Below are 67018 nucleotides of genomic sequence, written 5' to 3' on the forward strand. Positions count from 1 at the left end.
GCCATGCTGCAGGGGGCAGAGAAGTGGCTGAGGTGGTGGTTGTGGGCAGTAATCAGGGGGCAGAGGTCAGAGTCTCTTGTGGGAGGGGTGTGGCCCATGGACACCATCCTGTCGGCCACCAGAGTAAGTGGGTCACTGAACCTCAGCCCTCATGATGAATGACATTCAGGGAAAGCTGGGAGCACCGGCATGGTGTGGGGCTGGGGTTTCTGAGGCCTGCAGGCCTTGGGCATGATGAAGGGTCTGGTCCCATACCTGGCCCTGCTCAGGGGCGCAAGGCCCCATGCCTGCTCTCCAGTGTGGCCCTTTAAACCCAGAGCAAGGAGAGGGAACGGGGTGGGAGCCTGCCAGCGACATGTGACTCATGTAAACTTCAGGGGCCTGGAATGATCTGGAGGCCAGAGCTGGAAGTAGGGGAAAGGTCACAGCGTCGCGCCAGCTGTGGGGCTGTGGCCAAGGCCAGTGGGAGAAAGGTGGCCGGTGGCCAGCTGGGCCAGACACCCATAGGCCAGCCCTGGCCTGGCCGCCAGCCCACCTGGGCTGGCTACACAGACCTGCGGACAGGCCTGGCCGGCTTCTGGTCTCCAGGGCAGGTGCAGACCAGCGTGGGGAGGGAGGGCCGTGGAAAGAGGAGGCCCCATGGTGGTGCCTCCCTCCTCCTGCTTAGAAAGGCTCCTCCAGGCCCCAGCCCTTGCTGTCCCAACAGGAGGGCATTCTGGGGCCATGCCAGGGTGCGATGGCTGGAGGGGAGGAGTTGGCTGGACAGAGGTCTGGTGGTTGTGGGGCCTCCCCATGGGGCCCCTGCTAACCGTCCGGCCCTCCTCACCCATGGGCAGGGGCTCAATGAGGAGACAGGCAGAGGCAGGAAGGAGAGCAGCGGACTGTGCTCATCCCTCAGCTAGGCCTGTCCCCTCCAGGCTGCGGCCGGGACCGCACAGCCCCCACCGAACACAGGTGCGGGACGCTCCGCCAGGCTTCTAGGTTGTTTCCAGATTGCTGCTGAGTTTGTTTCAACAGCAGATGCGGAAGCCCGGCTGCTGCCACCGCATCCCAGTGCTCTTCCAAAGCCACCTGCTGCGGACAGAAGCAGTTTCATACACAGAGGATTCCAGAACAACCAGAGGCAAGCCCTGGACAGGGAGAGCAGGAGGGGCTGTGCGCATGGGCTTGGCTGGCAGTCGGTAGGTGTTCACCAGGGCAACGGCGAGGGGGGCACTCTTGCCGGGGAGCTGTGCAGGCAGAGGTGTGCAAGGGCAGAGCCGTGTCCACAGGGACCCACTGGGAGCTGCTGTCTCACACAGAGACAGGGTCCTGCCAACTCTGGATGCAGGCAGACTGGATGGAGCTGGGAGAAGCCAGGAGAAGGAGACGGAGACAGCTGTTTTCAGGTAGAGAGAGATCCAGGTCATCTTTTCATGAAAAAACCCAGCTTCATTGAGATATAATTCATATACAATGAACTGCACCTACTTCAAGAGTACCATTTGGTAAGTTCTCCCATCTACACTCCTGAAACTGTCCTCACATCAGATACCGAACATCTTCATCATCACCCTCAAAGGGTTCTTCGAGCCCCGTTTTACTCCCCCTCTCCCGCCCCGCCCCCCATCCCAGGCAGCCTCCCATCTTTCTGTCGCCATAGATCAGTTTGCATTTTCTAGAGTTGCAGATGAATGGGTCACGTGGAATGTGTTCTTTTGGTCCGGCTTCTTGAGTTCCGCAGTTATTTTGAGATTCGTGTCTCTGTGTGGTCGTGGTTTGTTCCTCTCTTGCTGAGTGGTATCCATGGTATTCTTCAGCTCCTGTGGGAGCCTTGAAAACCAAAAGCCACAATCACATCAACATCCAGCAGCCTGGAAGCGCCGGGAGTGGTAGATCGGGGTTGGAGCTCCTTCGAAGGCTTAATCCTGAGAACTGTCGTTATTTCGCCGTCTGGCGGTTCCCTGGAGAACCCTACTTGCAAGCCTGCCCTCATTTGACCTGCCTGGGAGCTCCCCCAGTAAGAAAAGCCTTTTTCTCAAGGGGATTTGTCAAAAATGATGTGGAAGAAATTGCCTAATTTCATGGCTGAGGAGGCACATGGCCATTGGAGCAGACACTGGGCTCACCAAAAGGCTTAGGAGGAAAAACTGGGTGGTGAAAAGTGCAGAGGTGCATTCAGAGGCTCCAACGTGTTCCCGGGCTCCTAGGAGGCCGTGCACGTTCCCAGGCACCCGGGAGGCTGTGCACATTCCTGGGCTGTGGAAGTGCTCAGCAAGGACCTGGGGCAGCTGAGATCTCACCTCTGGGTGACCTTGAGGCTCTGAGCAGCAGGAAGTGCAGGCTAGGGCAGAGATGCCGCTGGTCTGGCTGAGTGTTTAAGGTACCCCCATCACCCCACAGAGCCCTTGGCAAGGACTGGGAAGCTTTGGCGTCGAAGGCCATCTCTGTCCAATCATTAGCCACCCACCGCACTGCTGAGTGGAGTTTGCAGGGTCCACACACAACACAGAAAGCAGACTCCAGAATTAGTCCAGAGAAGTCACTAACCAAACAAAACTGCAGCCACAAAACCTGGGTAAAGGGAGAATCTGATTTCCACAGTAGCCACATTATGTTACCTAAAATGTCCAGTTATTAACAAAAACTTACCAAACATGCAAATAAACAAAACATTATGGCCCATGTACAGGGGAGAAATCAACAGAAACTTCCCAAAATATCCCAGAGACTGGATTTATTAGAGACATTAAATCTGTTGTTTAAAATATGCTAAATAAACTAAAGGAAAGCATGTCTAAAGAATTAAAATATGAGGACGATGATCTCACTGCATAGCACCTCTGCGTCTGCAGGCCAGAGCCACCCCACCCTCCAAAAGTTGCCTGCAAACAGCTACCAGATTAGAAATCGGTCTGAGGAGGCACTAGGAGCCCCCTCAAGTCCAAGGGAGCTGGAATGAAAGCAGCAGTCAGCCTGGCCTCCGAGGAGGCGGTGGCTTCAGGCAGAGGGGGCAGTCCTCGGGCACTGTTGAGCTGGGCACACCCTGCTTTAAGGATAGATCCAAAAGAACAAAAATGACAAACAAACAGCCCGGCGCAGTGGCTCACATTCGTAATCCCAGTCACTCAGAAGGCCGAGGCAGGAGGATTGCTTGAGGCTAAGAGTTTGAGACCAGCCTGAACAACGTAGTGAGAACCTGTCTCTCCAAAATAATAATAATAATAATAATAATAATAATAATAATAAGCTAGGCTTGATCCTGTAGTCTTAGCTACTTGGGAGGTTGAGGCGGGAGATCTCCCGAGCTCAGAAGTTCATCAAGGCTGCTGTGAGCTATGGCCACGCCACTGTACTCCAGCCTGGGTGACAGAGCGGAAAAAAAAAGTGGGGGAGTTGGGTATTGGGTGTGATGGAACCTGGAAAGGCACAGCCTTTGTACACCGTGCAGGGCTCTGGGGACAGTCGAGAGATTGCCACTCTGTCTGCTGCTGTGACGAGTCACTGCCCACAGCCCTGGGGATGAGGATCCTGCCTGGTCAGCCCTGCCCTGTCTGCCTGAAGGTGCCGGAGCAGTCTGAGGGCGGGGTTCTCCTCTTGTTTGGTCTCTCCCTCAGGGGATGCTTCCAGAGGGGCTACTGGTCTCAGGAGCAGCCCGGCAGCCTCACCCCCAGCCTGCACGGCCCGCAGGACATTCGCTTTCTCTTATCAAGACCAGCCCTGTGAACAGAGCCAAGTGCTTCGTGTGGGCGCCTGGCAACTGAGCCACCCTGCTGGCTGCCACGCTCTCCCTGTGCTCCGTCTGCAGTGACAGGGGAGGGACTCCACCAACCCACACAGGCCCGACGGTGAGAGGTGACAACCTGCTAGCAGCCCTCGCTGGCTCTGGGCGCCTCCTCGGCCTCGACGTCCGCTCTGGCCGCTCGAGGAGCCCTTCGGCCCGCCGCTGAGCTATGAGGGCCCCTCTCGGGCTGGCCGAGGCCGGAGCCGGCTCCCTCTGCTCGCGGGGAAGTGTGAAAAGAGAGGCGCGGGCGGGAGCCAGGGGTGCGCGCGGCGCTCCTGGGCCGGCGCGGGTTCCGGGTGGACGCGGGCCCGTGGGCCCCCGCACTAGGCATGGCCGGCTGGCGCCTGCTGGGCTTGATTAGAGGCTGGGTCCCGTGCGTGGACCGCCGTTCCCTCTTCACCGGGTCGTTGGCCACGATGGCGGGTCTGTGTCTTTCTCGCTTCCCCTCTTTTCTTCTTGGTTGTCGGGGACGAGCTCCCTCTGGGCTGCCGGAGTACCTGGGCTAGGTGCCACAAAGTCCCTGGCGAGTGCCAGTGAGAGGTGAAGCGGGCTGGGCTGCTGGGACAGGTGAGGACTTGGAGAACTTTTCTGTCTAGCTAAAGGATTGTAAACACACCAATCGGCGATCTGTGTCTAGCTAAAGGTTTGTAAACGCACCAATCAGCACTCTGTCAAAATAGACCAATCAGCTCTCTGTAAAATGGACAGATAAGCGCTCTATAAATGGACCAATCAGCTCTCTGTAAAATGGACCAATCAGCAGGATGTGGGTGGAGCCAAATAAGGGAATAAAAGCAGGCCACTGGAGCCTCGGAGAGGCAACCGGCTGGGGTTCCCTTCCACACTGTGGCAGCTTTGTTCTTTTGCTCTTTGCAGTAAGTCTTGCTGTCGCTTACTCTTTGGGTCTGCACTGCCTTTATGAACTGTAACACTGACAATGGAGGTCTGCAGCTTCACTCCTGAAGCCAGTAAGACCAGGAGCCCACGGGGAGGAATGAACAACTCTGGACACGCCACTCTTAAGAGCTGTAACACTCACCGCGACGGTCTGCAGCTTCACTCCTGAAGTCAGCGAGACCACGAACCCACCAGAAGGAAGAAAATCCGGACACATCTGAACATCTGAGGGAACTCCGCCCACACCATCTTTAAGAACTGTAACACTCACCGCGAGGGCCTGTGGCTTCATTGTTGAAGTCAGCGAGACCAAGAACCCACCAATTCTGGACACAACAGGACACACACATGGGAAGGGGAGGCCAGAGGGAAACCTAGCTGGCTTGGGCGGGGAATTTGAATCCCTGAGCTCATCTTCTTTCACCACTTTGTCCGGTGACATTAGGACCAACCAATGCCATTATATATATATATTTTTTTAATTTTATTTTTTATTGATCATTCTTGGGTGTTTCTCGCAGGGGGGGATTTGGCAGGGTCATAGGACAATAGTGGAAGGAAGGTCAGCAGATAAACAAGTGAACAAAGGTCTCTGGTTTTCATAGGCAGAGTGTTTGTGTCCCTGGGTACTTGAGATTAGGGAGTGGTGATGACTCTTAACGAGCATGCTGCCTTCAAGCATCTGTTTAACAAAGCACATCTTGCACCGCCCTTAATCCATTTAACCCTGAGTGGACACAGCACGTTTCAGAGAGCACAGGGTTGGGGGTAAGGTCATAGATCAACAGGATCCCAAGGCAGAAGAATTTTTCTTAGTACAGAACAAAATGAAAAGTCTCCCATGTCTACCTCCCTCTACACAGACACAGCAACCATCCGATTTCTCAATCTTTTCCCCACCTTTCCCCCCTTTCTATTCCACAAAACCGCCATTGTCATCATGGCCCGTTCTCAATGAGCTGTTGGGTACACCTCCCAGACAGGGTGGTGGCCGGGCAGAGGGGCTCCTCACTTCCCAGTAGGGGCGGCCGGGCAGAGGCGCCCCTCACCTCCCGGACGGGGCAGCTGGCCGGGCGGGGGGCTGACCCCCCCACCTCCCTCCCGGACGGGGTGGCTGGCCGGGCAGAGGGGCTCCTCACTTCCCAGTAGGGGCGGCCGGGCAGAGCCAATGCCATTATATTTCTTAGTTTACAAGAAAATGTTTGAAGTTCTCATCCCCAGAATCACTTAGCTTCTTGCTTTTTACAAGTGGTTGATTAGGAGTATTCAGTACAGATTTTGTGTATCACTATAAACAGTTCACAGCATGGACTACTGGTGTTCTCTTTACTAACTGAAATGGTGTCATTAGCACCTTTAAATCTAAACCATTTAGAGAACCAGTTCCGGAAACCTCAGAACCAGTTTGGAAAACTTCTGTTCTTCTGAAGCCATTTTTGGAACCACATCTGTTTCTCCAGGGAAACAGAACCAATATGTTTTATTTACTATGGGGACTGGCTCATATGATTCTGGAGGCCTAGAAGTCCCTCCCTCTCAAGATCTGCTGTCAGCAAGCTGCAGAACCGGGAAAGCTGGTGATGTCAGAGTCTGAAGGCCTGAGAACTGGGTGGGGAGTGGGATAGACTAAGGGACCTTTAGTCTCTGGGTTGGTGTGGTCCCCACAGGTGAGCCTTTCGTGGAGAAGGGTGGAGAGGGGATCTGGAAGGGCCAATAGAAGATACTCAGCACTAAGAGACCTTTGGACTCAGACCAGAACTTACACCATTCATTCATTCAGTCGGTGAAAATGTATTGACCACTGTATCAACCAGGATTGCGACACGAAAACAGATGGCACACTCAAAAAAGGATAATTCAAGAAGGGCTTCTTGAAGGGACTATTTCCCAAGATGGGAATGGAGGGGAACCTGCAGGGCTAGTGTCCTACCCTCCAGCATGCAGCAGCTAATTCCTGAGGGGATAAGGACGTGGTTGCGAGGACATGGAGGGAAAGTTCTACAGAGGAGGCACAGTGGGCTTCAGGAACACCCTTCTTGAGAGGCCTGTGAGAGGTGGGGAATCAATACCTGACCTCACTCTCCTTCCATCTCTCCCCAACCCACAGGGGTTGGTGTGGGCCCCACAGGCGAGCCTCCCGGGGAGAGGAGTGGAGAGAAGACCTGGAGGGCCAGTAGAAGGTATGCACACAAGTATCTACAAGGCACCAGGCATTTTTTTGAGCATTTGGGATTTGTCAGCAAACAAGTCAGACAAAAAACCTTGCTCTGGTGGAGGGAACGTTCTAGCGAAGGAAGGCAAATAACAAGCAGTAAGTACAATAATCAAGTAAAATAGATACCAGGTTAGAGAGTGATAAATGCGACGGGAAAAAATACAGCAGGTGAAGGAGGTTGGAGAGTAGGGGGTGGAGGGCCCACGCAGGACTTGTCCTTCACCCTGGAGGGGATCTGTTACATGCCCCAGTTTGCTGGTCCCCTAGAAATGTTACTGAGGCAGCCTCTGCATTTTTGCAGGGATTGTTTTCTACCGTTTGACATTCACGTAACCTCCTAACGCTGTCTGGGGAAGATGCTACCCCCTGCTCTCCCGGTCTTTCCTGCACTCTCAGCAATGGGATGGGCTGACTGATGCCCTGTGGGCTGGAAAGGTGACCACAGTTGCTGCAGACCAGACCCCCTCACATAGTGAGTGCTGGGCTGAGGAATCCAGGAGAGCCCGAGGGGGGGCACTGAAGGTGTATCACTGGCCCTGCCAGCTGCAAGTGAACTGCTTCTGATGAATTTTAATAGGGAGAAAGAAGTATTTGCTAAGAATGGCAATCCTGACACTCAGCCTTCAACTCATCTTGTTATTAATACCATCAATATCCCATGAGGCTCATAAAACGAGTCTTTCTTCTTGGAAACATGACCAAGATTGGGCAAACGTCTCCAACATGACTTTCAGCAACGGAAAACTAAGAGTCAAAGGCATTTATTACCGGAATGCCGACATTTGCTCTCGACATCGCGTAACCTCAGCAGGCCTAACTCTGCAGGACCTTCAGCTATGGTGTAATTTGAGGTCAGTGGCCGGAGGACAGATCCCGTCTACATTATGAGTGAAGCAGAGAGGCTACTGCAGGGTTCTGAGCAGAGTCCTAATTTATATTTTAGAAGAATCATCATGGCTCCTAGATTAGGAATAAAACGAAGGGGCCCAGGGATGGAAACGATGAGTCCAGTTGGGTTACTGCAAAGATCCAGGCCAGAAATCCAGGCACAGTGGCACACACCTGAGTCCCAGACAGTTCCACCTACTGGTCCTGCTCTGTGGCCTACTGGTCCGAGTCCAGCCCCGACTGATTTCTGGGCCTGTAATGCCTAAAAACGCTCCCTGCTGATGTTTTGCAAGTGACTGTGTTACTTGAAGGCAGTTCCTATGATAAACTAGTCGCTTTGTCATTACAGAACCATTCACTGAGCATCGACTATGTAACCAGCATTGGGTTGGGTGCCAGAGATCCAAAGCTAAGACACCAAAACCTGCTCGCCAGGAAAACGAGAGGCTGAGAAGAGGGCCAGCAGGTGTCTGTCAGTACTTGGAGCCATGAGAGCAGGGAGTGGGTGCTGGGCTGAGGAACCAGAGGTAATGGCCCTGGGGAGGCCCGGGAAGAGATGAGTTTTGAGGCAAAGGTAAGTCCCGGGAAGCCAGGGGGTGAAGGAGACCCATGGTGTGAGGAAGGGCTCCCATGGAAAGGATGCGCTGGCCGGGTCCCCAGGCTTCCTGTGTGGAGGTGGACTCTGGAACCACTGAGTGAACGGGAACCCAGGCTGCAGGAGAGTCTCCACTTTGGCCCGAGGGTTAATGTGAAAAGTGCAGATGTCCCAGGAGCCCTATCAGGGAGTTTACGTCATTAATCTGATCATATATCCATTAAAAATATATCCCAGTGTCTATCATATTTAGGCCCTGGATTACCCTGGAATATGTTCAGGACGCCTGTTTTAGAGATTCTAATGATTTAAATATTGGTAAATTTTTTAACTAAGTATTTTCTGTTAGGCTTTTAAACACTAAGAATACTAAGATTTTAGGTATGAAAGCATTTACCTTCAGCTTTAGTGGTTAAATTCTGGTAAGAATTGGAACATTATTCAGGGATCCCTGACTTAACAATTACGTGGATCATTTCAGGCATCAGTAAGGAAAGGTTAACATGAAGAAAACAACCTAAGCGCACACATTAAGAAATAAGCAGAAAGTGCTAGCAATGAGATGCTTTTCAGCTCTCATGTTTTACTGAGCAATGCAAAGTCAAATTGAAAAACAGGAAATGACATATTACGAAATAGACATATAAAATTTAATCCCTTTGGTTTAAAATACATCTTCAATGATACAATTAAAAATAACACACAAGACAAAATCAATTTCATAAAAAATATAAACGTTATATGACCCATATCCCATATCTTATCTTAGAAAACTAGCAATTTAGTTCCCATACTTCATTAGAATACTTTAACCTAAGACTGTAACGACCAGTCCATTTACACGAATGACCTAGTCTAGTTCCCTGAACCTAAAGATACCCGTGACTTTGTTATAAAATTACGTATTTTAGTATTTTTATATACTTAAATGTGTACAAAATGTTCCCCTGCCATAGTAACGTATTTTTGTGAATTCATGAATGTTTTCTAGAATTGTTAACATACAAGATAAAGCACGAAGGCTCTGATGCGTGATAAAATGATCATTTCTCAAAACAGGAAGATGAGAACTGCATTTCGAGTTGTATCACTTGGTACGCAATACTTGCAATCTGTGTGCTGTAATTACAGTGTTTCTTCACTCTAAGTGCATCTGACTGATACTAGCATAACAAAAGACGTGATTGCAGTAGTGTTTTTCTTTTACTTCATTTGTTAAACAGTGCAGAAATCCAAATAACAACATTCTCAACAGCAAACAGAATCTCTGTCATTTGAGAAGGTTTTGCTATGCTACAGAATGACTGTGTTTGGAAAAACAGAGAAAAAGGTTTTTAGCGGGTTCCACTAAGCACGGTATTCTATCTGCTTGGTATACACGATCAAAAATAACTTAACCTTTGTCTAGGGAAAGTCTTTAAGGTAGCTCTTACTGCATATCTTCACTGTATGTACACAGACACCATATTTATATATTATATATTTATATAAGACATGTATGTACACATTTACAGACCTTCAAAAATATATTGCACTTATATACAATGCAGCTTTATCTTAACTGATTTCATACTGTAACCCATTAAAATTCTTCATGAGAAAGGCAGTTGATATGTCCGAGAAAGTCGCAAAGGAAGATTTCAGTAACATGCCCTGTTTAGTAAACATCTGGTGGAGAGTGAGAGGGTAAGGGAGAGAGGGCTCCCCCCTGTACTCTTCAGGTGCGCTCCCGCTAACGTGAGGCAGTGGAGTTGTACTGAATTCAGGCAAGGGCACGAAATCCTTAAAGCCAAGCCTATCGCCTTTTCTGACTTCTGCTAGCGAGCAGGCCCACGACATTGTAGGCACAAGGCAGAGATCCCAATATTTTGATAAATAACGTAGCAGATGTCCTAAAGCTTCCCAGAGACTCTGTTAACTCTTGGAATAAAGTTTTCACTTTAAATCCTGTATATATCAGGAAATTCAAACATAATGGTATATGGATTTCTCTTTCATCTGAAAAACGCCAATGCAATAGATTAAATGCTACCACCAAGCCAGATGCAGCCCCGCCTCCAACCTGCAAGGAACCCCTTCCCTCGACATAGACCTGTGCTGGCGACATGGCTGACTGGGGTTACCTGCACTTGCCAAACCGTAAGATCTAGAAACACCTGCACTGAACTCCTGGGGAGCTGTGGCCCGCGGGCCTTTAGATCTCCGTCAGGGTGAGCTTGTAAGACCCCCCGGCTTCTTCAATCTGCAGCTGGAAGGTGTCCTCATTGGAGTAATGCTTCACAATGTTGTCGTCCATGTTCACCAGGATCCTGGATGGGGAGGGACAAGACCAACCAACTTCACTGCCACTGGGTTCTGGAGTCAGACCGAGATTTACCTGTTAGCTCTCCCACTTACTAGTTGCGGCATGTGAGGCCAATTATTTAAATCTCCTTAAGCCTCAACTTCCTCATCTGTAAAATGGGGATAATAATAGTACCCATCTTATAGGATTGCTGAGAGGATTGAGTTAGGAGGGAATCAGGTGATATATTTGTATCATAGCATTTGGAAAATGAAATACACTAGCTTATTTATGATTATTATCTCCAGCATGTATTTAATAGTAGCCACTTGGTAAATGGTACTTGGCTCATACCTGTGATCCCAGCACTTTGGGACGCTGAGGCAGGAGAATCACTTGAGCCCAAGAGTTTGAGACCAGCCTGGATAACATAGCAAGATCCCATTTCTACAGAAAAATTTTAAAAACTAGCTGGACATGGTGGTACATGCCTGTAGTCCCTGCTACTTGGGAAGCTGAGGTGAAAGGATGGCCTGAGCCCAGGAGTTCAAGGGTACAGTGAGCTCTGATTGCACCACTGTACTCCAGCCTGGGCGATAGATAGAGTGAAACCATCTCTAAACGAATAAAGCAAAAGCATATCAGTAACATTAACTTACATGATGTGAAGTCGCAGCCCCCTGACAAATTACACACTCCAGCAAGTGAGCCTCAAAGTTTAAATGAACTACTATTATCAAACAAAAAATAAAGAATACAAAAACAAGAAAATAAACAAAAATAAATTAACTACTATTAAGTCCAACTCTTTCCACTAGAACCATCTAGAAATTTCCCATTAGAATTTGTTTTAAAACTAAGCCAAAAAATTCTTATGCTAGCCACTGCTTATCCATGCCAAACATCATAGACAGACAAAAAAGAACTAAAAATACTAATTTCTAGACAAAGCAGCAACGTGATATAACTTGGAAATAGGATCCTGGGCAGGAGGGTAGCAGGGCACGGGCTGCAGAGGCAGGGAATACCAACCATGGCCCCGAAAAGCCTCTTGAACTCTGAGCCTCAGCCGCCTGTCTATAAACTATGAACAAGCCCTGAGACCAGCTCAGAAAGAAGACGTGAAGACCAAGCGCAGCACCGTGGGACGTGCCCAACCCAGTGCCTGGCTCCAACGGGCTCGACACACGGAGGTGCTGCCCTGGCCATCCTCAGTGGCGCTGGCCACACACCCTGGAGTGTGGAGCCATGGCACTGCTGCCAGGCATGTGGAGGGCAAAGAAGGTGACTTGGAGAAACAATACACAAAGATCTCCTCAAGGCAGATCAATTTTATCTAAGTAATTTCGTATATAATTTAGAAAAGCCACATTCCAGCACCCAGGTTTCTTTGGCTGCTTCTGGACTGGGCACGATGCACACGTGTCACACTGGCACAGGGTGTGTGTCACTGGCACAGGAGGGTGTCACTAGCATGCATGGTGTGTTACATGGTGCTGGGGGGTGTCAACAGCACTGGGGGGTGCGTCACACTAGCACTGCGGGGGGCATCAGCACTTTCCGAGGTACACAGGACGCAGTGGCTGCTTACCCCTTTTTACACTTCTTGAATATTTTCCCAATCTTGTCATGGGGAACATCATATTTGTCTGAGATCTAAAAGAGGAAAGAAAAATAATTACAAAACCCTGTATCAAGGCTTTAGAAACCAAACAACAAATATATATATATATATATATATATACACACACACACACACACACACGCATAGTCACTCGACTTTTTGTTTTTCAAAAACGCAGACACAAAGACATGGAAAAGCCCCAGCTCGTGTGCTGAGGGCCTCCACCTCTCCTCAGCCCGGCTGCCCCTCACTGTAATGAGCTTCTGGGGAGCTGTGGCTGTCTTCCTTTCCGGACATAGAGGCTATTTTTAATATTTTTAAAGAGAATGGGTGAATTGCTCCAAGGACAAACAGCTGATTCACTCTAGATCAAACGTTACACTTGTCATCCAGACCATCCTCAGGTTGGCATCACCAGCTTCACCTCAAGCCACAGAGCAAAGCTCAAGGTGGCGCTGAGAAACAGAGCCTCAGGTGGCAAACCTGCAGATCCTGCCAACCTTCCAAACACGTTTCAGACCAGACCCCAGCTCCGAGTTCTCACCACACAAACCCTTTTTCTTTTCTGTACGAGTGGATGATAATACTTTGTGTTCTGACATGTAAGACCTGTCATGAGTTCCTTGTGAGCCATGAACAGTTATGCTGGCCCAGTAATTCTGCATCCTCTTTCCTCTCCTCTTTCCCTGTAATCGGAATTTGCATGTTTTTTTTGTTTGTTTGTTTGGTTTTTTTGTTTTTTGTTTTTTTTTTGAGACAGAGTCTTGCTATGCCAGGCTGGAGTACAGTGGTGGGATCTCAGCTCACTACAACCTCCACCTCCCTGGTTCAAGTGTGGCCTCAGCCTCCCGAGTAGCTGGGATTACATGCGCCTGCCACCAAGCCCTGGCTAATTTCTTGTATTTTTAGTAGAGACAGGGTTTCTCCATGTTGGCCAGGCTGGTCTCGAACTCCTGACCTCAGGTGATCCTCCTGCCTCTGCCTCCCAAAGTGCTGGGATTACAGGTGTGAGCCACCGTACCTGGCCAGTTTGCATGATTCTTAAGACATGATGAAGGGTCATCAAAAGGCAAGAAAAGAGAAACCCAGGGGACATCCTAGGAGGCAGGAAGTGACAGTGGGAACGGCGCTGCCTGTGCTGTGGGCAGGCAGGGATGCACTGAGTGACACCTGTGGACTTGGGGCACCTGGCTGAGAGACCGCACAGCAGCTCCCCAAACCCACGCCCCATCTCCCTGCTTTATTAATCTTCATTGCACTCATCAGTACCTGAAAAATGACCTCAACTTCTTTGCTTATTTTGGTGTCTGTGTCTTCCTAACTATAAAATAAACTCCATTCAGCACTGTGTCACTGACGCTCATAACTCCAGTGCCCGCCACAGTGCCTGGCATGAAGCAAGCCCTTTATCAAGATGTGTTAAATGAATTCAACACACTACAGTCATCAGAGGGAGCTGGGGGAGATGCTTTTAGCCCAATTATGGACACACTTTGAGCTTAAAGATCTCTGCGGTCTCTAGGAGACAGGCTGGTAAATATCTGCACTCAGTGCTGATGACAAGCGTTTTTCCAGGGCACAGCTGGAACGGGAAATTAACACAGCAGCCTTCCATGTTTCCTCTCTTACTGATATCCCCACAGGGAGCATGGGGTCAGTTTATTCCAGCCTCGTGCTGAGATCCTTGTAAGATGGACTTACGGCCATCACTGGTTACACATCTACTTTCTCTGCAATAGGCTGTAGTGAGGTCTTGATACAAGTCCAGTAATTTCCTAGGATTGGGAGTTTTAAAGGTAGACTGAGGAGCCACTGTCTTTATGTATGAAGTTTTTAAGATTGTACTTGATTAAAAATCACTTTTGTTAGCTTCTAAGTGGCTTGCTAAATGGCAATCTCCCTTTAACCACGTATATAAAAATTAAACATTTCATAGGCCATCACAGATGCATTCACTTCAGTGGAACAGGTGTGACTGAGTGACTATGTGAGTTAAGACCCCTGGGTGAGGATAAAATGTGGGACGCATGACGACTCGAGAAAGGTGTCAGGGATTCCAGAAGGTCTGACAAAGGATTTGGATCATCTGATACAGTGTTTCAATGAAATCCTATGTACTTGTCCTTTCATTCTGTACAGGGGATTACAGAGTTGAACCTACTTACAGCTTCCATCAAGCCCTTCAAAGATGGGGTTTTGAGCATCAGGGCATCAAAGACTTCTTCTGACTCCTTTCGAACGTAGAGCAGCACTAATCAATCCCCAACCAGGAATAAGGAAGGGAAAAGAGAGGAAAAAAAGGATACAGTTCACATGAGCAAAAGAGGAAAACAGACCACGGTACCAGCTAAAATAAAAACCACATTCACATCAAGGATGACAAGCATCAGCCAATATCAATTCTGTCTTAAGGAACACAGGTTTCAGCTTCTCTGAACTTTGCTCTAAGTCCTAGCTCAAGCTAGATGTCAGTCTGATGGAAGAATTCCCAAGCAAGTGAAACTGGAAAAAATGTGCTTGAACCATTTATGCTTTTGATAGATTCTGAACTCACTTCTGATTTAAAACTCCCACTAACAAATGGAAACCAACACACCTCTCTTTGGTTCTTCTATCCGGGCCAGCTTGGTAGAAGGAGGGACAGCAAAGTCATCTTCTGTGCCGTACGGCCCCCTTTTCAAGACAGAGCTGCAGTGATTCAAAATATGCCGTTAGTGATTCAGCTTAACCAGCTGCATCAACATTAAGGTGTTTTAGAGCCTGTCATGGAACTAGATTTAAAATGACTTTCATTCTTTATCTGGTCCAGCTTCCTTATTTGTGGATGAAAAATCAGGCTGAAGGAAGATCCTGACTCCAGGGCTCATGGATATTTACAGGCAGACATGGGACCACACTCAGGTTCCCTGCAGGTATCTGCACTCTCATCAGATAAAGCTGCCTTCTCGAAGATGAGGCGCTTTGGTGTTTTTTTTTTTTTTGTGAGACAGGGTCTCATTCTGTTGCTCAGGCTGGAGTGCAGTGGTGCAATCATGGATCACGGCTCACTGCAGCCTCAACCGCCCAGGCCCAAGCAATCCTTCCACCTCAGCCTCCCAAGTGGCGCACACCACCACACCCAACTAATTTTTTTATTTTTGTAGAGATGGGTTCTCCCTATGTTGCCCAGGATGTTCTCAAATTCCTGGGCTCAAGCGATCTTCCTACCTTGGCCTCCCAAAGTGCTGGAATTATAGGCGTGATCCACCACGCCTGGCTGTCTGGTGCTTCTTTTCAGGAAACACTCTATGGAGGAGGTAGGATCTGAGATAACCTTGTACAGGCAGTGACAAAGGAGATGATGTTTCAAAACACTGAGGAAGTGTGAGCAGGAAAACGCAGGGCCAGCCTGGCTCAAACAGAATGGCCCACAGGAAGCCATATCTAGAAATTTCGGGAAGCCGACTCTACCGTGAATGTCCTGATCGTTCAGCTCTAAGGAATTAAATTTTACATGGCAGAGAAGAGGGAATATTTGAAAGTTCTGTGAGACTGAGTGTGGTACCCAAAGTGTGTTGGTACCCAAAGTGTGTGGTCAAGACTGGAGGGGACCCCAGGACCTTCAAGCAGAAAAACCAGGGGAAGGAGGCTGGTATAATCCGAACACAGGATTCCACAGGTTTAAAATATGGTGGTATCATGGAAGCCAAAAGGTGAGAACAGACCAAGGAGAGTCTGAGGAGAGAAAAACTCAGATTGAACGAACGCCTGGCTACCAGGGGCACCTGGCATGGAGGGTCCAGCAGGCGGTGTCACGGCAAGCAAGAGAAGAGGTAAATAACTGAAAGTGAAGGGAGGGAGTGCTGGATTTGGAGCAGAATGGCCACTTCAGGAGCAGGGGCTGAGCCTCCGAGACTCTGCCATCTCAGTTCCTAGCACACAGCAGCCGTCTAGTGAAAGTGCCGGCAGGACTCAAGCCTGAAACACTAAGAATCAAAGGGGCAGCGCAGGCCTTGCCTTCAAAGAGAGGCACGATGGGTAACGTGTGGGGCATGAATGTCCCCAGTATGACGGTTTAAGCCCTGGGAATGGATGGAAGATGAGGGAAGAGGGATGCTGAGGAATGAACTTCCCATGGAAATCTTGGCTCTCTCCATCAGGATGCACCTTTCTGAGGGCAGATAACAGAAAGAGGGAGGCTGAGGCGGGAGGATTGCCTGAGACCAGGATCTCTACAATAATAATAATAATAATAATAATAATAATAATAATAATTAGATGGGTGTGGTGGCATGTGCCCATAGTCCCACCTACTCGGGAGTCTGAGGCAGGAGGATCACTTAAGCCCAGAAGCTCAAGGCTGCAGTGAGCTGTGAGTGTACCCCTGCACTCCTACATGGGCCTCAGAGCAAGACCCTGTCTCTAAAAGTAAAATGAAATAAAAACAAAAAGAATCTTTGCCTTGTTGAAAAAGTCCCAGAGCCATCAAGAAGGTTCTGATAGCCCAAAGAGGGGTAGCGTCAGCCCCCCTCCACTAGGCAGTGTGAGTAGGGGGCTGCTCGGCACAGGAAGGCAGAGCCCAATTCTGGGACAACCTGAGCATCAAAGTAAATGACTAATGAATCACAGCTTATTGAATAAAACAGGAAACTATGAGTTCATACTGATAGCAATAAATGAATGAGTAAACTGAAAGTCTGATGGGGAATGAGATATTTACAAAGCTACAATGCACCTCCCCAGACAACACTTACTATAAAAGGAGCCACTTTGCAGTGGAGAAGCTGGCAGATACCAGCTTCATCAAGTGACCAAAGAACACCATTAGTAACAGATAAACTGACATCAAGTGCCATCTGCTAGGACACACGGAGAACCCAGCCTGGCCTCTGTGACATCCCTGCCAGGCCTGGAATCTAACCATGAGAGAGCAGCAGACACATGCAAACTAAGAAGAGTCTACAAAACAGCTGGTCATAATCTTCAAAAATATTTGGTCAGAAAAGTTAAGGAGTGGCTTAGTTCTAGACTGAAGATGATCAACAAACATGACAACCAACTACAATGTGTGATCCTGAACTGGATCCTTTTTTGCTATAAAGGACATTATTGGTGCTAATGAAGCAATGTTAATATTCTAATCTTGACTGTGACATGGGAGGATGTCCTTGTTGATAGGAAATATATACCACGATATTCAGGAGTGATGGGCCATCAGGCTGGCAACTTATCCTTGATGGCTCAGGGAAAAATGAGTTCTTTGTACTGTACTTGCAGTTTTTCTACAAGTTTGAAATCATTTCCATTATTAAAACAAAACAAAACAAAACAAAACATAAATCTTACCTTTCACCCTCCAATTCTTCAGAGGCAATGGGAAGGACCTAAGACCAAAGGAATAGATTGCTTTTCAAATGTATGCTCAAAATGTTTGACCATAAATGAATTGTTCCTAAAATGGAAATAATTTTGAATTTCACCAATCTAATATAAAATCCTTTAGCCTTAGTTTTCAATAACAGATTCTTACAGATGTCTTGAACTCCTTTAACTCAGTGGTTGGGCCAAATCTGGTCTAAAGCCAGTTTATGTAAATAAAGTCTTTACTGAAACAAAGCCACGGTCATTCATTCACATGCTGCTTATGGCCACGTGTGCACTAGTGCGGCCGGGCTGAGCAGCACAGTGGAGACCATGGGGTCCCAAAAGCCGAAAACCTTTACCGCCCAGCCCTTCACAAAAACAGTGTGCTAACCCCTGCTCACCTCCAGCTTCCCATTAGAAACTAAATGTACTGGCCACGGCCCCAAGAACTCTGACGAATCTTTAGTCCTTATAAATCTGTCCACAAAGTGCATGAAAGACTGTCTTTTTGATATTTATTTGCACTCAGCATAAAACCATGCTTCATTCTACTGAAGTTCCTATCTCTTGTAAGCCTTTGCCACAAAACAGGGCGTGACTATTTTTTAAAATTTAGTTTTAGTTGCCAAGACATGGCCATTGGTAACTACACGTGGCAAGGACGGCTCAGTAACTGGAACTGTGAGAAAAGCCTTCGGATGTTCTTATAAGAGCTCCTTAACCTAGATATTGCCCCAAGTTAAATTTAAAAAGATGACAGGCTCAAACTCCAAATTATGCTACTATTCTAGAATCTTTTAAATGAGCTAGGATATGCAGGTATGAAGAACGAACGAATGAATGAATGAATACAAACAGAATAAAGCTGACAGGCTGCACTGCACCTTCAAATCAACAATGCTTACGATTTTTATTGCACGGGCATCATGTCACCCCAGCAGAATATTCCAAAGAGCTGACTAACTGGTCAAACCTCACTCAATTTTGGCTTCTGTTTCCCATGAATAATGCCAAAGAATTTCCTTTTGCCATGCCTTCCTTCCTGGTAACCTCCCCTGGGATCCTGGTTACCTACATGAGTGCCCCGCTGCAAGTTGGCAAAGTGCACGTCAGGAATGAAGAGGACAGGCTGAGTATCGAGATCAATGAAGGGTTTGAAAACCGTGATATCCATTCGCTTGTGAGAGGGAAGCAGTGGCACTTTAACATCAGAAACTGAAAAAAAAAAAAAAAATTAAAAAAGAGAAAGCCAAGGTCAAAGGATTACATACAGACTGGATGCAGGCCACGGAGTGCTCGCCTCTGCATAAGATACTCCAAGTGTAGCACTCTGTAAGATACAACAGGGCACGCTGCCTGCCTAAGAATCCCAGTTTATGTAAAGGAATTTGTTGTGTGTATTTCCACTAAAATCAACTGAATGTCTTATCAAATCAAAAGGGAAAAGGTATCTTCAAACACACACAGATGCATATCCACAGAAGATTTGCGACAGAGGCAGAGCGTATTTAGTTTTCATTGGAAAGGCTAAAATTTATAATTGTGTAAACATAATTTGGAAGAAATTTCACCTCAGCTGTCCTCATTAAATAATTTACATTCCAACACTCATGGACCCATTGACTTCAGAACATATCAAGAAACTCGACAATGAGGTGAAGTGTAAGCATGCCCATCCAATTTTTAATTTAGTAAGTTAGAGACTCCATCCTCCCCCATGATCTGGCTGGCCCTGAAGTACTCAGTAATGAGGTCTCCTAGTTAGTCAGCTGCTCTCTGAAGTGTCACTGGGAGTTTGCACTTTGATACCAGTAGGAGAATCCTGACTAAGGTGTTGCAGGGCAAATGTCTGCTGAGCCAGACAGACCATTCAAAAGAGCTGCCAGAAGCCCATGTACTACAGATGGAACCCTACAGGCACAGAGCAGCACTTTCTTCATTTTAGATACAAGATTTTGTGAATATGAATACTGGTCACAATTAAAAAAAAAAAAAAGAAAACAAAGCCTTCCTGGTGAAATGTCTAAACAGAAGCCCCATAGATTCTGCAAATATTAAAATACTATACTTTAGATACAAAATATGATCCTACTTGGAGTTAAGACATCTTGAATTCTCAAGACCATTATTATTACTTTAAAAAATCTAGATAAGTCCCAATTTTAACAGTGATTCATGCAGAACGTGTTGTCATTTTTCAAGACTGGAAACAGAAGTCTGAACTAGAACTGACAGCCAAAAACGCTGAGGTCGGGAAAACCCGGGGATCTATCCTGTAGTCCCCAGGAAAACCCCCCAGCTGAGCTGGCATCTGCTGCTGATCTGAGGAAGAGGCAGTGCCACGCTGCAGAACAGGAAGAACACCCACTGTCTTCTGCGTGCAAACTCCAGCTACCATTCTCAATGGAAAAGGTCTGAAGCTTGCCGGGAACATTTCTACTTACAGGCATTCAACTGGGAGCTGGGGTCAGGACACTTGCCTTTTCTTTTGCTTTGCTTTCGTTCTTCATCCCTGATTTTCCGCTCAGCTCCCTGTAGGTTAAGAGAAGACAAGATATGATTCTGTTTTCCAATCTTCTTTAAAATATTTAACTCTTATCCTGACCAATGGAGGAAGAAGCCTTTCTCCCTTCTCTGGACAGGAACCCCATTACTTACTATATTCATGAGGCTTATCATAGTAGTTTCTTCTAAAAAGATTAGTCTTAAAATTATTTTTAATTCTATGAAATCACAGGGAACAACATTTATTTGAAAAACAAATAAAGCAAAATTCTGGCCGGGAGCGGTAGCTCATGCCTGTAATCCCAGCACTTTGGGAGGCCGAGGTGGGTGGATCATTTGAGGTCAGGAGTTCGAGACCAGCCTGGCCAACATGGTGAAACCCCGCCTCTACTAAAAATACAAAAATTAGCCAGGCATGGTAGCGGGCACCTGTAGTCCCAGCTACTTGGGAGGCTGAGGCAGGAGAACTGCTTGAACCCCTGAGAGGTGGAGGTTGCAGTGAGCTGAGATCACACCACTGCACTCCAGCCTGGGTGACAAAGCGAAACTCTGTCTCAAAAAAAAAAGCAAAATTTCTCCTTATAATGGATGTGGTCGTGTTAAATGAAAGCTGAGAAAATCTGTGAGTATACCACATGCCTGCAAAGACACAAGGGTATTTTCCCTTTGTCCAGTAGGAAAAGGAAATGAAAGAAAAAACCCAAGTTGGCCCTACTCTTGAGTATACTCTCCTATATGGCCAAGGTTATCACTGAAGGCTGTGATTCAGTCCAAGGGCCTGGCATCAACTATGTGGCAGATCTAACCAAGCAGAATTCACAAAGCGAAGACGGAACTAGAAATCCGCATCATCACTTAAAAGAGAACAAGTGGGCTGGGCGCGGTGGCTCACGCTTGTAATCCCAGCATTTTGGGAGGCCAAGGTGGGTGGATCACTTGAGGCCAGGAGTTCACGACCAGCCTGGCCAACATGGGAAACCCTGTCTCCACTAAAAATACAAAAAATTTAGCCGGGTGTGGTGATGCATGCCTGTAATCCCAGCTACTCGGGAGGCTGAGGCAGGAGAATCAGTTGAACCCGGGAGGCGGAGATTGCGGTGAGCCGGGATCGCACCACTGTACTCCAGTCTGGGTGACAGAGTGAGACTCCCTCAAAGAAAAAAGAGAAAAAGTGTACTCAGAGTCCTGGAAAAAGACACTCGTGTACTCTGTATATCAACTGCGCAAAGACCGATAGTACCATGCAGCTGAACCCACAACAACAAAGTTCAAAAGAACCATATTAGTAACAAACACGACCCAAAATCAGGCAATGAAGCATATTTAACAACATTACATTTAATCATTTTGCTTGACTTATTGGAATTAACTTCTGGATGGTACAGATTTCTTCACATAGTGCTCCAGTTAAGGATGAACTGGTAGCTTATTTTTCTGTTAAATAAATTTGCTGATAGCAAAAAGAGGCAATAAAAATCCCACTGATCTTAGCGTTATTATATAATAAGGACCACATTTTAAAAACAGAATATAAAACCACCGTCTGCCTTTTCTAGAAGGTGGTAGCATACTAACATAGTAAATATACAACCTGCTTATAAAAATTGCTATGTAACATTGACACAACAGTCCCTCCCTGACACAGAAAAACAGGTAAATATCCCCAATCTCCTAGCCATTATTGTATGAAGTTGGTCTGGGTCTCTCTGTCCCTTCTAACAAGTCTAACCATAACTTCATTCTGATGATAAACACCACCCTCCTCCAAAAGGTGGAGGGTGCAGTCCTATTACAAAATAGGACTGTCCCTCCTTACTTATCTGTGTATCTATAAAGAATAAGGCATTTCTGCTTCTACATAACATGGAGTAACACAGATCAGATTTACCCTCCACCCTGAAACAACAACAAAAACCAGACGAAATGCAGAAACAAGAACGAGAAGGCCCTGACCAGCAGGCAACTAAAGAACAGTGATCTCTGGGAGACAGGAACCCGCGGCAAGTCCTCAAACCATGCTGGCTGCTGCCTTCAGAGTTCCCAGGCCATGGCATGGGAATTCTCATGTATTCTCAGTCCAGGTGCCCAGGGTTGAGGAGACAGAGCTGGAAATCCACAGAGACCAAGGCAGCAGGACAAAGTACCAAAGAGGAAAGAGCTCCGAGATCTTCAGTGAGCCCCACTCGAGTACATGGCCGGGTACCAACAGGTACACAGGTACCAGGAAGCTGCCCAAGGCTGGGGGTCAGGGTTGGGAACTGACATCCAAAAAGATTAGAGAAACAGTGCCCGAAACTCACACAGAGCCAGAAACTACCTGTTCCCACCATATGGGATGGACTGGAAATCCTTGTCATGAGGATTATTACAAGGAAATAATGTGACTGGAAAAACGTGTAACGAGCAGGGCACTTGGTAGAATATTCAGAAAAATCCTGCTCAGGAGTACGGGATGATTAGCCTTACACTGAGCACAGCTCCAGATCTGCCTATCAAATCATAGACATAAGATCTTAACGAGCAGATGGTTTCCGAGCAACTTAACCAGATTTCAGGACAAAATTCAAGGAGATTCACAATAATACAAAAATGTCGAGCACCCAGGAAGGTGAAAATCACCAAAATGCCACACAAAGAGTAAACATCATCCAAAAAAGGCCTCAGGCTCATTCACTGTGCTCAGCCACTGCGCTTTGTGTACCTGATGCAAAAGCCAGGGTGACAGACCAGGCCTCTGACAGCAAACATACTTCCAGTTACCTAGCCCCTCTAAAAATCTCAATAAAAGACAAGCTCCCTTAATAGGATGAAAAGAACTGCCCCCGTCCCCTGCCAAACATAGGTCCAATATTTTTGAGTAGGAAAAACTCAAGATCTTGCTGTCTTAGTTCAATGGAACGTCCACTCATCCACAGTTGCTCCCCAGTTCCGAGCCAGCATAAACTTTCCCCTCAAGACTCAACACACCTTCCAGACTCTCCCTGCATTGAATCCAGCTCAGCCCCTGGCTCTGCACTGGGCAAAAGTAAGCCTCTCTTCTCCAGATAAAAAAAGAGCCACATCAGGGAAAACAGGTCATGCAGAGATCCCTCTGGGCCCTGCACTTTTTCTTCTTGCCTCCCTGTGGCTGTAAAGAAGAATCCGCACCTCTCCTTCCCCATGCTTATTGAAGGACCTTTGGGGAAGAGGGCTGTGAAGGCACAGCACTTTGTGATTCAGCCACTCGGACACAGCTAAGGAAGAGCTCCCGTGCAGGGGTGACTGCCTACACTTCCAGCAGCTGGGCTCAGAGGGTCCTGTGTGCACCTCCTTTACTTATCAGACATGCCCAACAAAACGTACTTATCAACCCTTCTAATCTATCAGTTAAAACATAATTTCAAAAATCTCTACATAATGTGTCTTTGCAAGGCCAAAACAATAATTAAAAGCTATTTTAGGCCAGGCACGGTGGCTCACACCTGTAATCCCAGCACTTTGGGAAGCCAAAGTGGGAGCATCGCATGAGGCCAGGAATTCAAGACCAGCCTGGCCAACCTGGCGAAACCCTGTCTCTATACAAAAATTAGCCAGGCGTGGTGGGTGTGCATCTGTAATCCCAGCTACTGGAGAGGCTGAGGCACAAGAATCATTTGAACCCGGGAGGCAGAGGCTGCAGTGAGCCAAGACTGCGCCACTGCACTCCAGCATGGGCGACAGCACCAGACTCTGTCTCAAAAAAAAAAAAAAAAAAGCTGTTTTACATTTTGGGAAGCCAAGATGGGAGGATCACTTGAGGACAGGAGTTCAAGACCAGCGTGGGCAACATGGCAGGACCCCGTCTCCACAAAAAAATTAAAAAATTAGCTGGGTGTGATGGGATGTGCCTGTAGTCCCAACTACTCAGGAGACTGAGTTTGGGGGATCGCTTGAGCCCAGGAGGTTGAGGCTACAGTGAGCAGTGATTGCACCACTAAATTCCAGCCTGGATGACAAAGTGAGACCTCATCTCTGATAAAGGCTGGGCGCGGTGGCTCACACCTGTAATCCTAGCACCGTGGGAGGCTGAGGTGGGCAGATTACCTGAGCTCAGGAGTTGGAGACCAGCCTGGGCAACATGGCAAAACCCTGTCTCTACTAAAAATACAAAAAACTAGCTGGCTGTGGTGGTGTGCACCCGTAATCCCAACTACTGGGGAGGCTGGGGCACGAGAATTGCTTGAACCCAGGAGGCAGAGGTTGCAGTGAGCCAAGATTGCACCACTTCACTACAGCCTGGGAGACAGAGGGAGACTCTGTCTCAACAATAAATAAATAAATAAAAATAATTTTAAAAGTTATTGTATATTAGCAGCTATATTCTCATTTTGACATTAAATATTAAAGAGACCCTGGTCTTTTTCCATGAGTGTGTCTCAAACACTTGTTCCAAGCATCCCTGCCGACCTTACCTTGTCACAGAAGACCTTGATCTGGCAGTAGGCCCGGTGCACAGGCTTGTTGCTGCGGTTGTTGTAACTATAGGTATCAATTTGAATGTTAAGAGGCAACCCCTTCACTCCCTTCTGGGAAGAGAAATCTGTGCTTAAGCAGTTCACAGAGATGAAAACCTGCAAAGGGAAGAGAAGGTTCCATAAGCAACAGGCACCAAGTCAAACCTAGCACAGCTCATGAAAATATTAACATCACCGAAATTACTCAAGTCTATTTTAAATGAGAAGCTCAGCTTCTCATTTTTTAAAAAAGGGTTTTTAAAAAGAGGTGATCAGGGGTTTATTTTAAAACTGCTTTTGGTCACAGAAATAGCAGACCTTATAGAGGAGGAAGAGTCGGCAGCTCTGAACCTCTGCTCATGTTCCCTTCCAGAATCCCTATTTAATATCAGCTAGGACAGGGGAAGAGGCTGATTAGCTTTCCTGATGTCATTTTCCAAAGTTACCAATAGCATAGCTCCCTCTGCAGCTGTTCTGTAACTTAGTAAAAACTTCCTAGCAATCCACCTATATTTGCGCTGACACCACCTCTTAGGATAACCTGTAGTACTCTGTGTCCTCATATTTTAGAACTTACGACATCAATGTTCCTCTAATCCACAATTTTTATAAGATTCCAATAAAGTTCTCTCTCAATCTTTGCCCATGCAGACTAAACAGTCCTCATTTCTTTCCAGTTTGTTCTTATTAATCTTTTGGTTATCAAATCACATTGGGCCCAGTCTTCAAGGGATGATTTGTAATTTACAATTATTTCCATACTCCTTTCTAGGTATAGAAATATCAGTGCAAGGGTCTTTTATTTAAACATAACTGGATTCTTTACATGCCCAGATTAAACCTAAGACAAAAGTGGTAACGTTTGTTAATAGGCTGAGAACTTAACGATCACTAAACACTCAGGAATGTGTTCCTCATTCAAGAAGTTCCACACAGATGTGGTCAAAACTCCCTAGAATAACCCGGGAAGATGTTATGCTGGTGGGTCTATTTCCATGAGAGAAACGAAGAATCCAATTCCTTAAGCGACAGTTCTACTATTCAATCATGAAATTACTTCAGAGAAACTGTCTAAACCAGACTTTGAGCTTCTCAACCCACAGTTTCAAAAGTCTGCTTTCCTATCAGTGCCCAAGCCACCACTTCCCACAGTAGCAATTTTTTTTTTTTTTTTTGAGACAGTCTGGCTCTGTCACCCAGGCTGGAGTGTGGTGGTGTGATCTCAGCTCACTGCAACCTTTGCCTTCTGGATTCAAGCCATGTTCCCACCTCAGCCTTCCAACTAGCTGGGATCACAGGTGTGCGCCACCACGCCCAGGTAATTTTTGTATTTTTTTTTTTAGAGACAGGGTTCCACTATGTTGCCCAGGCTGGTCTCCAACTCCTGAGCTCAAGCGATCCTACCATCTTGGCCTCCCAAAGTGCTGGGATTACAGGCAGGAGCTACCACACCCAGCCCACAAGAACAATATTTAAAGATGACTTCCAAGTGCAGTAGGTTAGCACCGGCTACACTCACTCCAGCTGCTAGCATGTGCCTGAGCGATGCACTAAGCTGGCGAGAACCCATCCAGGGGGATCCCCCACCTTCGAAATGGAAGGCAGGAGATGTCACACCCTTCTCTCCTCTCCTGGGCTCCAAATCAGTTATCTCCCAGCACATTTTCTCAAAAGTTAAAATAAGCTGAGTCACATTATGAATATGACATTGGAAGCTGCTACTTAAGAGGAACCCAGTGTACAGCAAATAAACATGTGCCATTTCCCCACTATTTTTATCACTGTGGATTTTAAAAATGTTTTTGAGCTCCCTTTCAACTAGCTTTAGAATTTATTGCGGATGCATGTGCACCACATAGTGGACATTATTGGAATTACAGTTTTTAAAACTAAGACTGGCCCATTTCAGACCCAACCCCGTGAGCTGACAGGGGAAGATTCCTTCCAGCCCCTGGGTCAACAACCAAGAATGGGTCCACCACAAGCAGCACTGGGTGTCACTGGCTGAACTAGGGCAGATGGGGAGAAATTTAAGTTATAATGGGGTTGGGGGGCAGCTATAATAACTTTTTTTTTTTTGAGATGAAGTTTTGCTCTTGTTGCCCAGGCTGGAGTGCAATGGCACAATCTCGGCTCACAGCAACCCTGCAACCTCCGCCTCCCGGGTTCAAGCGATTCTCCTGCCCCAGCCTCCTGAGTAGCCGGGATTACAGGCTTGCACCATCACACCTGGCTAATTTTGTATTTTTAGTAGAGACAGGGTTTCACTATATTGGCCAGGCTGGTCTCGAACTCCTGACCTCATGATCCGCCCACCTCGGCCTCCCAAAGTGCTCAGATTACAGGTGTGAGTCACCGATCCCGGCCACATTTTTTTTTTAAACACTCAAGTACAATCTCTAAATCCACAAATCAGAGGTAAGGAGAGTCTGTGGAATGCATTCAGGTTTTAAAAAAAAAAAAAGTCCATGCAAACAACTAAGCAAAGTAACCAAACCACCATATATTTTTCAGTTTAAAACCAATGGAAAATCCGAATTTTTTCTGTCATTCTAGGCCACGTGGCTCAATTCCTAGTTCAAAAACAGCTGCCTGGGAAAGTTTGACTTCATCCTCACGATTCCAGGAAGTAATATTCCCTTTACAAGAGGATTTCACAGTAATCCAACCCGAAACCTAACCTCCCCTTGCTTCCCAGTTTCAAGTTTCTATTCAAAAAAGAAACGAGCAGGGGCCAAATCCCAGGATCGGGGCAAACATGGAGCTTCGGCACAGCTTTGCCCATGCTGGTGTGCATTCGTGATGATTTGCGGTCTCTTACTGATATACATTTCTCTCTTATTCTAAAAAATCAATTCTTCCCAAACTTGGCAGTTTTCTAAATGTATTAAAGAAAGTTTACAATGGTCCTAATTCAGCATTAAAAAAAAAATGCTACCTTGCCTAGATAAATACACAGACATCCCAGGAGAAAGTGACAAAGCTGTGAAACGTAAGCACCGCAGGCCAGGAACATGAGAGACAAGAACAGTGGGCCGAAGATGCCAAAGAGAAGATGGGGCCGGTGCTCACGATGCCCCTGCTCTTAGGAAAGGATCCCAGGTAAGAACACAGATGATCAAGGGGACATGCTGGTGTGGAGGGGACATGCGTGCTGGGTTTAACTCTCAACCAAAGTCTACAAGGGGAGCCACGTGCCCAGCAGCTTAGGTCTGAACATCAAAGCATCTGAGCTGGCCCCTAACTAGCGCTGCGACCCAGTGCGAGGGTCCTTACCTGTCAAAAGGCAGGGTGAGTTCGTGGATCTCTAGATGACTACCTCTGGACTTCTATGATTATATACTTATATTGACAAAGGATGAATCCTATATCCATACTGTTTGTACTGGTGACAATAATTTTGTGTAATACATTTACCTATCAACTTTTTATAAGTCATATTAGTTTAAAAATACCAAGTAAGTTGCCAGTTAAAGTCATCACAATAACTACTTATGTCAAACTTAAGAATCTCATACGGCAATGGCTCTCAAAGTGTGATGCCAGGAGCATCAGCACGAGGGAACTTGCTGGAAACGAAGATCCTGGTGCCCACCCCAGACTCACTGAATCTGAAAACTCAGGGAGAGTGAAGCGGGAGGTTAACAAGCTCTCCAGCTAATTCTATGCACACTAAAGTTTCAGAATCCTGTCTGTACAACAGTGCCTCACAACTCTGACTGAATTAGAATCGCCTGGCAGGACTTTAAAACATACGGATGTCAGATGTCCTGGCTACACCCCAGAGATTCTGATTTCATTGTCCTGGAATGGGTTTGAGATGCTGGGACTGTTTTTTTGGTGCTTCCTACCAAATTCGAGTAATTCGAGTGATTGGCCAAGATAGAAACCACTGCGGTAACGTGATTAGTCTTCTAGCTGCTTATACACTGTCATCCACAAAAGGTCTACCTTGGCTCCAAAACTCTGAGATTATTAAAGCAAGTTCCAATACATGGTTTCCTTTCCTTAAAGAGTTAAGATATTTTTATATGTATTTATATGTATGCCAGCAGGTTTTTAACATTAAACAAAATTTTTACAGAGGCACAGCCCTATCAAATAAGAATATTCATGTAATCAACAGAAAGATCTAGGTTAAAGCCATTTTGTTCAACCCTGCTATTCAATAAGGTCATGCAAATCCTCAAATACTCAAGAGTTCTTAAGATATTAACCACAAAAAGAAACAAGTACACACACATTAAACTCTCCCGCTTATTTTTATTACTCATGTTACGTTTGATTTCATAAGGATTTGCATTTGTGGATGAACTTGTGTGTTCAGCTGAAGGCTGAAGTTGTAACTCTGAACCACAGGACAAAGCATGATGTGATGTCTTCCTCACTAAATGGCAATGTCCTTGAGAAGACCCTGTCTTAATCATCTCTATGTCTCACGCCTGGCTCATAACATATGCTTATCGCATGCTTCTAATAAAAGGAGGAAAATGCATACTGGGTAGTAAGTAAGTATAGCTAAGAATAAGTAAAATGTAGATATATAAAATATCTTTTCATACCCTTATCTAAATCAGAAGCGACTATTTTTCTGTAAAGGGCCCGACATTATTTTCACATCCGTAGGTCATATGCAACTACTCGACTCTGCAGTAATAGTGTAAAAGCAGCCACGGATATGAGTGTGGTCGTGTTTTGATAAAACTTGATTTATATAAGCAGGCAGCTAGCTGGCCCGCGCCTCAGAGCTGTCGTCTGCTGACCAGTGATCTAAACCATCTTCTAAGTTGCTTGGACATTAATTTATCCTTACATCATCACGATGGAGTAAATAGGGAGGAGGTGTATTTCCCTGTTTGTAATTGAGTATTTCCACTTTCTGCATAAGCGACTTCCTGGCAAGACATCCAGTGTGTGCTGTGCCCATGCGTCACTCGCCTGTGGAAACACACTGCCCCTATCAGCCCAGCCCACACTCATGGAGGGGACCAGGTAAGTTCTGAGGGAGAAGTGCAGCTTCCGGGGAGCTTTATGGTCAGGAGGGTGGCCTTCTTTAGTCTGCAACTGAACAGTTATGTTTAATGTTAAAAACCTGCTGGCATACACATATGGCAAGTGTAGAGACACAAGCCAGAGCTCTCCCTTGGATCCAGTGGGAGCAACAAGATGGGCACACTTTGTTCCTCAGTTTTAACACTTCCCATGGATTCCACCTAATGGGCAGCCCCGAGTGAGCAAGACCACAGGGCTGTTCACCCAAATCCAGGTAAAACCAGGCTCGGACCATTCCTATCCTGCAGACAAATTATCACTGTGATTACAGAAAACACTCCACTATCTTTACAGAGGATGGGAAAGAGGTAAAAAGTAAGATGAATGAGGACACATCCAACTCCTCCTCTATAAAACATACGGGAATGCATGCACACTTAAAAAGCCCCATTTCAGAATCGGAGTAGGCTGAATGATTTACAACCTTCCTTCTCTAGAAAGATGTGAAGATCTCTGACATAAAACTTTAAGAACTCAAAAGATGACCTTTTCTGTTTTCATACTTCCTTCCCACTTATTTTGAGAGAAAACATTTGTATTCAAATAATTAGAACATTAATCTCAAAAGATGAGCAACTACTATTCCCACCCAAATTATTGGAAGAGAAAAAAACTAACCACAAACATAAACTGCTGAACAGGCCAAGGTGCTCTACAAGATTCCTTTTTAAATGTCTAGCCCATTTTTCTAAGGACAGTTCCTCATTCCTGACCAAGAATTTATGCACTTAGAATGTTTCAAAATATTTAATTCTTTTTTTTTTTTTTTTTGGTTTTCAAACCTCAGTTTGAAAATGAGAGGAAAACAAAATAAAATGATTTACATAATCAAAGGATTAACTGATACAGACTTTTATTCTAAATGCTCACAAGCACAGAAACCACCAAGAAATCAGATCTTGAACGAATTTATAATGATTCTTCCAGGAAGCACCGTGGCAGCCACATAAGCGCTGTTCACACCTGGCTGCGTCTGCCAAGTTAGTCCTCAAAGAGAAAACAAGGAGGAAAAAGACAAAAAAAAAAAAAAAACAAACACCAAACCCAGTGTGCTCAAAACAGAGATCACCATCAGAGGTTCATTTCACAGCAGGTTTAGGGAAAGTAACTGAGAATCAATTTTATAAAAGCCCCAACACACCCACTCCTTTCGAGCTTTTATCAACACCACAAACCAAGACACAATTCCAGTAAAGCGTGCTGTCTAGTCTAAAGAGAGTAGTCAGGAATGTGAACTTTAACAAGTGAATTTAATTTGTGGAGAGAAATTATAGAAATATTTTTAAATCTCCTAATTCACAGAAAAGAATGCATGAACAAAGCACTTGGAGTCCATCAGTTAAAAGTTACAAAAACATCAAGTGGTGAAGTTAGGAGCTAAGGGATGCAAATGTTTAATACATATCAGGGTATTTTTCATGAACTAGCAAAAAGGCTGTTACTCTTTAAAAATTACCACAATGACAGTAATACTCATTCTGTATTATCATTCACCTATAAGAAAATAATCCAACATCCAAATATTAGTCTTAATTTTTTTTCCACTGAGAAATTTAGGTAGAATTTTACATGGTTTTGTAACGTTGCTGCTATAATGCTGAAAACAATTTCCATAAGACTTTCATAATATAGTTTGCTCAACTGAGTAGAATAAAACAATTTCAAAATTTGAGCACTGGCCAGGCGGTGGCTCACGCCTGTAGGTGGGAGGATTGCTTGAGTCCAGGAGTTTGAGACCACCCTGGGCAATATAGCGAGACCCTGTCTCTAAAAAAGAAAATAAATTAGCTGGGCATGGTGGTGTGCACCTGTAGTCCCAGCCACTTGGGAGGCCGAGGTGGGAGTATGGCTTGAGCCTAGGAGGTAGAGGCTGCAGTGAGCTGTGTCATGCCACTGCACTCCAGCCTGGGCAACAGAGTGAGACCCTGTCTTTAGAGCAAAAAAAAAAAAAAAATTAAACATTTAGATCCATTAAGACTAATATGAAGCAACTTTATGACAGTTTGGATAAGGTTTCCTTTTTTTTTTTTTTTTTTTTTTTGAGAGAGAGTCTTGCCCAGGCTGGAGTGCAGTGGCGTGATCTCGGCTCACTGCAACCTCCACCTCCCAGGTTCAAGCGATTCTCGTGCCTCAGCCTCCTGAGTAGCTAGGATTACAGGCGCACACCACTACATCTGGCTAATTTTTGAATTTTTTTTTTTTTTGAGAGGGAGTTTTGCACTTGTTGCCTAGGCTGGAGTGCAATGGCGCGATCTCAGCTCACTGCAACCTCCGCCTCCCGGGTTGAAGTGATTCTCCTGCCTCAGCCTCCCATGTAGCTGGGATTACAGGTGCCCGTCACCACACCTGGCTAATCTTTGTATTTTTAGTAGAGATGGGGCGTCACCATGTTGGCCAGGCTGGTCTCAAACTCCTGACCGCAGGTGATCCACCTGCCTCGGCCTCCCAAAGTGCTGGGATTACAGGCATGAGCCACCATGCCTGGCTGGTTTCCTTTTTAAAGACCTGATTTTCAAACTAAAATAGAGTAAGTTCATAAGACCAAGTGAGATGTCACAGGTGCTCATCGAGGCAGCATCATCTCAGTGCTTGGGAAAATGAAAGAGCCTAGCTAGGAAAAACCACTAATAGCCTTCAATGGTTCTCTGCAGTGTGAAGGCAGGAATCCAAATTCTCAAGGCCTTCCAAAATCCAGCTCCAAATGTCCATTCTCGTTCACATCTCCTTTACAGGCACTTTCAAACTCTGGGGATCTTCATTTTCTCTGCCCCTGAATTTTAAAATACCCTTTCCTCCATCGTCTACTGACATACATTTCCCTTATGGATAAAGATCCAGCACCAACGGATACACCCTTTCTCATCACCATCCCCTCATCTTCCCAAAGGGAATCCCTCATGCTCTCAGCTGTGTCCACCGCACTCTATGTACAGCTCCCTTTTACCACTTACCAAGTTGGACTAAGTAGCTTTTTCCTTCCCTCAAACTCCCTGTGAGGACAGATGATATGGGTTGGCTGTGTCCCCACCCAAATCTCATCTTGAATTGTAGCTCCCATAACTCCCACGTGTTGAGGGAGGGACGCTGTGGGAGATAACTGAATCATGGGGGCGATTTCCTGCATACTGTTCTCGTGGTAGTGAATAAGTCCCATGAGATCTGATGGTTTTATAAGGGGTTTCCCCTTTTGCTTGGCTCTCATTCTCTCTTGCCGGCCGCCATGGAGGACGTGGCTTTTGCCTTCCGCCATGATTTTGAGGCCTCCCCAGCCACATGGAACTGTGAGTCCATTAAATCTCTTTTTATTTATAAATTACCCAGTCTCGGGTATGTCTTTATCAGCAGCATGAAAATGGACTAATACACCAGACTATGAGATTCTTTAGGGAAATGGCCACTTCTCTATACTCTCATTGCCTCGGTCAAGGTCATCACCTGGATCAAGGACACGGAGGACGGAGTGAGAACCTTAACATTCACCTCTGTTTAACTCCTGTCCCTGTAACACTGCAGTCAGTAAGTTCCCTAGGTCCCTTGAAGGCAGGGATGTTGTTCATTTTAAAAATTTCTTCCAGCTGGATGTGGTGGCTCATGCCTGTTAATCCCAGCACTTTGGGAGGCCAAGACGGGCGGATCACTTGAGGCCAGGAATTTGAGACCAGCCTGGCCAACACGGTGAAACCCTGTCTCTAACAAAAATATAAAAACTTAGCTGAGTGAGGTGGCACATGCCTGTAATCCCAGTTAGTCGGGAGGCTGAGGCACGAGAATTACTTGATCCCCGAAGGTGGAGGTTGCGGTGAGCTGAGATCATGCCACTGCACTCCAGCCTGAGTGACAGAGCAAGACTTCGTCTGAAAAAAAAAATTTCTTCCAGTGTTTATTATTATCTGTTATTAAATGGTACTGAATTAATTACTAGTAATGAGAGACAGAAAAACGACGGGCATACAAAATCTACATACTGTCTCCAAATCTTATTTCAACAAGTTTCAAATCCTCATAAAACTTTAAATACATAACAGTGCCCCCACCAAATAAACACAAACAATAAAAAGAGCTAATATAAAGTTACAGAAATTAAACATTTTCTTCCAACCTCTAGTAGAGGACCCCCTAAACAATAAAATGGCTACAAATCAGGCAATGAAATGAAAAAGAGACAGATTGCTTAATATTAGGCAATTGCCAAATATTAGTGTCACTTCAGAATCTTAATAATGTATTCCTAAACATTTGCAGTAGCTTACCACAGTCTATGTGAAAAAGACAACATTCCTTAGCATTCAAGCTATTTATGTGACTCCAATCCACCTTTCCAGCCATACTTTGTACCACCTGTAACAGTATTTCCCAAATGTGAATACTACACACATCCTCTTTAAAAGGCAAAAGTTGCTTCACCCCTAAAAATATACCCAGATCTGAGTCTGAGAAATGCCACTCTATTCAAATGACTGCAAAACGTCTGATCACCCAGCACCCCAAGACCTCATGTGGCCTTTATCTGGCCTCAACCCCAAACCTAAGCGCACACCCTGGCACTGACGTCTCCTGGCAGCATTTGACTCTGGTGGCATGCAGGATATGCTTCTGCCTAAAAAGTCTCATCACTGACTTGAAAACACATTACACAGCCTCAACGAACCTCCAACCCCAAGACCCTTGGTCCACAGACCCCAAGGATTGGAGACAAGCTCCTTGCAAGGGCACCCCAGGGCCTTCCTCTGCAGTCCCCACCACTCCTGGCTCAGAAGACATCAAAGGTCACAAGGTCACAGCTCATTCTGGGTTCTGCATGCCAGCCTGGTTCCCACTATCCTTTAGGAACCCCCACCACCACCCCCTCCGAGGGTCACTTGAGAAGTGTGACGAATCTTCCTATTCCAAGTGAGGTTCCCTTCCTTCGTGTCACCTGCATCCCTACGCTTACTAGAGTGCAATCCTCCCACTGAGTTCTGAGTTTTGGGTCATGGATTACTCATCTTTCCATTCCAAGAGCATCTTGGCAGTGCCTGGCCAATAAGAAATACACGTTTCCTGGACGAATGACTCACTTTCCTAAACTCCAGCCAAATAAAACTACATGCTGCTGTGGTATTTGTGCTACTTTTATACCATTCTTTGACCCTCAAAAACACCTATGAAATTGGTACTATTTTGGACCCATTTTATAGATGAGGAAACCAAGACTTAAGAGGTTAGGTAACTTGTCCAAATCCACAAGTTGTGTTTATTATTTTTTGTTTTTTTGTTTTTTGAGACGGAGTTTTTGTTCTGGTTGCCCAGGCTGTAATGCAATGGTGCAATCTCGGCTCACTGCAACCTCCAACTCCTGGGTTCAAGCGATTTTCCTGCCTCAGTCTCCCAAGTAGCTGAGATTACAGGCACACATCACCACACTCAGATAACTTTTTTTTTTTTTTTTGTATTTACTAGAGACGGAGTTTCACCACGTTGGTCAGGCTGGTCTCGAACTCCTGATCTCAGGTGATACACCCGTCTCGGCCTCCCAAAGCGCTGGGATTACCGGCAAGAGCCACCGCGCCTGGCCTGTGTTTATATCTTTCTTTTAAGCTGACTTGAACTCCTAGGTCATCTGGGTAGAATCCAAAATGCCAAGCAGTATTTTACACATACTGAACAGTAAATATTTGCTGAATACTTAAGTTGACTATTTATATCCCCTGAATCATTTCAGAAAAGATTATAGTATTTAGAGACTGCCTGAGATACACTGAGATATACAAGGTAAGTGCCAGGGTAGAGATAAACCCACCTCACAGGCTATGACATGGTTTTCTATTGTGTGTATTCACTTTTAGTTTTCAATTGCTATCTCCAGTGACTATCTTTCTGTTACAGAAGCTGCAGGTACCTAACAATTTTTATTTGATAAATATAGGTTTATCCCTTCAATGGTGCATTTACAGATGTGGTAATGTCCGTGACTTCAGACTCCTCCGTGACTTAGGGCTGCAGAAGACAAGTCTGCAGCTGTTGCTTCTGTACTACACAGGCCTTAGAAGGTGAAAGCACCTCCTCAGACTAAGCTGTTCCAGCTGCCCCTTTTCCACTTACATTCACAACAGCGACTCTATGAGGGGAAAGATAAGGAAAAAGAAATAAGACCCAATCAAACATCTTTTGCAAAAATATTCTGCAGCTCCAGCAAAGACTTTGGGGATTCCCTCAGCTGAAAGTCCATTTCCCTGGAAATCTTAAGAGCATGTTTTTACCCTCACTTACAATATGGACCAGAATACACAGTGTAATCTCCTCTGAGGTCAGGCTTTATGCTTCAGTCATTTTCTTATTCCTCTGCAGTGCTTACACAGAGAAGTGCAACGAACAATTCGCTCAATGAATGAATGTATAGTTCGGGAAGCTGACTCCCTGCAACATGACTTCCTAAGCCAGTTCTTCCACAGGGTAGCAACAGAGTGATCACCTTGCATAGAATTTCCTGGATGTTAGAAAACAGTCAAATTGGTCAATAATGAGAGAGAGAAAATAAAAACTTTGAGGAAGTGTTTTGCTTTTGTGAATCAGAGGGTGATCCACAGCAGGCTTTTGGAAGCACCAGCCCGTAGAGCTGAGAGTGCCTGCTGGCCCACGTCAGTATCGCCTGCTGTCATGTGTGTATTATCACGCCCAACTAAAAAGCTTCAAGTGAGTTCCAACTGCCTGGTAAATATATCAAGAAAATATCTGCTAGAAGGAAGAAAAGAAAAAAGTAATGTAGGTTGATTTAACTGTGGAAGATGCTTCAGAAAGTTGGTCACCGAAAAAAGTTTTACATTCCCAAAATGCACTTATCCTCACTGCCTACCCTAAAAACATTCACCTTTCATGAGAATATCACACAGCACGTAGTCTCTGGCTTTCAATATCTTTGAACTCAAGAGACAGTGTCAAGCTGTGATTGAGCCTCAGGCTTTGAAGATATAGATGGCAAAAGACACACAGTTAAACAGGTGACAAAGCCAAGGCCAGGACCCAAGTCTCCTGACTCCAACCTCAAGGCTCTTTTCTCAAAACCACACTGCGACAGTGACGGATAGAGAGCCAGAGAGCCAGAGAAGCACCTTGTGGAAAAATTGTTTGGTGAAGTAGACGAACTTAGAGAAAAGGGTGAACCCCAAACGGTTCTGAGCAGGTTGTTTTTTGGTCATGAGGCATGAAATTAAAGGTCTCTACATTTCGAACCAAATAGCTAGGCTGTTCCAAACTTCCTATTTGACTTCACATAAGTCATGAGTCTAGCTGGTGATGTGGCTCCATGAGACAGTAGCAGCGGTCGTGGACACAGGCCCAGTTGCCTCTGGGAGTCTTTATCATTTTAACCCATCTTAGTATTTATTTAAATTCAACTTAGTCAAATTCTGACATATCATTTCAGAAAGTAACCTATCTACTAAATTGAATGTAGAAACCCTAGGGAAATTTCTAATTTAATTCTCTAAATCAGTCAGAAAGATTGCTCTAAGACAGTTCATAGAAATCTAACAATCAAAATTAAAATGTGAGGTCCATAATGTAGTTTATTCTAACTCCGAATCCAACAGCACTAAAGAGAATGAAATCACCATTTTCTAAGACATTTATTTACAGTTATAGAATTCAACTGAAGTCAGTAAAGTGGGAAATAGTTTAAACTAACAAATCAAAGTTGAATTAGCCAGGAACATTTTACTAAGTATGATACAGCAGACACTTAATCATCATAGCATTCCTTCCCCAACCCAAAATAAACAAACAAACACTGATGACCTTCCTTCTGTCTGGGCCTTGTGGTCCCCTGCTAGTCCTCCATGTGTGCGGGCTCCATTAATTCGTGAGGCCCAAGAAGGTACTGGGGACTGAGTCACAGACTCAGAAGCAGAACCCATTCCCACTGAGAGAACCCCAACACGCCTGCTCTGATGGTGGGAGGAGACCAGCCTCTCCCAGGGCAGAATGCTACCCCCCAAGAAATGAAAGACTTTCAGCGGCAGCCAGCATTTGTGTTATTTCTCAGGCTATCCAATCACCATCAAGGGAAAAGAGAAAGAATTGGCAGGAGGCGGGCAGGGAGGACAGAGATGTGGGAATAGAGAGGCACTAACTTGAAATCTTCCCACATCTATGTGGGGCGTTTCCCTGAAGAAAAACAAGGACGAGTCAGCAGCCTGGCTGTTGGCTCAGCACCACCTTCCCACACCGCCCACATGTGGGCTTGGTTTCTGTGGAGTGCAGGGAGCCAGGGAAAAAGTCACAGAGATAAAAAGACAGACAGAAAAAAAAACCACTCTGGAGGTACCTGCACACTGTTCTCCCGTGTCACGGTCCTGTAAGCAGGAGCTGGTGAACCTAAGGACACTTGGCATATACAGTGATTTGGCACCTGTTGTTCCAAATAAGTACAATGTTTGCTCTGAAATATGCAGAACTGGATGCAGGTGTGACACAAGGCACACAGGCCACATTCCATCCTCACCAGGCACGGAACACGGCAGGCAGGCCCATGGGCCAGAAAGGAAGATCTGGCGGGCAGGCTGCCTTCCAATCAGAAGTTCTCTTTCATTTACAAGGAAAAGCTAAAAGCAAAATCCCTAAGTTAATGTAGGGAGTACCCTGTATTTACTAAAGGATCGAGGGTCTTGTGGGCAGAAGAGCTCCACATAAAAGAAATCTGAACTCCAAGCCCTCATGCCGCCTTGAAATTGCTATGCTGGGTAAGTTCAGTTACTACTAATAATGGCAGGTCACAGTCCAGCTCTCTGCTTTAGTTTCCAAGTAGCAAAACTGGTCGAAAAGACAGTTTGAGAAAGCTACCACCGACAGAATTTCCAGGAAGGACCTAGGAGAAGGAGGGTTAAGGTGACAAGCTGTCAAAAAAGAAAGTTCTATAGAGGAGTCAATTGTTTCTTGACAGTGACAGGGTGGAGGAAGGGGGAAAATTTGACCAAAAAAAAAAAAAAGAAAAAGGAATTCAAGTGACAGCCCAGATGCAGGCTACATAGACATGGGTGCTTGAAACCTGTTTCACAAAACTCAAGTTTCACTACCAAACTAAAGCTTTCTTCAGCTGCCAAGTCCCTCCCTGGTCCAGAGACAGCTTCCACTTGGCCCTTACCCTCCGGCCTGCGTGATGACAAATGTACGCTTCTGTTACCTGTGGATTCCAAGTTCTGCCATGGTTCGATGTACTTATTTTACATCTGCATGGAACATGTTTTCAAGCCAAAGTCCAACAGACTTAGCTTTAAAAAAAAATTAGAAGTTTCTAGGAGAAATCATCCTCACAATCACCCCCAGAACAGCAGCTTCGTCAAGGCAAAATGTCCAATTGCTAAATAAAGACTTTATTCTGTATCAGCTAATTAAAGGCATTCTCTACAAATTTCCAATCAAGGAAGTTTTCTTGTTATTTCCAATACCGGTCAAGCTGTAACTCTAAAGACTATTCATTCCCTATAAAGGAATGTGACTATCTCGATTCTGGTACAAAAACATTTCATTGTTTATTTTAATAGATATGTATTGCTAAACTGCATAAGAAAAAATCCCTGGGATCAAACGAATCTCAATTCAGATGCCTCCACAGCTACACCTTGAGTTTTCCTCGGGGATCTAAGGATAGAAATGCATGAATAATCCATCTCAGTCTAGTTAGCTTCGTAATCTGCCTAGACACTAAAAGCCTCTTCTCCTTCATTTTAAAAGTAACAGTGCTTCCTGACATCTTTTTCTATTTAGGCCAGGGAGTATGCCCTTTAGTTTTAAATCTCCTGCCTTCATTTGCAATTGCAAGTAGGATGTTTGACTCACTTCTCTCCCCCCTCCTTCCTCCCATCACACTGGAAATTTAAAGTTGTGAAACAAACCAAACCTGTCCCTGCCTAATGGAACCAAATGTGGCAACACCTTATTTTAATGGCAGACTTGACGGGTGCTTCACTAGAATGGAATTCTTATAAATGCAAGCAATATGTTCAGTCCAAGCAAACTAAAAATTATTCTCACAATGAATTCCAAATATTATGCTTAGACAAAACAACAAACTTATTAAACTCATAAACCTGCATCCCACAAGCAGAAAGACTTACATTCAGGTTACCAAGATGGTTACACCCCTCTTTTACAGAATGGACTCTACAAGCCTCAATAATCCCTCACCAAGAACTCCATCAGCTTTTGCTGAGACAAGGAGACAAAACAGAGAGATACCGATTTCCCATCCAAACACAGGCTCCCTCAAGGAAAAGCTTCTTGGTACTTAGCTGGGCTCCAAATTCTACTTTAATCCTCTTTCCTTTGTAACATGAGCCTTTCCATGACATAAACCATTTGGCTCTGAAGGACAACCCTTCCAAAGGCCTCGGAGTTCCTTCTTATAGCTGATAGATTATAATGAAAAGCACAGTGTCCTCTGTTCTGACAGGGTTTTCTTCCCCCAGGGAACAAGGCGCTCTGATTTTGTCCTGTCTCTGACTGCCCCTTCCCCTTCTCCACAGGCTGAGACACCACACTGAAGGGAAAAAATGGACGGGGACTGAACTGGGAAGAGACAAAAGTATGTTGAAATTGGCTCTGGCACACCCAGAGATAAGATCACGCCATCAAGAAAAAGACGCAGTTCCATCTCTCTGCGAGCAACCTGCTCACAAACTGGGACAAAGAGCTTCCTTCCGAAGGTTTGATAAAGACTTTCCAAAGCAACCAAGTTCCAAAAACAGCTCTTCAGGAGAAATGCCCAAATCTCCAGGGTGTTTTAGCGTGGAACGCACAACACAGTAAAACCAAGTCAGACTCTACATCTATCTACTTCTCTGACGCCACTTACTCCAGCAGGAGCTTGGCGCGTGTCTGGCAGAAAGTTCTTGCTGTTAACTATTTTTAAAATTAAATGTGTGAATGAAAGCTACAACATAATTCACCTTACAGTGTAAGGATTTAGATGTTACCACTGGAAAAACCTCTTATTTTACATTCCCAGGATTCATTACATCCTTTAAAAGTGTGCTTACTGGCTGGGTGCGGTGGCTCACGCCTGTAATCCCAGCACTGTGGGAGGCCAAGGCAGGTGGATCACGAGGTCAGGAGATCGAGACCATCCTGGCTAACACGGTGAAACCCCGTCTCTACTAAAAATACAAAAAAATTAGCCGGGCGTGGTGGCGGACGCCCGTAGTCCCAGCTACTCGGGAGGCTGAGGCAGGAGAATGGCGTGAACCCGGGAGGCGGAGCTTGCAGTGAGTCAAGATAGCGCCACTGCAGTCCGGCCTGGGCGAAAGAGCGAGACTCCGTCTCAAAAAAAAAAAAAAAAAAAAAGTGTGCTAACTATTCATGAAGGTCATACCTATGCACAGATGATCAGAGAAATCCTGCAATTTCCTTTGAGCGCAGCTGTTTTCCCATCTGCCATACTGGGTAGCTGACTCTCTCAAAGGTGTCCCTACACCACCCCCAGACATCCCCTCCTTTAGTGCCTGCTGGCTCACAGGCCTCCCTCAGAGCTGGCTGGCCCAGTTTTCACTGGATTCCAATACAGCAGCTTTTTAGTTTATAATTTCTCCTCTGTGCTTAAATGTTACTCATCCAACTCAAACGTTATAATATAATCCAACATAAATTATTTCTTACTAGCAAAGGTGCTCTTATTTATATTAGTGAGTCCATAATGTTGCTCTATTAATAGTAATACCTACATTTTTAAGTAATCTTCCCTGTCAAGAATGTTTTCTATCCATTTCAAGGTCTAGAGTTTAGCTTCCTCAGAAGGCCTCATTTGGATGTCCAAGCACCAAGCACGTAATAGCATGGAGTACTGGGTGCTTTTTATGGGTGCTGGGCAGGCAGCCATGCCCCACTAACTATGGACATAGGTGAGGCACCTTAGCACAGCACCTAGCATATAACGGGCACTCAAAGAAGTTAATTCTCTCTCCCTAACTTCTTTTTCCTCTGTTTATTTTAGATCTTCAGGCTTCGAGAGGCCCTTGCTTCTTATCACTCAGCAAATCTCAATGCTGTTGTAGACTCTTAAGATTTACAACTCAGGCAAGAAATTACACTCTAGGCCAAGATGCGCAGTCCATTCAGTTCAGCCTATTCTAAACTCGCTTGGTTTGGAAATACTGAAATTGTTGCAGAACAAATAGCCCCAATTTATAAATTGCATTCCCAAAGTTCATTTTTAAAGTAGGATAAAAACATTTTTCCTAAGAAAACATGATGTCATATTTAAGATCTCAGGCTGTCCCCACAAATGGGGACACTTATGCCACTATCTACCTGGCCTGCGGAACTAGTGGCAGGAGCCTAGATCCAGCCCACGCCTTGTCCACAGCAGGCTCTCGGATATGTGCTGGGCTCAGTTCTGAATTCCTGCAAAGCTGCATCGCTGGCTCCAGAGAAAATGTTGATCCAGCTGAGTCTGTGTATATCTTTCTCCCATCTCGCTGTATGCACCCCTCCCCTCAGCTCCTAGGCCTCTCTTCTGCAGGAGACCAGTGCCCTCATCTTGTCCTGCAAATCCTAAACTTCAGCATCTTACCAAAGCTCCATCTTTTAATGCTTCAAAGGCAATTGCTTCTTCTCTCTGCAAAAATTACCTCAAGCAGCTAATCTCAGCTGTGCATCAGGAAGAATACTGATTATTTCACAATGAAATGTGAACGCCTGATGGCCTTTAACCTGTCCAGAGACCTCTGACTCTTAACTACCCAAACAAATCTAATTTTGTGGAAGGACAATAAAAGGAATGAAATACATCTACACAGCAGACAAATCCCACTAAGGGCCTGTTTCTGAGACATTTCTGCTTTTCAAAAAGCAACTTCCTTCTCTTCTACCACTTTGAAAACGAACAAATTTTCACAAGTTCCAAAACTTCCAAAAGTTTCCATGACGATGGCAGACATATGTTTATGGTGATGAATGGAGTGCACACAGGGCCAGTGTAAGATAGGTCCTAGCTTCGTCAGTGTTTTTCCCAAAGTGGAATGTAAGCCAAAGCATTCACAATTCAACCCAAAACATCCTCAAACTATCATCATTTCCAAACGGAGAAGCAGAAGCTACAGGTAAGATTCAGATGTTGACACTGGGCCAGATTTTCAGTTTTACTTATCCTGGCATGGCCAAAAGGGTATATTAGAGATCACTAAAAGGGGAGGGGAGGAAATGCCACATAGCTCCAATAAACCCTTATGTTTGTGAGGGAGAAAGAACTGGAAATCATATTAACAAATACCACATAAATATGTACAATTATTATGTGCCAAGTATAAATCTTAAAATTAAAAAAAGAAATCAACAAATGCATCCTAAATAAGAACAAGAAAGTGGGCAAAGAAAGTAGATATTTTCAGAAAACAGTAAAAAAAAAAAAAACCAACTATACAGGATTCTGCATGTACACTTGTTCACTCTTGCTGCCCTGAGGCATTAATTACTTTAAGAATAAAAACAGAAAACATCAAGTTGGCCAGGGAAAGCAAAAAACCTCGATACTTAATTAGAACACACGCTTGAAGTTGCTGCCTGATATCAGCTTCAAAAGACAGCAGCCTCATTAAGAAATGGCACAACACCCTTCTGGCGGCAGGCAAAGGCTTAAAATCACGTCAGTGCTGGGGGTCTGAAAGGGGAAATGAAACTGAGTTTACCTACATCAATTAGCAATGCTATTAAGGCTACTTAAGCCACTCCTCCAACAATATTTCTAATACAAATATGCTGCAGGCCTTCAGAATAAAACAAGCCATTATCCCTACCCGTCATCTTGGCTTTCATTACTCCCACCCCAAAGAGTGACACATCAAACAAACAAAGCGCCCTGCCCATGCGCTGGGCCTTTCGGCCAAGATCTCCAAGCCTATGACAAGCGCTTATTAATCCTGACCACACCCAACGAAGAAGAGCTGGCCACTCTAACCTCGTGACTCTCCTGGGGGATCAAGGGGAAAGGACTGAGCTAGTGAACTGAGGGACTAACCCAAGGTCATGGATAAGTTGGAAAAGGGAACTCAGGACTTATGGGCTCTTTATCGCCTCCTCCACAATTTCTCAGTGAGGCCCCAGTGGCAAACAGCAAGTAACACTCCAGTTTGCTTTAAGAATAAAAGCATCCAGGGGCACAAGGCCAATACTTTTCATAGGCTGTTCGTAGTAGCCAGTGGACTGAGTCCTATTATGATATTTAATTTCAAAACAACTGTAACAACAATTATATAAAATGGAAAGTTTCTCTATTTATTGCTTAGCCAAGCAACAAACTCCGGACTATGCAGCCACCTGACAATTGTATGTGACTGAGGTGGTTGGCAGGAAAACCCTTCTAAAGCCACAATCACCTAAAGCTTCCTCACTGCCTGGTGGGCCCAGCTGCCTAGAGTCTGCAGTCTGAAAGGCACATGTTTGTCTTGGACATGATGACAACGATAAGAAAGAAAAGCAATTATAATACAAGCAGAACATGGCTGTCAAGACCCAGTCACATGATTTTCAAAAGCATTCTGGGGCAGGATAAAATGAAACCCTAATAGTCAGCACCTAATACAGTGTTTTATTCTAAAAGTTACTAAAATTCTTATTGAATAAATAAAAGAAAAAGTAAAAAACAGAGACTGAAAAAGGGCAAGAAGATGAACATCACTTCTTTCTACCAGGTCTCTGAGAGAATGCTATACCTAATATTGTAAGGAAAACTAAAGATCAGTCTTCTGTTAACAACTGTCTGAAAAATCACCTATGTTTCTATTGAGTTTTTTTTTTTCTTTTTTTGGGGGGGGACGGGGTCTCACTCTGTTGCCTAGGCTGGAGTGCAGTGGCATGACCTCAGCTCACTGTAACCCTCGTCTCCCGGGTTCAAGCGATTCTCCTGCCTCAACCTCCAGAGTAGCTGGGATTAGAAGCGTGTGCCACCACGCCTGGCTACTTTTTGTATTTTTAGTAGAGACAGGGTTTCACCATGTTGGCCAGGCTGGTCTCAAACTCCTGGCCTCAAGTGACCCACCCGCCGCAGCCTCCCAAAGTGCTGGGATTACAAGTGTGAGCCACCACTTCTGGCCTCTATTCAGTTTCTTGAGCTCCCAGTTTTTAAAGTAATCCAAAGAAAGAAAGAAATTCAGGAACTCTAATAATTGAGTGAAGAGAAGGATCACACTCACAGGGAAGAAGGCAGGGGAAAGGCAGAAAGGACTTAAGAATATGCTGAATTTTTCTTAAAGGGCACAAAAACTCCCATTAGAGTCGCCCAAATGGAGTAACTCTAGCCAATTAGAGTTACTCCATCTGGACTGGAGGCAACTCTTCAATGGGAAAAGCCCAAGACAGAAGAATCTTAACACAGAGTCATATTTACAAGGTGACGATATGAAACAGAGTACTACTAATAATCACTTATATTTAAGAGCCTTTCTCAAAGCCACTCCAACAGTTTGATGGGCATTGTTTCATTACTCCTTACACCTCCTTGAATAGAGGGAGGAGACAGATATCACCTCCACTGTGCAAATGAGGAAATGAGGCAAAGCAAATGAGGAGTCAGACTCAAGGCTGAACAGGCAGGAGTGGCAGAGTGCAACTTAATCTCAATGTTTCACACACTGGACTCTGTGCAAAGGATGGCAACAAAAATGATCTGTTTTGGAGGAGGGGAGAATAGAAAGGGGAGAGGATAGTTTCATAACACCTGAGAATGAAACACATAAAACTGTGAAAAAAAAAATCAGTTGTCAAATCATTAAACTCCTCCCGTTTCTCAAATGGCTGGACATAAGGTGCCCAGACCTCACCACGCACCTTTGCTTCATCGTTGATGTCCCACGTGAAGGAAATGGCGTTATACGCAATCTCCTCGATGTTACTGATAGTGTTGAAGCTTTCTTTATAGTCAGCTATAGGAAGCGGTGGAAGAGAAAATGAAAACTCATGAGTTTTAGTTTCAACATGGGATCCCAGCAGTTCAAAATAAGATCTAGTTTTTAACATTATCACCTCTGGACAATTTAAATTAACATTTTGTTCGATTAGAAGAAGTTCAAAATACGAAGAAAAAGAATCACAGAGTTTTTGTAATAGAGGCAAGCTTAGACATATTTAATTCAATCTCATTATGTCACAATTAGGAAATTTAGGTCTAAAAAGTTTAAATAACAGTCCCAAGGTCACAAAACTACTCTGTAGAACCAAGATTAGAACTGAGTTCTCATTCTCCTGAAAACGAAACAAGAGCATTACAAAAGGTAAAGAAAAAAAGTAACACTAATATTAAACAGCCATCTGTGATACAGACAATGGTTTTACATGAAAATTACATACATGGCAAGAACAGAGGTCTGTGTAACGCTACTTCAGTAAATACAAATTTGCAGAGGTTTGCCACTACAGCCCACAGATAGGTTAGTTACACGGTTTAGCACGTGACTAGGGAAGACTGTTAGGCAACTGCACAGCAGCAGTATCTTTCTTTTACTTGTTTTTTTCTCTACCTCCATCATCTCCAAATAATAATCAGAATCTTTTAAAGAAGATATTACCCCTTAAAGCAATTGCAGACTGAACAGTGGGGACATTCTGAGGTTAGCCAGCTACATGGCTTCTGGCCCTAGTGTCCTGTGGAAAGCCACCACGTGGGCACATGTCCCATTACTGCATGGGAGCAATGGTGAGAGCACTGGTTCCAGGAGGCCGAGGACAGTGTTTGGAACAGATCAGTAGCTGGCATAAAAATTCAAATGCTTTCGGCAGGAAGCTGATCACTGCCAAAAATAATTGGATTTAGAAAACTGGATGGCTGCACCTCTGGGAATAAAAGCGGGCTCTTGAGCTGCTTACCTATGTCAATGCATCTTTGTTTAGCAGTGTGCTGCCGGGAGTGCCAGTACTTCCAATGCCTTAACTGATCTTCTCTGCTTTTGTCTTCAGCAAAAACCACCATGATCACACTCTGTGAAAGAGAATGCATTACAACATAAAGACACTGAAGGGTGAGTTTGTTTTGGAAAACGTATTTAGTACTATATTTCATAGTGAAGGCTTAAAGCTGCAATTTCAGGCGGTCATTCAGAGCTGCTTCAGACCTGGAAATGTTAGGCTCTGACTAGCTTTCCTAGAGAACAGGACTAAGAGCAGAACTTACTCGAACTTTGCTGATGGGATGATGGATTCCTTCACTGCTGCTCACCTCCTTCAAGGTGATGGGATAGAACTGGCCTTTGTTCAGGTATGTCATGGTACTGTCTCCTGGCTTCTGTCGAAGTGATTTTGAAGCTTCCAGGGTATATTCAAAGTTGTTCCTAAAGGACAAAAAAAGTCACAGGTCTCTAAATCTACTCTCGTGGAAGCTTGCTATACATCATATTATAAATAGCATTTGCTATCTTTTTCATTTAAAGAAAATCTGAAACAAAAGTACTCAGCAGCTAAAAATTCTCAAGTCTCTCAGATGTGGAAGTACAAATTGCCGATTAAAAATTCTATGATGTGATGGATGTCAGTAATCGGACATCCTGAGTTTGAGGGCTCGAGATATTAAAGATACTGATAGGTGGAAAGGACTTTGGAAGGAACTTCTCACAAGACATGCTGCCAATCTGATATTTATCCAGCAGAGGTTTCAGACAGGTGGCTGGTGTTCCTCTGACTAAATTCCTTTTGGCCTATATAGCATTTTTTTGTTGTTCCTACTTGTAATTTAAATATCTTTAATAGGCAGGCACTCCACAATTCTCGACATTACCTATTACCTAACACTACCACTCATATATGCCCCTAAAGTTGTTTAAGAACCTTCCCAGGCCACAGCTCAGCAGATTACACCTATTTTTGTAACTAAAGTCTTATTAGCACATAGCCACATTATTTGTTTACATATTACCTATGGCTGCTTTTGCACAACGGCAGACCGGGGTAGTTGCAAAAACATACAGAGGTTGTATGGCCCACAAAGCCTGAAATATTTACTCTCTGAGTCTTTACAGAAAAAGTTAGCTGACCCCTATCCTAAACCCTAAAGGTATTTCCGTTTGGGACTCCTGCATCTTGAGGCAGATCTATAAGGGAAGTCTCAATTCCCATAAAATCTTAGACACTTTTAAAACTGTAAAATATAACACATGTAAAAAACACATAAAACAAAATATGAGTTCCTAATTAACTTGGAAAATATTCATATTCCCAGAGTGAGATACAATTTTGTGAGGTCAAAAGAAAGTTGTCAGCTCAGAAAAAAGTTGACTTCATTTATTTTATCATTAGTGAGGCTGATTTAAAAAAAAAAAAAGCTTTTATCACTTGATATTACTCCTAAATTCTCACCTAATTATACATATTTGGCAACAGAAAGGACCTCAGAGACCTACTTTAATCCCCTGATCTCTCCTATTAGATTCCATTCTACTACCATCACACAAAGAATCCAAAAGAAAGAAAAAGCACCAACACCAAGAATTAAGGAAACTTGAAACATAGTTCAAAGAGTTCAAAATTAAAAGCACTGAAGCAGATGCCCTCTACCCAAGACTGCACCACAGTACAAGTAGTAAGATAAGGGGAAAGCCTGCTAAAGCCACCTTTGATTTATCAAGTTAACAAGAAAGGAATAAGTTATAAAAGCTGCAATTAAAAATCAAATTAAAAGACATCTATTACCCAGAAACACTGTCAAAAACATAGTCCTCTGAATTCATGCCAGGCATCCGCAGACTGAGATCCGAGGGGAAGAAAACCTGAAATATCAATGTGATAAGCCACAACTATTTAACTGGTTATCATGGTTACTAAAGACCAAACTCTGGTACCGCATAAAAGTATGTGGCTTACAGCAACCCACTATCCTGTCCATATTTATTTTTGAGTAAAAATTTTGATTCTACAAATACTTAAAAAATTAAAACAGAGAAAATATCCACTTTTATATGCCACTCAAGTAAATTACAACAAGCTGTGTAGGTACTCCCACTAAGTGCTTCTGACTCACGACCCCCTTTTCTGTCTTTCACACACATCCCAACTCTGTTCAAACACTAGGACCTGCAACCAAAATTTCATGACTTTTAAAAGTCACCCTATCATTATACCAAGTTAAGACACAGCATCAAGTTCACACACCACAGCTGAAGAGATGTGGTGCATTTTCTCAGGAAAGGCTAACATTCTGCCCCTAACTCCATATGCAGAGATGGATGCTCTTTACCCCACCAAGTCACTAAGTATGGTTTCTAACACCTTTAGTCCCTAACTTTTAGCTGAGTGAGGTATTCATCACCATAAAACCCCCAGAACTATTTGGAATTAATTTGTAAACCTCACACAATGCATTTGTGCTCTCCCTGACTATATTACCAACCAAGAAACACCAAGCAAAGATGTAATAACTTATTTTATATGAGCTCCAGGGAGCTTGTTTGGCACTGGGAGAAGTGCTGAAAACAGACTATGAGAATCTACCTGTGGTCAACAGAAGATTATGTATGGGGTTCTCTTTCTCCAGCAAATCCCTTAGCTGAAATCATAATTGTTAACTCAGCTGCTGGTAAGATTAGCCTTGCACCCTTGATAATAACTTCTGGTTGTATAGATTTAGTTTACAAATTATACCCATGGGCCTTTTCTCTTAAAAAAAAATCTTTTATTCCTAATCCATTCATTTCAGGCTGAGTTTCACGCTTACATAACAAGGAAAAGGTGGAACCCAATACTTATACAAACACACAGGTGTCTTAGGAAGATGTTTTTGTTTCCTTACCTCCTGAACGCCTTCCTTGAAGGTCTCTGAGAAGGTCGAGTCTGGAGTTCGCCTTTGAGCATTTGGGGCTTGAGCACCAGAGCTGAACTGGTCAGTACTGAGATTCCGATCGAAAACCACCACCCGCTCAGTGGGCTCAGGATGATACACTGCTGGGGGGATTCCCACAGCAAAGCCATGCGGCTGGGTTTCTGTCTTGATGGAGTGGGTAGGCATCGTTGCTATGGAGACAGTGACTGTCGTATCTGGAGCTGTCAGATGGCCTCTCTTATCAATGCCCAGCTGGTTGCCATGCGGAAGGACAATGTTAAACGGCACATTTTTCAGTACTTGCACTCTGTTTTCTCCAGCAGAGATGAGGGGCTGCTCTGTCACAATTGGTATGCTGTTTCTTTAAGAAAAGAAAACTGCTTTCAAACGCGATGCTGATGTAGTTCTTTGACAATTTTTATTTTCCTAATGGCATTGGGCTGTTGGGTCCTGTGCAATAACACTTGACAGAATAAACAGAAAACATCAAAACTACCCATTACTAGATAAAGGGAAAAAGGCTTTCTGGTTATCAGTCAAATAAAATCCAAACATATTAAGTAAAATTTCATTCGAAATACTAAGGGCTCAGAGCTCTCCTCTAATAAGCTTTACTTTCCATAATCCTAAAAACAATTACTGTGTTTTACTAGAAACCTGAAGCTATGTGATCTGATCAACTGGGGTTACAGCATAGACGCCAGGGTCAAATTGCCTGGGTTCAAGTTCTGTGTCACCTGAGCAAGTTACTTATCTCTTAGTAACTGAATCCTCATCTGTAAAATGGGGACAATAATGGCATCCATTCTCATCAGGTTGAGATGAGATGATACACTAAAAGGTGTATAATAATGCCTGACACACAGTCTTTAAGAAGTATGAGCTATTATTACTTGGTCACCACTTTTCCTACCACCTATGCCATTTGGCTTTCTCCTTTTTTTTTTTTAATTTTTTATTTTTTTGAGACAGAGTCTTGCCCTTATGGCCCAGGCTGGTGTGCAATGGCGTGATCTAGGCTCACTGCAACCTCCGCCTCCCGGGTTCAAGCGATTCTCCCGCCTCAGCCTCCCGAGTAGCTGGGATTACAGGCGCGCGCCACCACACTTGGCTAATTTTTGTATTTTTAGTAGAGACTGGGTTTTACCATGTTGGCCAGGCTGGTCTCGAACTCCTGACCTCACGTGATCCACCTGCCTCAGCCTCCCAAAGTGCTGCGATTACAGGTGTGAGCCACTGCGCCGGGCCTGGCTTTCTCTTTCACCCAAGAAAACCTATTGTTACATTGTATCAGTAGACACATCTGCTTTTTATAAAATTAAATTTTGGTTTGATAAATAATTTGAGCAACACAAGATGACTTCCAGTGGGTAAAATGAATGAATTTTCAAAGTCCCCAGAAATCATATAAGCTGAAGCTTCAAGAAACAGGCAAATTGAGAATTCTGTACATTTCAAGATGAATAAAACTGTTTGAACCCTGAACCATAAATTCACTCCCAGGAATTTATCCTAAAACGGAAAAAGTCTAGAAAGTTGTTCCTTAAGGCTTCGTAATAGTGAAAACTAGATATAGCAGCAATTATAAGGATATTTACAGTTTGCTTCAGAATGTTCCAGCAAAAATAAATAAAATAAAAACATGAATTAATCTCAAAGTTGAAGAAGAGGGAAGAACAGATCAAACAAGAGGAATTGTGTTGATAACTGTTGAGGCTGGTCATGGATACATGTGGGCTTATACTGTTTCTCTATTTTTATTATGTTTGAAAATGCCCATAATGAAAAGTAAAAGATAAAAGCCATAAGTCCTCTTCCAAAGGATAATTATGAAGATTAAAACACAGAGAAAATGTTTGTGAAACAAACTAAGTAGAAGAAAGTACACTACCAAATCCTATCTGTGAACACAACTATGCTACATAAAATTTGCATACACATCAAAACAATGAATAAAGCAATCATCAGGATAATGGGATACTGGGTGATGATCATTCTTCCTTTAAATATGTTTTATTCCTTGATTGATAATAAAACACACGACAATTTAAAAGGTGTCTTTTTAAAGTTTTTCATGGCTAGCCAAACGTTAATTAAATTTTCTGAAAGTTTTAATCTAAGATATTTCACAAATAATTTCAACAGGAATTTGAATACAATTTAACTTGCTTTATTCAATTTTACTCAGGCAGCTGTTCAAGAGTCACTGGTGCTTAATTTTTTTAATAGACCACTGCCACATCCTTCTAAAGAAAACCTCAAAAACAAATAAGCAAATACTGAAGTTATTACTAAAACTATCCCTTTGGAGGAGCAGAATGTTAGTGCTTTCATCCTAGAAAAGGCAACTGCTATGCCCAAAGAAAAAAGGAAATTTCAGAGCAACAGAGGCAAATCAGTGATGAAATCTGAATTTAGATAGTAAGAGTCCAACTTACCTATCTCTTTCACTAGTGGTTGTTCATTTAAACAAACTCCCATTTTGCTGTTACAGAAACGTGGCATTTCCCCCTGCACTCTTTATGCTGTTATGCACTGAATGTTACCTTTTGCTGTGATCTGGCTCGGGGTGCTCCACCTCTGGCTTTGCTGTTGATGACCTTCTCTCTCTTGGAACCTGATATTAGCACACATGAAAAGAATTTAGCTCTTATCCAGTGAAGTGCAGTTTACCCAAAGATACAGCCTTTTATTTTTCAGTAAATTCAATCATTCATTTATCTACTGGTTGCCTAGCAAACACCAGGCTATGGGGACGCACAAAGAATAATAATATCTGCCCTCAATGAGCTTAAAATCTAGTCACCCATCTGGTTGATATGTAAAAAGCAACTGTTATTGAGTTGCCAAATAAACTCAGAGCATGATAAATTTATTTTGTCATGGAGTTTGGGTCTCATCTCTTAAAAAAAAAATACCTCCACTGGCCAAAGCTGGTGGCTCATGTCTGTAATCCCAGCCACTTTGGGAGGCCAAGGTGGGAGGATTGTTTGAGCCCAGGAGTTCAAGACCAGCCTGGGCAACATAGTGAAACCCATTTCTACAAAAAAATTTTAAAAATTAGCCAGGCGTGGTAGCATCTGCCTGTAGTCTCAGCTACACAAGAGAGACTGCGGTGAGAAGATCGCTTCAGCCCGGAGGCAGAGGTTACAGTGAGCAGAGATTGCGCCACTGCACTCTGGCCTGGGTGATAGAGCAAGACCCTTCCTGACTCAAAAAAAAAAAAAGAAAAAGAAAAAAAGAAATACCTCTGCCCTGGTTTTACTCGTTTATCTACACAACATTAGAGAAGAAGCTACTGAAAACACAACGGAGCTCTTCCAACTTTCTCAGTGCTCTTTCCTACCACCCTCCATTCAGATCAAATGCAAAAGCAGAAGGAACAGCCATGTTAACCGTTCATTTCTTCTAAGATCCAAATGAGGGCTTCATATGATCACTGTCTTTAGATACGCTGGGATTCATACGTCCATCACCCAAAGGACAAGTCTAACTCAGTGTTCTATTCCTTTTTTGGTTCTTTTCTTCGCAAGGGAAGTGAAAAGTAGGCAAATGTTAGTGTCCTGTAGAAATAACTCAACTGAGATTTAACCCCATTGCGCACTCCAAAATGGCTAAGGTGCTTAAAAATGGCTTTCAGCGTGAAAATTCTATTCCTGCATCCTTGTTTTCACCATTAAAGACAAAACACTGCTGGCCAGGCGCAGTGGCTCACGCCTGTAATCCCAGCACTTTGGGAGGCCGAGGCGGGTGGATCACAAGGTCAAGAGATCGAGACCATCCTGGCCAACATGTTAAAACCCCGTCTCTACTAAAAACACAAAAAATTAGCCGGGCATGGTGGCACACGCCTGTAGTCCTAGCTACTCCGGAGGCTGAGGCAGGAGAATTGCTTGAACCCAGGAGGCAGAGGCTGCAGTGAGTTGAGACTGCGCCACTGCACTCCAGCCTGGGCGACAGAGCGAGACTCTGTATCAAAAAAAAAAAAAATACCGCTTCATGTATTAACAATATGCTTTTCAAGCTTTATCAAAATTATTATGTAATAATGACTGATGCTTATACAGCCAAAGACCTGAAACAAATAATTCAGTTTATTTGAAAAAGAAAACAGGCCAGGCACAGTGGTTCACGTCCGTAATCCTAATACTTTGGGAGGCTAAGGCAGGAAGATTACCTGAGGCCAGGAATTTGAGACCAGCCTGGGCAACATAGTGAGACTCCATCTCTACAAAAAATTTTAAAATTAGCCAGGCATGACCTATAATCCTAGTTACTCAGGAAGCTGAGGCAGGAGAATCAGTCGGCCCCAGGAGGTTGAGGTTGCAGTGAGCTATGATTGCACCACCACACTCCAGCGTGGGCAAGAGTGAGACTCTGCTTCTATTAAAAAAAAAAAAAAAAGAAGAAGAAGAAGAAGAAAATAAATTTACACCTATCACAAGAAGTCTGACAAGTAAGTACCACTAAAATTGTCACCCTTCATGGACAGACATGAGGATTTGTATGCTTCTGAGACACAGGAGTAGTATACCTAGTGTTATCACACAGGTCTTTCTGGCACAAAACTTGTACCAACAAGTTTCTCCCATTCTCAAAAGTTTCAGTTAAAAATATGTAACTTCATAATTAATGTTTTAGGAACTTAATTTATAGTAAGTCAATAAAACAAGCTATAAGAACAGATATATAATAATTTCCACTTCAAAGGAACTCTTCATGGCTATGTTTCCCTGGTAAGGGTTTCTTCTAGCATCATTAGTTATTACACAAGTTTCTGCTCATATTCAAAGAAAAAAAGAGCTTACCTCAATCCCTCAGCCCCAACTTAGTTAGACGCATGGCCTCATACTAGGAAATAACCACCCCATTTTTTTTTTGAGATAGGGTCTGTCTCTGTCACCCAGGCTGGAGTGTAGTGATATGGCATGATCTCAGCTCACCGCAGCCTCCAACTCCCAGGCTTAAGTGATCCTCCCACCTCAGCCTCCTAAGTAGCTGAGACTATAGGCATGTGTACTAACCAGCTAATTTCTGTATTTATTTATTTATTTATTTTTGGTAGAGACAGGGTCTCGTCATGTTGCTCAGGCTAATCACCCTAATTTTAATAATAAAACTATCTCCTAGGCTTCTTTCACCTCCGTATTTCTTATATTAAGGAAAGAATACAGTGCCAGAACATAGCCAATGGCTAGCAACTGGCGATTCTGGGTGAAGGTATTTAGGAATTAATTATCCTCTTATTTTAAGTTTTATGTAGGTTTGAAAGTTTTTAAAACAAAAAGATAGCAAAAATAAACTGTAAAAAATATACACTACATTCATGAGAAGACACTGTCATTAAGAAGCTTCTGGTAATCCCAAACAGATCCTGTTTTTATACAGGTACTGATGACAACACAATGATTACACAAGTTAGTCACACAGAGTGACAATGAGACAAAGGCCCTGTGGCAAAGCTGTGCTTCAACTCAGTCTGCTGTTTTAAGTAGCACCCTAAAGACGTAGCCACCCCCAAATGGTGTGTTCCTGGTCAGAAGGAAGAATGGAGAGGTGAATCCAGAAGGAGAGCAGTATGCACGCTGCATTAGAAAGATAGTGGCCTCGGCCATGGACCAGACTAGGGCCCCAGATGCACACACCCTAGCTGTGACCTCTGAGTGAGAAGTCGCACACAGGCTGGTAACATGTCTAGCATAATAGTGGCAGCTAGTGTTATCAGGACAATGATGATGAGACAAATCAGTAGTGTCACTTCCAGATAATGAAAATCATGTAAAATTCCATGCAGAGTATAGATTATATTTAATTAAGAGTACTCCAAATCTCTAGAAACAGGCAACAAAACATATCCTGATCTTGGAACTGGACAGTCCTAGACTACAGAATATGATTTCAAAGGCTCTGTAGTATCATTTAGGGAAAGGAAATCATCCTGACTACCCAGGAATAAAGGTGAAAAGGTAAATGACCCCTGCCCACTTTCCATGGCACTAAGAACCGCCTTCAGTGAGATGCTCAAACCCAAGAAGGCACATCTAGCATCTTCTTTTATGGTAGCTTCACCTTCTGGATAGAGCCACAGCAGCTGACTGCTTTGCATGTTTTAAAAACAACCCTTTGATTCTACAATCACAGATTTTTAGCTTTGAACCACAGTAAGTCAAAGTACTCATTAAACTATTTATAGTCACTACAGAAGCAACTTGCATGGCATTCTACCAGCAAATGTCTGTTTATATGCTGCTGAATCAAGTGCATTGGAGACTGCTGTTAAGGGTTTTAAAGGCAGGCAAACCCACCTTGTAGTAGTCATAGAGCAGGCCCAGCGCAGCGGCGCTGTCTTCGTCTCCATTGATGCTCATCATCGCTTTGGTCGCTGCAGTGAGAGGGTTTTCCAGGAAGGATTTCCAGGCCTCATCCTCACTAGTGTAGGACCGCCGCTGTGGATAAAGTGCTTCATTCTGAAGAACCAACACTGGCCGTTTGCTTCAGAGAAATTAAAAAAAAAACAAAAACACACACTTTTCTACTGCAAGGCATCATAAGCTACCAATTCCTTGACATTCCTATAAAATAGCCTATTGTTTCATCAATGACCCTAGGAAGTCAAATTAAGACAAGACCAGAAGACAAACCACTTAAGTGCAGACCAATGGGTCCCACAGTAAGACATAAAGTACCTAGGCAGCCAGAGAACTGGCAGTTCACCTACACGTGGAACCCAGGGTATACTATTTGGCAAAAAAGCGAAACAAAACCGTCCCCGAGAAAATGCCAGGCTATTCAAATACTTTCCATAAACAAACACAAGGACACAGTAAAGAAAAGAGAATATTTGTTCTCTTCCAACACACAATCAGGACTGTCCCCTCTTGAGAAGAGCATGTGCCGTTCATCACACTGCTACATGTTATTCCCTCTTTCTACTGTGGCTGCCATGCCTTAAAAATTCCTACCTGAACACAGTGGGGAGGGGAGAAGCAGCAGAAAGAAAAAGGGATCCTTCATGCAAGCAATCCTCCGGGGTATATGAGAAAGCCAGAATATTCTACTGATTACCAGCAGATTGAGCATGGAATGTGGCCAAAGGGGATTGTAAATCAATAAAGAGGCATAATTTTCTGGCATGGGAGTTAACTGTTTATCTTAGAGATAAACACTTAAGAATATCCAACAATAAATGAAGCCACTGAACAAAAAGATTTTTAAAAAAAAATAGGTGGGAAAATCTGGCTTTTAAAACATCTTTGCTAGTTTTCCACACTGCACAAGAACTGTTTCATTTTAACACTCTAGTTTGGTGGGAAAAATCCAAAAAAATCAATAGCGATCTTAGTGAAACCTTACAGAAGATTTAATTTAAAAGATTAAAGCAAACATTACTAATTCCAAAAACTTGAAATGTAAACAGTCTCAACAACTGTTCGGTTGGTACTATTTAATAAGTCAATAAAGAGAAAAAATGGAACACTGACTCTAGCAAAACAAAGCAGTTTATTTTCAAGGAGAAAAATAAATTTTAAATGTTTGGAACTCCTCTGAATTATTACAATTCTAACAAGCAAATTGAAGGACTGGCTCTCATTGCAACACACAAATGAAATATGTAAATGGCCTAAAGGTGACCTACCTATTTTAAAAGTGAATGTAGAAAGACTGATTATCTTTTCAAGTAATCAACAAAGGTTAGGGTTTGGGAGTCACCCAGGGCCTTTAAGAACAGATACAGATTTAGAAGAAGGAGAACATCTTCAAAAAAGGGGGAAAAAAATCCAACAATGTATCCTCAGTCAAAATGAAGTGTTATTTGAAAGCCAATGTTTTTACTCACGTTTTGGCATAAATGTTACATTTGGTAAGAAAGTCTTGAGGTGGTATACTATTTTAACACAAAACAAACATAAAAGGCTGTTCAAAGCGAGCAGATCATTTGTCTAAAAATGGAAAAGATTGCTTACACAAATCTCAACTTTGAAGAAAATAAAGAAATATACAAAGTGGCATTCCCTGAGCCATCAGGACCAGAGTACAACAGCTACTGAACGGCTGGTGCCATGGACTGATTGACTGATGTACTGCTAAGCTATAATTAATAGCGTAATAGCTACTTCCAGAAGACTATGACAGCACTTGGCTGTTCAATTCCCTTAATGCTAGTTTTCAACTTCCCTTCTTCTCCCACCCACATCCCAAATTTGTACAAGCAATAGAAAATAGAGAAAGAAATGGCTTTATGTTTGGAATCACCCTGAAGGTGTTTCATATTTCCAAAGCCTGCCTAAGGCCAAAATGTTAGCTTTGGAAAATTTGCCTTATCTAAACTATACGTCAAGAAATAAACACAAAACCAGTTGCCTTTCTTAGTCTACTTCCTCATGACAGTCAGGAAGTAGGCTTCAGTCGCCGAAGGCTCATCATCACTTTCAGGTGAGCCTTAAACTCCGCGTCTGCGATCTCTGAGACTTCTGAAATACGTTTCAGGCAATAATTTAACTGCATATTCTACAACATAAGAGTAATCCATTTAAGATACTCCATACAAAATATCTATCTCATCCAGAAAAAGAACACACTGACAAAAACCGATCCTTCACAAATAACTAAGAAACTGGGAGGGGTACCTATCTGCCTTAAACTTACTGATCTGAAATATACTGACTGGCCTGGTGCGATTTCCATTTTTTTTCTTTAGTAAGTTTTTAAAATTTTTAGAACAATTTTATATTTTCAGAAAAGCTGCAAAGAAAATACAGAAATCTCCCTCGTTCAGTTAATCCCCCATGCCTTATTACATTACCACCTTCCATTTGTCGAAATACGCTTTTAAATCACAAACTCTAAAAAGCATATTAGCTTGTACAGTACTTTCTCGTTTAACACCCGGATTTCAAAGTTTCATCCTCTTGATTCTCTCCAGCACTAAAAACACGGTAATCTGTAATTACCATCAATGATGCAAGTGGCAAAATAACTCCTACAGCCGTTTTCCCACTCATACAGCCAGCCAGGGAAAAGAAAACGCCCGGACATCGGGGCACTTCAACCTTTCCCTACATTTCTGTTTTGGAGGTTCCAGCAGGTCGCCGAGTGACGAGCCTGAGACCACAGATTACCTGGAGAAGTCCACCTGTCCCGACGCGGCGCGAGCCCCACCGGGCTCCCGAGGCCGACCGGGCAGGAGAGGGGGGCGGGGAGGCCCGGGGGCGTTGGCTGCGCCCCGACCTCGCGCCGCACCCGACCGCGCCGGGGGCCCGGACCCCAAGGTGCGCGCCCGAGGGGACCCAACCTGGCCGGGGAGGAGGGGAGGAGGGTGGCCCCTCCGGTGTCGAGTTTCCCCGAGGACAGGGTCTCTCCTCCCAAGGCTCCGACCGAACAAAGAGCCGGGCAGGGCTAAGGGGCAGAGGCCGTGGCGGCGTGGAGTGGACAGCGGCCCCCGGCTCGCGCCCCGCGCCCGCCCGCCCGCGCGGCCTCGGGTCTGCGCCCGGCTCGCTCGCTGCAGGTGCGGCCCCTCAGCGCGGCCCCCCCGCGGCGGCCGGACTCCTGCGCCTCACTCACTTGTCGTACTCCTGTGTCATCGCGCCCGCTCGCCGCTGCCGGGCCGCAGAACTGGACTTTCGGGTTGGGACAGTACACCCGATCCGGGGGGAGGAGGCGGCGGCGGCGGCTGCGGGTCCGGAGCGGCGGCCCCGACGGGTTGGGTTTGCTTTTCTCGCTCTGAGCCGGCTCCGCGCGGGCTGCGCGCACTGGGCGCCGGGCTCAGCCGCTCATTGGCTGGCGATGCGCCGGCTGGGGGCGAGGCCTCGGGGCTGGGAGGCCGATCGCGCCTCCTGATTGGTCGGCGAGAAGAGCGCCGGGGCGGGGCTGACGGGGACGAGCGGCGCGGGGCGGGGGCCGCGCGTTCCGCGAGGTTGCGCCCGGGACTGCGCGCCCGGCTCGCGGCCGTACGCGCCTGCCCTGACTGGAGAGGGAGCGCTGCGGCTGCGGCGCGCACCCGCCAACCTCCGCGCGCTCCGAGAGCGCCCCCGCTCGCGCCCCGCCACCGCCTCCGCCGCCCCCGCCGCCCCCGCCGCCCCCGGCCATCCCCTCCGCGACGAGCCCCGGCCGTAGAGCCGCCTCCTTCTTCGCTCACTCAGGCTTCCGCGCCCCGTGCCCACATTGCCCGCTGTTCCGGCCCCAGCGCCCGCCCGGCGGGGGCGCCTCTGCCGGTCGCCGCGCTCCCCGGTCGCGCGTCTCACCTCTCGGTTCTCGCAGGCTGTCACGCCCGAGTCCCGTGGCTTCCCCCGAGAGCCGTCTCCGGAACGTCCCTTCTCCTGGCCCACCGCCGCCGCGCGCTTTTAGGATTTCTTGCCCTCGCAGCTCCCGCGGTCCCCTCGGCGGCAGTCCCTGGGGCTCCGCGATGTCTGTGCCCCGCAGCCTCCCGGGCGTCACTTCCCCGCGCGGCCGCCCCACGCTGCCCGTGCAGTCGCGCGCCCCGGGCCGGCCCCGGGCACCACTGCACCGCGACGGCCCCCACTTGTCCTTCCCGAGCTGCCGTCTTTCCCAGGGTCTGCTCACTGAGTCCCCACATGCCCAGCGTCGGACCTGACCCTCAGACAGGCGCGGCCCCAGACGCCGGGGACAGGGCAGTCAACAGAACAGACACAACTCCTCGCCTTCCTAGTTGGGGTAACGGGCAATACAAAAACAAGTAAATGGTGTGGCTGGTTGGAAGGTAAAGCAGGCAGGCCCTGGGGAGGCGGGGAGGAGCGAGGCTTTCAGGCTTGAAGGAGATGAGGGGCCACGAAGGTGGGACTGTACTTGAGGCAGGGACCCTGGTGTGTTTTGTGACCCTTGAGGGGACCCGGGTGGCTGGAGGGGCACAGGGAGGCGGGAGCTGCGGTCAGAGATAGTGGGCGCAGGGGAGCGGATTGAGCAGGGCCTTGCCGGCTTCCGTAAGGACTGTGGCTTTTTCTCTGGGCTAGATGGGGACGCATTGGAGGGGCTTGGAGCAGGGTAGTGACAGGGTCTCACATTTAAAAATAGTTCTCTGCTGCTGCGTGGTGGGGGACCAGGTAGGAGGCCATTGCCATGATGCAGGCCAAGGGCAATAGAGTGAGGTGGTGGGAAGTGGCCGAATTCTGGATATGCTTTGAAGGTGGGACCAGCAGGATTGTCTGAAAATTGGATATGGGGTGTGAGAGAAAGAGAGAATCAAGGATGACTACAGGGTTTCCAGCTGGGCAACTGGAGGATTGATTTGCCATCCCCTGGGATACGGAAGACCTGGGGCATAGAAGGTTTGGGGGAGAACAAGAGTCTGTTTTGGACGTGCTAAGCTCAAGATGTATGGGAGATAAAAATCCATGAATCAGGTGGGCTCCTGGGTACGAGGCTGGAGTGCAAGGGAGAAGTCTGGGCTGAAGCTCACATCTGGGCGCCGCCCACGTCTAGAGGCCATTTAAAGCCATGAGAAGGCAGGAAGGAAAGAGGATGGGACCCATGCTGGATCCAGGAGCCTCCGACACAGAAAGGCTGGGAAGAAGAGCCAATGGAGGAGACAGAAGACGGGGACACCGAGGTCGGAAGCAATGGAAGCGTGGAAGCCAAGGGAAGGAGGTGAAGTGAGGAGCAGCATGAGGTCACAGGGCCCTCCTGCAGCCAGCAGCCCCTCCTCTGTGCCCTGGTCCAAGGCCTTCAGGGACCGGAATCGGCAGCCTCACTTGAGACCGCCCTTCGCAGTTTCTGTCCTCTGACCCCGGGCCCAGCACTGGATCCATGCAGCCTGTTGTTTGTTCTTATCACTAGTTTCCTGTTTAAATCAATTATTATTTTTTTCTTTTCCTTTTTTTTTTTTTTTTTTTTGAGGCGGAATCTCCCTCTGTTGCCCAGGCTGGAGTGCAGTGCCGTGATCTCAGCTTACTGCAACCTCTGCCTCCTGGGTTCAAGCGATTCTCCTGCTTCAGCCTCCCAAGTAGCTAGGATCACAGGCGCCCACCACCACGCTCGGCTAATTTTTCTATTTTTAGTAGAGATGGGGTTTCACTAAGTTGGCCAGGCAGGTCTCAAACTCCTGACCTCAGGCGATCTGCCCGCCTCGGCCTCTCAAAGTGCTGGGATTACAGGCATGAGTCACCGTGCCCTGCCAAATCAATTATGTTTTCTAAGCACGCTAATTTAAGAAAAATGCTAGTCAATAACAGCACAGATGGTCCCAAGTAGGGTACAAGTCATCAGGGTGGTGCCAAGGTGACTGACTTGGGAACAGTGTCCCTGTACCTGCCTTTCTTCTATTTCCTCTGACCCGGCTCCACAGTGCCACTGCAGTGGCCTTTATAAAACACAGATTTCCTGTCACTCAGTTATACTCACCATAAAGTCCACACTCCTGAGCTCAGCCTCCCCTTGGCGGCCCAGCACTTCCCTTACTGCTCACTCCCAAGCACCGTCCCCCCATTCCCTGCTCCTTCCCTCCATGCTTGGCCCACTCCACTCAACTTCCAGCCTGGCTCATTTCCTCCAGGTGGCCTTCCCAACCCTCTAGGCTGGACAAGGTGTCCTGTGGGATCCACAGCGCCTTCTGCATTGCCCATCACCATGTTTGTCTTATGGGCTTTCCTGTTTGTGTCTGTCTCCACGAAGTGTGAGCTTTTCCAGAGAGGGCAGCGGTTGTACCACCTTCGTTTTTATGTTCCTGGTGCCTGGTATATACATAGAAAATATCCAGCAAATGTCTACTGAATGGATCCAGTCCTCTGCAGGCATGCATTCTGCGCTCAGTCTCCTCCCAGTCTCCTCCCTTCTGTAGCGTAGCTGGGGCTCTTTTAAATGACCCCCCCGTTGCAGAAGATGAAAGTCCTTGAGCCTAATACATGGTAGGCACAAAATAAATAGGGGATGAGTGAAGAAATATCAAATCATAAAGCCAAAAAAAAGAACAGGAAGAGCCTGAGGTTATTAGACCGTAGCTGTAGTAATTAAAAACATTGGGTCTATTTTGTCAATTTGAATATGGGATTGTTTAGTTTGTCTCTAATAGCTCTCTAAAACAGAAATGAAAATCTCTATCTATGACCTGTTGCCATGAACCCTGTTTATTTCATTTTATTTTATCTGAGACGGGATCTCACTGTGTCACCCAGGCTGGAGTGCAGTGGCACCATCACAGCTCACCGCAGCCTTGACTTCCCAGGCTCAAGTGATTCTCCCACCTCAGCCTCCTGAGTAGCTGGGGCTACACGTGCACACCACCACACCTGGCTAGTGTGTATGTGTGTGTGTATATGTTTTGTAGAGACAGGGTCTCACCATATTGCCCAGGCTGGTCTTGAACTCCTGTGCTCAAACGATCCTCCCACCTCAGCCTCCCAAAGTGCTGGGATTACAGGTGTGAGCCACCACGCCTGGCCTACCCTCTTCATTTTTAAGTTCTTTACTATTTGTTTAAATTATTAAAGTAATATATGCACATAGTTTTTAAGGAAGAAAAAAAGCTGGGCGTGCTGGCTCACGCCTGTAATTCCAGAGTTTTGGGAGGCCGATGCGGGCGGATCACCTGAGGTCAGGGGTTTGAGACCAGCCTGGCCAACATGGTGAAACCCCATCTCTAACAAAAATACAAAAATTAGCCGGGCATAGTGGTGGGCATCTGTATTCCCAGCTACTCAGGAGGCTGAGGCAGGAGAATCCCTTGAACCCAGGAGGCGGAGGTTGCAGTGAGCCAAGATCGCGCCACTGCACTCCAGCCTGGGCGACAGAACAAGACTCCATCTCAAAAAGAAAAAAAGATAGAAAGGGATTAGGAACGGGACAAAGAAAGGAAGAAAGGAAGAAATTGAAGCTCTGCAGAAGGATACAGAATGCGGTACCTGGCCTCCTCCATCCCCAGCCCCTCATCCTCGAGACAACCACTGTGAACAATTTGTGTTGATCTTTCCAGATATTTCCTGTCTGTACAAGCACTCAAATGGTTTATTTTCTTAGACAAATGGGATTCAGACTGCACAATCTTCCACAGCTTGCTTGTTTTTTCCTTTCTATGGTTTAAACATTTTCCACATCAGCACATAGAAATCTAGTTCACTTTAAAAAATGGCTGTATAGTGTTTCCTTGAATGGCTATATGATAACTTGAATGTATTGGTGAGCAATTAGGGTTTTTCCCCCTAGCTTTTCTTAATTACAAACATTCACAATAACACATTCCTCTAACTACATTTTTGCACACTTGATCAGGTATTGCCATAGGATAAATTCCTAGAATCGGAGTTACTGAGAAAAGGGAATGCACAGCTGCCATTTGGTTTTTTGTTTGTTTGTTTTTTGAGATGGAGTTTGGCTCTTGTTGCCCAGGCTGGAATGCAGTGGTGCAATCTCTGCTCACTGCAACCTCCACGTCCCGGGTTCAAGTGATTCTCAAGCCTCAGCCTCCAGAGTAGCAGGGATTACAGGTACCTGCCACCACACCCGGTTAATTTTTGTATTATTAGTAGAGATGGGGTTTTGCCATGTTAGCCAGGCTGGTCTCACACTCCTGACCTCAGGTGATCCACCCATCTCGGCCTCCCGGAGTGCTGGGATTACAGGCATGAGCCACTGCCACCGCACCTGGCCTGCAGCTGCCATTTTCCTGGCTCTTGCTGGATTGTTTTCCAAAAGGCTGCTCTTATTTAGATTCCTAGCACAGAATATCAGACTGCCTACCGTGCCGCACCCTAGACAACCATGGGCAACATTGAAGTTTGCTTGGCTAGTCTATTCGATGAAAAATGGGATCTCGTTGTTTTGATTTGCTTTTTTTTTAAGTTATGAGTGAGGTTTTTAATCTTTTTATTTGTTTGGCAATAATCTTTTTAAGCTCAAAGGTAGTGTTTTTTCAAAGAAAGGATCTTTGAAGGTACCTTCCCAAGCCATGAGTTTCAGAGTAGAGAACTAATTTGGGACCCCCGCTCCCATTGGAGACGATATGGTACGATACTAACAGGCTCATGGGTGCATTGAGTGGGGTTGGGAGGTGGATAGTAGATTTAGAGTTACAAGACCTGGGTTCTAGTCCAGGTTCTTCTATTGACCAGCAGGGTGATCTCAATAGAGTCACTGCACCCCTGTCACAGAGTTCTCTGAGCATGTCCTGAATCTCAGGCGCCTGGCATTGCCTGTGCCTTTCCTCTCCCCCTTGCCACCCAAGTTACATCTTTAGTGGCCAACTTCAAATGCCAGCTCTTCTAGGAACCCTTCGCATCCCAGTAGGAGGACTCCCCAAGCACCTCCGCTGTCCTTCGTGAAGCCACTCATCGCAAGTGGCTCTGCCTTTACTTGCCTCAGTTCCGCACAATTCCAAGGGAGGAACTGAGGCAGATACAGATTCACATGCCAGGGCTGCCTCTGATTTTTATCTTTAGGCTACTTCGCTGCCAGTCCTTGCTTTTCTTATCTGTAAAACATGGAAAATACATCAAGAGACGTGGAGTTAACTATGAATAAAGTACTTAAAGACTCACACAATGCCTGGCAGACAGACGCTGGCAGATGGCGTTCATCTTCTTTAAAGACTAGGCGGTAGGAACCCTGTCCAACTCCTCCACATCCTTGTTGGTTGGACATGTTACCTAATCCATGTGTGGAATTTCCCACATTCAGGGACTTCAGCCCTGATGAAACAGCCCATATTGAAGGGACATCTCAGGGGGCTGAAAGATGATGGCAGAGCCTTCACCCTGACATCCAAGCACCTGTCCCCCCAGTTCATCAGAACCCGGGGTCTCAAGGTCGTGCCAGTGCGAGATGAAAGTCTTTCCACTCTGGAGAAACTGGTGTGGGAGGCAGGGAGTGTAAAATCTCCACCCTCACCACCAGCTCTGTGACAAAGTTTCTTACCCTCTGAGCCTCACTTTCCTCAGCTGTGGGATACGGGATAATCATTCCTATCACCAAAGGTTGTGTTTGTTTTGGTTTAAGAAAAGTATCTCAGACAATGCCAGGCACATTTCAGGAACTTGATCAATATTCAACTTTCCACCTCCCCATTTTCCCTCACCGTAGCATAAGCTGCTTAAGGGACAAAAACTATATCTCATATTTTTAAAACGTCCTCATCATCTGGCATAGAGACAAGCATATGGTAGATGATCAACAATTACTGTTGTTATTCAGGATAATAATGACATGTACCTTCTTTGGCAGAATTCAGTGCTCAATGTGATCACATACCTGAGCTCATTTGATTCTTAAAACAACCTTTTGAAGTAGGCAGGGTTCTACCCATCTTGCAGATGGAGAAACAAAGTCCAGAGAGATCAAATAACGTAATTAAGTCTCATAGTCAATAAGTTTGGGACTAGAACCCAGATATCTTGTTTCCAAACCCCGTATTTTCCTTCTAGTGGTGGTACTGCCAATGGGTGGGTGTTTCTGCATGAGATTTTGGGTTCAGCCCACAGCACTCATTACAGAGCACCTGGACACATGTGGCAGCCATGGCAGGTGCTAGTGACAGTGTCTGGCTCAGAAGACGGCATTTGATTACTCCCTAAGTTGATTCTCAAACTTAGAGAACACACTGACTGTGGATTAGCTCTTGGTTGTTTGGTATCCACAGGCTCTGTTTTCCTGTGTCTTCCGTGACACTGTCTTGAGCGTGCTTGCTTATGAAGGTTTGACACCCGTCCCCACCATACCTGCCTGCCACTGCCAGGATGACTGGAGTCTCAGGTGAGTCTTGTCAAATACTTGGGACTTGACCCAGACCCAGTCGCCAAGAAGCCAGCAGCCAGCTCTCCCTGTTTCAGAATGTAGGCAGAAGAAGCTATGTCATGTTGGGTGTCACCCACTTGTTGGCAGCTAGAAGAACCTAGGTCTCTCACATTCTTTTCCTGTGGCTTCACTGTAGATTGGTCATTCCAAGGAAGGCTCAATAGTTGCAACACAGTTACCAAAAAGCCCTGGGCTCAAGCGCCCTGGCCTTAACCTCCAGTGAACCTCTCTTGCCTTTGACTGACACCGAGCGGGGTGGAGCCATTAGGCTCAATGCCATTTCAAGCAAACACCCCAGACAGGGGAGCTGAGAGGCCGTGGTGAGGCTTGCTGGCTCACAGGTGCATATTTCACTCTTTGAAGAAAGGGTTATTAATGATCAAACATCTCTATTATAAAATAATGTCCATTTAACATTGTTGGAGCTGCTGGGTGTGGTGGCTCACGCCTGTAATCCCAGCACTTAGGGAAGCCAAGGCAGGTGGATCACCCAAGGTCAGGAGTTCAAGACCATCCAGCCTGATCAACATGGTGAAACACCGTCTCTACTAAAAATACAAAAATTAGCCGGGCATGGTGGTGCATGCCTGTAATCCTAGCTACTTGGGAGGCTGAGGCAGGAGAATCACTTGAACCTGAGAAGCGGAGGTTGCAGTGAGCCAAGATCGCGCCATTGCACTCCAGCCCGGGCGACAAGAGTGAAACTCCATCTTAAAAAAAAAAAATTGTTGGAGCATCTCACCACATTTTAGTACAAGAGAGATTTATCTTTGCTTTATAGGTAGGGAAAAAGCAAAGAGGGATTAAATCATCCAGCCAAAATTGACATTTTATTAACTGTGTTTTTACAGTAATCCCTCCCCAGCTGCCAGCTCCCT

General features: G+C 45.3%; 1 protein-coding gene across 2 annotated transcripts; it reads right to left on the minus strand.

The window, feature by feature from the left end:
• Window positions 1–8913: 8913 nt before the first annotated feature.
• Window positions 8914–59148, minus strand: GRHL1 (grainyhead like transcription factor 1). Of its 2 annotated transcripts, XM_004028823.5 has the most exons (16): window positions 58968–59148; window positions 55712–55898; window positions 51953–52023; window positions 49377–49767; window positions 48281–48357; window positions 46770–46926; window positions 46466–46577; window positions 45431–45525; window positions 24545–24703; window positions 20090–20141; window positions 18685–18824; window positions 17592–17629; window positions 14863–14954; window positions 14432–14517; window positions 12234–12298; window positions 8914–10667 (listed from the first exon to the last, which is right to left on the minus strand). In XM_004028823.5, the coding sequence occupies exons 1-16, from the start codon at window positions 58985–58987 to the stop codon at window positions 10553–10555; spliced, it is 1857 nt and encodes a 618-aa protein (XP_004028872.1). In that variant the 5' UTR covers window positions 58988–59148; the 3' UTR covers window positions 8914–10552. The 2 variants fall into 2 exon arrangements, with proteins under 2 accessions (XP_004028872.1, XP_055233447.1); XM_055377472.2 differs by lacking the exons at window positions 51953–52023; window positions 58968–59148 and having other exon boundaries at window positions 8962–10667; window positions 55712–55871.
• Window positions 59149–67018: the final 7870 nt, after the last annotated feature.

This window comes from Gorilla gorilla, chromosome 12 (assembly GCF_029281585.2).
Source record: "Gorilla gorilla gorilla isolate KB3781 chromosome 12, NHGRI_mGorGor1-v2.1_pri, whole genome shotgun sequence".
NCBI classification, from domain to species: domain Eukaryota; kingdom Metazoa; phylum Chordata; class Mammalia; order Primates; family Hominidae; genus Gorilla; species Gorilla gorilla.

What these genes read in the sequence shown, in the direction of transcription:
- GRHL1 (XM_004028823.5), bottom strand. Translation starts at nt 58,987, where the DNA reads ATGACACAGGAGTACGACAA. An exon ending in ATGACACAGGAGTACGACAA is followed by an intron (nt 55,899 to 58,967) that starts GTGAGTGAGGCG and finishes ATTTCTCTGAAG; the next exon opens with CAAACGGCCAGTGTTGGTTC. An exon ending in GAAGAATTGGAGGGTGAAAG is followed by an intron (nt 14,955 to 17,591) that starts GTAAGATTTATG and finishes GAATCACTGCAG; the next exon opens with CTCTGTCTTGAAAAGGGGGC.